This window comes from the organism of the source record quoted next, unplaced genomic scaffold, assembly GCF_019419815.1.
Source record: "Pyrus x bretschneideri cultivar Hongxiangsu unplaced genomic scaffold, Pyrus_bretschneideri_v1 Contig66, whole genome shotgun sequence".
Lineage (NCBI taxonomy): Eukaryota > Viridiplantae > Streptophyta > Magnoliopsida > Rosales > Rosaceae > Pyrus > Pyrus x bretschneideri.
Window position 1 is genome coordinate 232344 of NW_025999805.1, and position 72089 is coordinate 304432.

Below are 72089 nucleotides of genomic sequence, written 5' to 3' on the forward strand. Positions count from 1 at the left end.
ATCAAGAACAAACCAGCTGACACCTATTCAAATATCAGAGGAAATGGAATTAAAGATGAAGATTAAGAGGGAGTAATTGGCATAAAAGCTACCCAAGGAGTTACAATTGTTTTACATTTCCTCTCACTTATTGTCATCACTAAATGGCTATTAGTGGGTGAGTTAAGGAGAAGAAAATGATGCAGCAAGAATTGGTTTAAAAGTAGCATTGGGGAAGGAAGGAAGGAGGAGAGAGCCTTAGTTGATTTCTTTCGGTTCTATTTTCTCAAACTCATGTCTATCTTTTGTTTTAACTTAAGGATTGTGTAACCAAATTTTTAGTAGTTAGGGGTTGTTTGAAGCCCCGAATATGATTGCAAGTTTGTTATGACATTTTGTTTGAATTACTTTTATGAATGGATGAAAATTGGTTCACTACTTGTCTCATTGATGAATTCTTTATGTGTTTTCTATGGATGCATACTTAGTAAGCATATCTAGGATTCTAATGCTATGAATATGTGTGTGCCTGCCCTTGTCGAATGAGGACCTACATATGTTCTAGAATAGTACCTGTTAATTGCGATTAACATGTGAACCAATTTCTAGGATAAGTAAGACAACGCCAGTACTTACGATGCCTTATGATGACTCAAACTCTTTTCGTTCTTAATGATTTCTACTTGTTAAATCTATGAACATGCCATTCTAGATTGCATGTTAGGGACTAAGTTAAGTTGAAAACGCCATTCTCTTAACATACTACATAAGAAAGAGTAATAGGTTGAGTTCTAACATTGAGCCAACTTGAGCATCTTCATCCGGAAATAGAAGGAATTTGAATGAAACAGAACATTTTTGCATGATTATTTGGTGGTGGATAACAATTCCCCTAACTCGTTTTTTCTTAATTTGCGAACTACTCAAAAATCTGTCTCTGTTCTGTTTTTGTTCGATTTAATTTAAATAGCAAATGAACTCCAAAAATCCCAAAAATTTGTGCAAGTGTAGATGTATATGTGTATAAAATTTCGTAGACTTTAGATAAGTGTAAGTCAGTCTAATAATTATTTTTCGATGGCTGGCCAGTAGTGACAGCAACCCAGTTTTTGTCACATTTTAAGTAGTCAGGTAAAACAATCTTCTGTGGGAAAGACCCTTATTTTCATATGCTACAATTGACAAATCTTAGTGTTAATAAGGAAAATCAATAGGACATTTGTGTGCTACTTTGTGGTGTGCATTTAAGCCTATCATCATTCGTAAGATGAAAAACACATTTTCCTTTAAAACTACTTTAGCAACGTATTTATTGGTGTGAGATATCAAGTACTAGAGTTCCTAAATTTGGGATTTCTTTGGCACGATAAACGCAACTTACAAGTTCCCATAAATGGTTTAAATATCAACAGTCACATAGCTATTTATTATTTCGCACAAATATTACTTATTTGCAATTTAATTGATTGACTAGTTTATTACAACAGAGTTGCAAAAACTGTGAACTGAACTTGCGCGTTTGTCGTACTAGTGACTATCATTGCGTGTAAAAGATACGACAAGCACAAAAAATAATGTGACTAGCCTTAATTGTTCTGCTGTAAATAGACAAAAGCATTTCTCGAACATTATTATTCCTATTCTTCTGCTGTAAACTCATTTTAGCCCAAATATAATATCGCACCCTAGTGCATATGGCACAATACTCATGTCCCACACGCTTGAATTTAACATTAACAAGCTGCAGTTGTTTCCATGATAAATATCGAATTGTTCAACTAATATTTTAGTTTTGGTTATTCAAACAAAACAAAAAGGTTTACCAAAAAAAAAAATGTGGAGGTGTGTAGAATGAACACATGTTTACAAACTGTAGTATGTGCATAATAACTTGAATCAAAATTTTAAAAAGTGTCAATCAAGAGTCATTCATAAACCTATTTCAGGATCGTTTTGTAAGAATGTTAGGAAATACAATATTGCGAAGTTTCCATCTTTCTCAACTTTGATCCAGAAACAATAAAGAAGACACGTATGACTATTACAAGGAAGAGTGCGATCATACGAGTAGCCATATACTCGACAACAGTTTCGTACAACCCTGAATTTGGTCAAGCAATATAATTTTCTAAAAGATAAGCATGACATATCAATATGCCATGTAGCTGCAGTAGCGGAACGTAATGTACATGTAAAGACCGAACAAATATAAAACTAATCTATATTACTTACGCGGTTCCAAGAAGTTTTCTGAATTACCGTGGTAGTTGTTTTATTGCTATTGTTCATTCCTCAATCATGAAGAAAATGATTTACAACTCAAAGCAACAAAGCGAAGTCGTAATAAGGCATCAAATCAAATATATCAAAATTTTGTTCTTACTCATGAAACATCCCACAAATTTATTAGCCCTAGAGAAGTTCAATTCTCTGTTTAAGATAGAGAAGAAGGAGGTGGGATGGAATTTACAATTATACAATGATTAAATACTCGGTCAGCTCTGGCTTGAATGGTGGTTTTGTTCCCGGTGTGTTCATAAGTAAAAGTGTTGTTCACGAAAACATTATGGCACGGTCTTCCTAACACCACAAGAGCCCGGCAAGTACCGTCACCAATTTTCTTGCCTTTGAAAATATAGTTGTACACGTCGAATGCATACTTTATGCTGAAATATTTTTTGCACTTAACCACGGCACGTGAGTCATCCAAATGCGCCAACGTTGGAAGTGTGAACTTACCAAAAGCAAAATGACCACAATTGGAAACATGTTTAGTCTGGCCATAATGGTGGAAAGAATGCGCAACTTTTGATAATGGATGAGGCAAAGGTGGAAGTCATTCGTAAGATGAAAAACGTATTTTCCTTTAAAACTATTTTAGCAACGTATTTATTGGTGTGAGGTATCAAGTACAAGAGTTTCTAAATTTTGGATTTATTTGGTACGATAAACGCAACTTACAAGTTCCCATAAATGGTTTAAATATCAACAGTCATATAGCTATTTATTATTTCGCACAAATATTACTTATTTACAATTTAATTGATTGAATAGTTTATTACAATAGAGTTGCGAAAACTGTGAACTGAACTTGCGCTTTTGTCGTACTAGTGACTATCATTGCTTGTAAAAGATACGACAAGCAGGAAAAATAACGCGCCTAGCCTTTATTGTTCTGCTGTAAATAGACAAAACCATTTCTTGAGCATTATTATTCCTATCATTCTGCTGTAAACTCATTTTAGCACAAATATAATATCACACCCTAGTGCATATGGCACAATACTCGTGTCCCACACACTTGAATGTAACATTAATGAGCTGCAGTTGTTTCCATGATAAATGTCGAATTGTTCAACAAATATTTTAGTTTTGGTTATTCAGACAAAACAAAAAGGTTTAAAAAATAAATAAATAAATAAATAAAAGATGTGTTGGTGTGTAGAATGAACATACTTTTACAAACTGTTGTATGTGCATAACAACTTGAATCAAAATTTTAGAACAAGTCAATCAAGAGTCTTTCATAAACCTATTTCAGCATCGTTTTGCAAGAATGACGAGCAATACGATATTGCGAAGTTTCCGTCTATCTCAACTTAGATCCGAAAACACTAAAGAAGGCGCGTATGACTATTACAAGGAAGAATGCGATCATACGAGTAGCCATATAATTGACAACAGTTTCGCACAAGCCTGAATTTGCTCGAGCAATATAATTTTCTAAAAGATAAGCTTGACATATCAATATGTGATGTAGCTGCAATAGCGGAACACAATGTACATGTAAAGACCGAACAAATAAAAAACTAATCTATATTACTTACGATGTTCCATGAAGTTTTCTTAATTAGCGTGGTAGCTGTTTTATTGCTATTGTTCATTCCTTAATCATGAAGAAAATGGTTTACAACTCAAAGCAACAAAGCGAAGTCGTAATAGGGCATCAAATCAAATATATCAAAATTTTATTCTAACTCATGAAACATCCCACAAATTTATTAGCCCTAAAGAAATTCAATTCTCTGTATAAGATCGAGAAGAAGGAGGTGGGACGGAATTTACAATTATACAATGATTAAATACTCGATCGGCCCTGGCTTGAATGGCGGTTCTGTTCTCGATGTGTTCATAAGTAAAAGTGTTGTTCACGAAAACATTATGGCACGGTCTTCCCAACGCCACAAGAGCCCGGCAACTACCGTCACCGATTTTCTTCCCTTTGAAAATATAGTTGTACACATCGAATGCATACTTTATGCTGAAATGTTTTTTGCACTCAACCACGGCAGGTGAGTTATCTAAATGCGCCAACGTTGGAAGTGTGCAACTCGCCAAAAGCAAAAATCCCACAATTGGAAACATGTATAGTCCGGCCATAATGGTGGAAAGAATGCGTAACTTTTGATTTTCTCAAAAAATGGTCCTTAGATGCTGTTGAACTTTGACGCAAGGAGTTCTACACTTATAATGGATGAGGCAAAGGTGGGAGTCATTCGTAAGATGAAAAACGCATTTTCCTTTAAAACTACTTTAACAACGTATTTATTGGTGTGAGGTATCAGGTACGAGAATTTCTAAATTTGGGATTTATTTGGTACGATAAACGCAACTTACAAGTTCCCGTAAATGGTTTAAATATCAACAGTCACATAGCTATTTATTACTTCGCACAAATATTACTTATTTGCAATTTAATTGATTGACTAGTTTATTACAATAGAGTTCCGAAAATTGTGAACTGAACTTGCGTGCTTGTCGTATTAGTGACTATCATTGCGTGTAAAAGAAACGACAAGCAAGAAAAAGAACGCAACTAGCCTTAATTTTTCTGCTGTAAATAGACAAAAGCATTTCTCGAGCATTATTATTCCTACCATAGCAAAATGAAAATGTGATGTATGAAATTAAATTTGTTAAGAAGCGAAGAATCATTGAAGAACAATAGATTAAGAAAATGAACCCCTCTTTCTTGGTAAACTCATTTTAGCACAAATATAATATCGCACCCTAGTGCATATGGCACAATACTCGTGTCCCACACGCTTGAATGTAACATTAACGAGCTGCAGTTGTGTCCATGATAAATGTCGAATTGTTGAACAAATTTTTTAGTTTTGGTTATTCAGACAAAACACAAAGATTAAAAAAATAATAAAATTAAAAAAAATTAAAAAATTAAAAGAAAAAAAAAAAAAAAAGATGTGGAGGTGTGTAGAATGAACACACTTTTACAAACTGTAGTATGTGCATAACAACTTGAATCAAAATTTTAAAAAAAGTCAATCAAGAGTCTTTCATAAACCTATTTTAGCATCGTTTTGTAAGAATGTTGAGCATTACGATATTGCGAAGTTTCCATCTTTCTCAACTTAGGTCCGGAAACAATAAAGAAGGCATGTATGACTATTACAAGGAAGCTTGCGATCATACGAGTAGCCATATACTCGACAACAGTTTCGCGCAAGCTTGAATTTGGTCGAGCAATATAATTTTCTAAAAGATAAGCATGACATATCAATATGCGATGTAGCTGCAATAGCAGAACGTAATGTACATGTAATGACCTAACAAATATAAAACTAATCTATATTACTTACGATGTTTCATGAAGTTTTCTGAATTAGTGTGGTAGTTGTTTTATTGCTATTATTCATTCCTCAATCATGAAGAGAATGGTTTACAACTCAAAGCAATAAAGCGAAGTCATAATAAGGCATCAAATCAAATATATCAAAATTTTATTCTAACTCATGAAACATCCTACAAATTTATTAGCCCTAGAGAAGTTCAATTCTCTATTTAAGATAGAGAAGAAGGAGGTGGGACGGAATTTACAATTATACAATGATTAAATACTCGATCAGCCCTGGTTTGAATGGGGGTTCTGTTCCCGGTGTGTTCATAAGTAAAAGTGTTGTTCACGAAAACATTATGGCACGGTCTTCCCAACTCCACAAGAGCCCGGCAACTACCGTCACCAATTTTCTTTCCTTTGAAAATATAGTTGTACACGTCGAATGCATACTTTATGCTGAAATGTTTTTTGCACTCAACCACAGCCGGCGAGTCATCCAAATGCGCTAACGTTGGAAGTGTGCAACTCGCCAAAAGCAAAATGACCACAATTGGAAACATGTTTAGTCCAGCCATAACGGTTAAAAGAATGCGGAACTTTTGATTTTCTCAAAAAATGATTCTTAGATGTTGTTGAACTTTGACGCAAGGAGTTCTACACTTATAATGGATGAGGCGAAGGTGGGAGTCATTCGTAAGATGAAAAACGCATTTTCCTTTAAAACTACTTTAGCAACGTATTTATTGGTGCGAGGTATCAAATATGAGAGTTTCTAAATTTGGGATTTATTTGGTACGATAACTACAACTTACATGTTCTCATAAATTGTTTAAATATCAACAATCACATAGCTATTTATTATTTCGCACAACTATTACTTATTTGCAATTAATATTATCTCTCTTCTCCACCATAGTAGCTAGTAATAATAAAAATAACCTAAATAATATTTAAATATTTATTTAATATTAATATATTTATAAATTTAAGAATCACGTAAATTTACATGAAGTTGCTTAGCGATCTTATCATCGGGCCGAACATAAACTTCCTTAAACATGTCGATCTCCAGGAACTTTAACCTCAAATATTCTATTAATTGTAATAGAAATTAATATATATGTATTGCAATTTAAACTTAATATACTTTTATAAGACATCACTCCTCCAACCTATAAGAGAAACACCACGAATTGGAGCAGTGGAGAAGTTTCTTTTTCAACCTATTTATTTTGTTTTCCCTTTGCTCTTTTCTATGAAACTCAAAATAAACATATTAGTGTGTATATTAATAAATAAAAATATATATTGAAATAATAGTAAAATAACATTACAACATTACTAAAATATAATTAACATATATTATACTAATGACATACTTAGGCACTTGAAAATGTGAACATCTCATAACATCTCATTATGCTTGTGGAGGTTGCTGCGAGAGCGGTCGCCAGTTCATTGTACTTTTTATAATGCTTATGGATGTTGCTCTTCCACTAGTGTACCAATTTGAGAAGACTTCGTGTCCATAAGTTGACGATATTGTACATTATAGTGATATTGCAAATTTTAAAAATATTAAATGGTAATTTTTTTTTTTTAATATTTGTATGCTTTATTAACAAAAGTAGTAATAGAGGTTGACAATACTAACTGACAACTCATGCAGCACGTCCTTCTTGGTTTCTTCTAGGACGGCTCTCTAAGAGCAACTCTAGCGTTGGAGCCCTCCCCCGAGGCAATGCACTATTCAATCCACCTAATGAACAGTAACTGCCCTTAATGAACAGTAAATAGCCCTGGCAATAGCATTTGCATCTCCACCGTTACACTTCAATAGCCCTGGCAATAGGCAATAAAATATTAGTATTTTTTTATTTATAAGATAATACAAAATAATTTTAATTGTAATATCGGATAAGATTTTTAATCGTTCTCATTGCGCCACATGTCATTATCCGAAGTATTATTAAATAATACAAAATAATTTTATTTGTAATTTCGGATAAGATTTTTAATCGTTGTCATTACGCCACTTGTCATGAAATCCGAAAAGACAATTATTGGGGATGGATTTTCGATAAATTTTTTCATCGTACTCGTTATGCCACGTGCCATTATCCGAAAATACAATTATTAGTGATGGATTTCTGATAAGATTATTAACCAATTACGTCGCGCCATGTGTCATAATCTGTTCACAATCTTTGAGGATAGATTTCCATCAGATTTTTAACGAATGACGGCATGCCACGTGTCATAATCTGTTCACAATCTTTGAGGATAGATTTCCATCAGATTCTTAACGAATGACAGCATGCCACGTGGCATTATGTACAACCTAATCCTTTCTGAATCTTCTATATAATCCACCATCCATCCTCACAAATCTCACACCAATTTTCTCAATATCTCTATCATTATTCATAGTTTCTGCTTCCTTCTTCACAAAAATCTGTATCATTATTCATAGATTCTACTTCTTTCTTACAATGCTTCTTCTTCCTCAAGGATGATGTGGAAATTCGATCAAGAAGAGGAAGAATTGTTTAACCAATCAGAAGCAATGTTCAATCAACAGGGGGCAAAAAAATGAAAGGGAAGAGGATGAGAAGCGTAGAAGGAGAGATGACGAAGTAAGAATGGGCAGAACCTCACATTCCTGTCAAGTCATCCAAGCTGCGGCTCAGATCTGCAGGCCCAGCCGTTCCGGAAACCTTGATAGAAGCAAGCAACAACGAGGTATGGAACTCTTGGATGATTATTTTGTTCCTAATAGTGCATTCTCTGATACGTACTTTAAACGTCGTTTTAGAATGGAACGACATTTGTTCAACAAAATCATGATTGATGTTTGCAACCATGATTCTTATTTTGCGCAAAAGAAAGATGTTTTTGGTGCTATGGGTCTACTGCCTGAGCAAAAAATTACTGCTGCCTTGCGGATGCTTGCATATGGAGCATCTGCAGACCAAGTGGATGAGATAACGAGGATGGGGAAATCAACCATTCTTGAATCCCTGATGAGGTTTTGCGGAGCAATCGAATCTATCTACACCGCTGAGTACCTCCGCAAACCTACACACATGGACTTGGAGCGGCTGTTGAAGAAAACGGAGATGCGTGGCTTTCCTAGGATGATTGGAAGCATTGATTGTATGCACTGGACGTGGAAAAACTGTCCAAGTGCATGGCAAGGCACTTACAGGGACAGAAAAGGAGCAAAAAGTATCATTCTAGAGGCGATGGCATCTTTTGATACATGAATTTGGCACGCCTTTTTCAGGGTCCCGGAAGCTCAAAATGACATCAACGTCCTTACCCAATCCCTAGTGTTCAACGATGTCCTGCAAGGAAAGGCACCAAAAGTTACGTATGAGGTCAACGGACATATGTACGATGGACCATACTACCTAGCTGATGGCATTTACCCACGATGGTCAACATTTGTCAAAACAGTGCCACGTCAGCAGAGTGCAAAGGAAAAACACTTTGCAAGCTGTCAAGAGGGGTGCAGGAAGGATGTGGAGCATTGTTTCGGTATCCTTCAAGCTCGCTGGGTGATGCGAGATTTATACGCACACAAATTAAACCCTCTTTTTGTCAATTGTAGTATAAGTATAAGTGAGGGATCGTTCTGGACCGGGGATTAGGAGGGATTGCTAAAACCTTGGAAACTGACTCAAAAACGTAAAAACAAGATAAAACACTAAACTAGACTCAAAGAATGTGAAACTAAACGTTAAAACACTAAGACAAACCAAAAGACTCAAAATGCTTTAAAAACACAAACTAAATTGATTTCTAACTAAATTGAACAATAAAGTAAAGGGGGATTGGATTTGGACGACTTTAAACTAAAAATGGAAACTTGGAAATAAAACAAATTGTAAATATGGATTTGACGGAAATGAATGGATGGGAAGCTAGCTAAGGGGTTCATCTCCACATATGTTATACTTGCATACAAAACGATGTCTAATTGCTTTTCAATAAACCATGAATTCTCAACGCCCCGGGTTAATTAGGTCCGCTTAAATTAACCGTCAAGTTTTCCTTAAGTTAATGAATTGGATGATTGCATACGACAATCCAAAGCATTCCTCACAAGTTCCCTACATGAATTGCATAATAGAGATACAAGCAAGAATCATTAAGCATCATGAAAACTATAAGTGTTGACGAGGCATTCGTTACTATGATTGCATGAAACTTATGCCAAGAATATGTTTAACACGATTGTTTATAAGCAACCTCCACTACTTGTGAATATAAGTTCATAACTATTACGTGAAACTCACTTATATTCTAGCGTCAAATTCATGCATGAAAATTAAGCGTTCATTCTTAATAAACATACATAAATAGGTTATCAATTAAACAGTTAAACAAATTGAATTCACAAATTATGAAACGTAATTAAAAGTAATCAAATCATATTACAAACATAAACATAGTTTCGAATCACCCCCTAGCTAAAGGGGGTTTATTTCCTCATACGTACAAAACAAAGAGAATTGAAATTAAACATTGAAATCAAAGAAACGCCTAAACATTCCAACAACTCAATCTTGAATTGTATGAACGTTTAGGCCCTCTTATCTTCCTCTTTATTGTAGCATAAGGTCTAGGGATAGTTGGTTGGGGGGATGGAAGTGTTGGGAAATTATGGAAATGGATGAGGAGTGGTGGAAATGGAAGATGGTTTTTGGATTCTAAGGGAGAGAAACTCACGGCTAGGGAAGTGTTTGTGGTGTGTTGTGTTGTGAATGAGATGAGATGATTTTTGAATGAATGAATGCAAGGGTATTTATAGGAGGAGTGGAGATGTATATGGCTATTTGTTTAAGGTGTTTGTGGCTACAATGATGAAGAATTGCATGTGGAAATAAAAGGGAAAATGTGGTGAAATGATGAAGTAGGAAGGTGGAAATGCATGTGAGATGTTGGAAAGGAAATGGGAATATGAGTAGGCCATGGCATGGGAGTTGTTTTGTTGGTGTAAATGTGTCATGGTTGCAATGATGAAGAATAAAGGGTGCATGTGGGGTGGAATTGAATGAATGCAAAGTGAATGAATAATGAAATGAGTTAAAGAGGGAGAATGTGGTGAAATGATGAAGTAGGAAGGTGGAAATGCATGTGACTTGTTTGTGGAATAAAGAATGAATGGTGGAATGATGAAGAGTTGCATAAAGAATGCATGTAGGGTTAGCTAGGTTGGCTTTGTTTGGGTGCATGTGTGTTAATGGTGGTTTTGCATGTGAATTGATGGATTGTTTTTGATGGAATGGATGGTTCTTTGCATGGCTTTTGAAGTGATTGTGGGCTTTGGAATTGGAAGGAAATGCATGGCCTTGGGGTTGGTTTAAGAGAGAATGGGCTAGGCCCTTTGTTTTATGTCCAAAATGAATACAAGGCCTTCAAATTCGTCCAACACTTTGGCTCCAATCATATGCTATCCATTCCAAGCCCAATTTTGCTCCAAAATGCATCTTTTTGCTTCCTTAGCCATATGAACCTAAAAACACATGAAAATGGCTTAAACTACTAAAACAACTATGAATTAACAACATAGATGCACGAAAACAAGCTAAGTAAGTCGCCTAAATATGCTCCTATCACTGGGCGATCGTCAGGGATGCTGCCAGATTGTTTGATGTAGAGTCGCTTCGATCCATCATGATGACGTGCATCATTCTTCACAACATGATTGTGGAAGATGAGTACGATTATGAAGCTGTTGATGAATATGAGCCAGACCCGATGAACAATTCAAGAACACGTATACATTGTGCTCATGACGCCACCGATGAGCCCGTGCAACGTGAGCCATTACAAAGGATAGACGTTACAATGAAAGACTCATTCAACGAAATACTGCATTTCAAATGCCAGACATGCACAATGTCCGACAAATTGACTTGATAGAGCACCAGTGGGCATTGAAACAAGCTCAAGATAATTAAGTTCATTTAGTGTGTTTTTTTTAATTTGGTATGTTTATGTTATTTTATTTGGTGTGTTTTATTATTTGGTATGTTTATGTAATTTTTTTTAGTGAGTTTTTAATTATTCCGTATGCTTATGTTTATATAATTTTTTTTAGTGAGTTTTTTTAGTGAGTTTTTAATTATTCTCTTAGTATAAAAACTTACCAAATTAATTTGAATAAATATTCAATAAATTGGAAACAACATAAATAATAAAAACAATAAATAATAAATTACAACCCAAAGTGATTGGAAAATTATGGGCTCCGATTACAAAAAGTACTCTATTCATCATCACTTAACCAATTTGTGATGCTAGGATGATCTTCTCTTGCAGTGCTAGAACCACCTTGGCTTGCTATCATTTCTCTTGCACACCTCCTTCACACCACGTCCGTTTTCTCTGACTTCCAAAAAAATTTAGAATTTGGAGACTTCCCTTCTAAAGACATGTTCATAATCTCACGATCTTGTTGAGCCCGTCTTTCTTCTTTAACATGTTCCCTTTCTTGCCTATGTAGCTCTCTTTCTCTCTCATTAGCATGAAATTCTCTCTTAACAACTGCTGCTTTTGCTTCCTCTCTAGCCTTATCAACCTCATATTTCGCCAATTCCCTCACCAAAGTCAATTCACCTTGGCGAGTAAGTTCTTCTATGAACTTTGCATAATCATTCTTGGAAGCACTCCCTTTTCTCTTTGAAGCCTTCTTACCTTGAGGCCTAATTGGATAACGGGTCAAACCCGATGCTTGTTCAGGGAGGGGCGTTTTGGGCACTTCTTCTGCATCATCTTCATGAACATGATCGGGTGTAGAGTGTAGAGGGGTGCTGTTCATGTGCACTTCTGGACCGACTAGCACAACTCTAAATTTAGGACAATCTTTGACAATATTTCAACATTCCCACCGGTTGAATGATTTATTTTTGCTTTTGGTTTTGGCAGCGTACCAAGCTTGTACTTGAAGTTCCTAAACAATAAAAACAAGTAACAAATAAATAATACAAATAAATAATTATAATGAAAATAAGTAACAAATAAATAATACAAACAACATAATTATAATGTAAGTAGGTAAAAAATAAATAATACAAACAATAAATAATAAATTATGTAGGTAACAAATAAATAATACAAACAAATAATTATAATGTAAATTTGGGTATCAAATAAATAATATATTATTACCTGATCCGAGTAATTTTTCCCACTTCGAATATTACTACTAGCTTGTGCCAAGACGTTTCTCCACGTACTAAACGATTGGCTAAGTAATTTCCAACAACTGAACATCGATTCTTTGGTTTTTTTCCCACCAATTTTCTCAAGAAAATTGGTATGAATAAGACTCCACATCTCTCACAACTGCATCTCATTACCCGTAAGCGAACTATGAGTAATTTCAACCCAGCTAGTACACAACGCAACATCTTCAATAAGCGACCAATTCATACATGCACCAGTGGTCATTTTATTGAAAAAAAATGGATTCAAACTTTGAGACAAGGAAAGGAATGTGATTGAAAGTAGTTAAGAAAATATGAAATTGTTGTATAAAGTAGATGATAATGAGAAGGTATTTATAGAAAAGTAAAAACAATTTTTTTCAGATTTTTCAGATTTTTTTTTTTTTGAATTTTTTTGAATTTTTTACAATTTTTTTTAAGTTTTTATTCAATTAATTAATCTCTACCGTTGGATATAAAAAAATTTGAATTTCAACACTCCAGATTGTGCCACGTGTCACAACGGTAACTTTTCTTAATTTTAAAACTATTTTTTCTTTTATTTTTTTATTTATAAAGAATATTAATATCCACCATTGATCTCAGATCGAACGGTGGATATTAAATCTGACTTTTTTATTTTTTTTGACCGTTGAGATTGAACGGTCCAAATTAAGTAACCGTTGACATCTAACGGACCGTGGGAAGCCACGTGGCTTCCCAACGGTAACTGACAAACTTTTTTTTTTTCTGATTTTGTGTCGGCGACGCGCCCCCACGCGCGAGTGGGGTGCACGCGCCTGACACAAAAAAAATTTAATATTGCCTGACGCCATGCTGACGTCAGCGTTGACGTCACATGGCCTCAGGCTCTCGGGCTGGCAATCCCCCACGGGCCCGGAGCTCGGGCCTCCACCTTCGGTCAGGCTAGCCCACGCTGGAGCTGATCCCCTGGCCCTCGGGCCCTTGTTCTATCCACCTTCCCCCGAGCTAAAAACCACGCTGGGCTTGCTCTAAGACTCCCATTGGACAGGGCAATGGCTCCGACCAAACAACAGACCCAACATCGAAAACAACGCGCTATGCTGCTCCTTGATAGCGGTTGCATGATGTTAAGGATCCCAAGTAATTTGATCTTGTCTTTTGGAGTGCGCATGACCTTCGAGGTCTTCAAAAGTTTGCATGACCTCCTAGTATTTTTCTAAACTGCAAAACCAATATATTTAAGGTCAAAACCAACTAAATATTCTGACGCAAAATTCGGCAAAGTTTCGCCTAAAAGTATAGCATTTTCCAAAACCTGCAAACAGTTAAAGAACAATAAAACACATCCAAGCAACATTTTCAATAGTTTAATTACATATATGAAATGAAACCAACAATCTAAACTTGATACCAATTATAATCACAAACAATACTTTTAATCAGAAATAAATCACAAGACCAACAAAATTATTTATTACCTATTTAGGATCCCTCTCCCTTGACAATTGATGTCGAGGCAAACCACTCCAACTGGACGGTAGTGCGGGGGCGTCGATGAGTGCATTCATCGGTGGATGCTTCACCAAAGAAGTCGATGATGTGGGAGCCTTAGACATTGAGGGCACAAAAGGAGGTACCGAAGCAACCAGCGTCGAGTAAACTGTCGGTGGAGCAGTGGTGGCCCAAGCAGCAGGTGCCCAAGGGGACACCCTAAATGCCCAACGCTGGGAAATCAACTGCAACATCAACAAAATAATTGAATGACAGAAATATCAAATAAATTCTCAAATTGTAAAACCAATACTAAAACTGAAATCTTAATTCTAAATTTAAAAAAAAAAAATTGTTCCTAAAACTAAAATCTTAATCCTAAAATTACAAAAATTATTTTTAAAACTAAAACCCAAATATTTTAAAATTTTAATCATGAAACTAAAAGCCTAATCTTATATTTAAAAATTGTTCCTAAATCTAAAAATCTAAAATGCAAACAGTTAACAAATTAACTAAATTCCTAAACCTAAAATTAAAAAATTAATCCTAACACTAAACCATAATCCTAAAACTAAAACCCTAACCTCAATCCTAAAACTAAAACCCTAATCTGCAAAAAACGTAAATATAAAAAAAATGCAGAAATTAAAAAAAAAAGGTATTTATCATAAATGGTTCATGAGACTGACCAAACTCATTATTTTGGTTTTTGAGTTTCAAAATCAATCAATTTGGTCCTTGAAATTCACCACCGCACGTCAATATGGTCCTTCCGTTAGAACCCCATCAATAATTATGTTAGTTTGCTTACGTGGCACAAATATAGGACCCACAAATCCAATAATGTAATGCCACGTGGATTTTACAAAAAAATAAACTATTGCAAAATTCTAAAAATCTGTAAAGAAAATTTCTAACCCACTTCCCTCGTCTTCTTCCACTTGCCCTCTCTCCTAATAGCTACCATCACATCTTTTTTCCTCCACCGCCCTCATCCACAATCCGACGGTAAGTTTCTTTTCCAATCAATCCATTCATTCTTAATGGACAAAAATTAATTTTATTCTTAACATTTTTCGATCGAATGCGAGTTCAAATTCAAACCCTAGCGTCGCATACCCCTAAAAAAAAAAAATAAATAAATAAAACAAACTTCAGGTTTATGGTAATCTTTTATCTGGGTCGATGGCAGATCTCGAAAATAGGCTCGACTTGGTGGGTAAGCCCAAACCCACCTTCTTCTTTAATCCGAGAGACCGATGCTCGAAACCCCGATAAATCTCAACCATTGTCGACGGTCAAGCAAAGGCTGGAAATCAATGGCCCTGTCAAAATCTCTGGCAATTGCCTGAACCCCCACCCCACACCTCCCCCACGAACCCCTACCCCTCACCACCCATCCCCAACCCCACCCCTCCCCGAACTCTAAATCCCCTAATCCTTAATCCCCTAATCATACAACACGAATTTAAATTACAATAAAAAATAACAATTTAAAGTATAAATCTAAGTTACCTTAAGATGGTGATAGAGGTGGTGATGCGGCGGAGGAGTGAGAGCTGGAAGCGATGATGCGGCGGGGAGGGTGATGCGACAATGAGAGTGAGTGAGAGAGGGCGAGAGAGAACTGGGTTCGAGAGAGGGCGAGAGAGAACTGGGTTCGAGAGAACTGGGTTCGAGAGAGGGTGAGAGCTCTATTCGTCACGCAACTTATCCTTCGTCGCGCAATCAATAATGAAAAATTGTAAACCCCGCCCAATTTTTCGTTGAACACGAAATATTAAAGACCTTTGATGCAGGAGGACTCACTCTTTATTTAATGAGTTCGCTGAATCTAGCAATGATGCATGTATCGGTAATTATTAAGAGGGGGTTAGAGTTTTTATAAATAAGAGTATTTTGCTTTCTAGAGGAGATGAAGTTTATGATGAATTGAATGGAATATTGAGTACAGCTTGAGAGAGTTTTCTCATTTTTGTTCTTGTTCTATCAACTTCGATATTCCAACGAAATTAACGAGGTATAGACACCCTTACAATCATTGGCCATTCTCGTGCAGAGAATCAACAAAGTTCCAGTGGTAAATGATGAGTTAATATTATATTATATATTTTACCTTATTCTTAGTATTAATTTATTAGTTATTTTGGTAGAATTTTGATACTTTGTTATGTATTTTCAATATAGGACATTCGACTTCCTCAGGAGCAAAAAGTAATCAAACAGATGAATTTTGCTATGATTCCAATTGGAGGATGTTCGTGTGCCTTTCAAGATGATTGTGTCAAAATTCCAAGTTTTGCTACCAAGCTGTTTGATCGTGGCGATGAAATAAAGGCCCAGCGCGCAGCTTTCCCAGATTGATGTTTCTGGATGTTTTGAGCATTTTGGAGGTCAAGATGGCGTATTTTGAGGAAGATTCCGTCTAAGAATTTGTAGGGGACGTCTTCATCTTTCAAAAGAGACATTGGGACCAAATCAGAGTTGATTTGGTCAGTCAAAAGTGTGATTTTCTAAGAACTCCAAATTCTAGTTCAAATAGGAAACTTTTTATTTTCTATTTTATCATTTTATTATGTTTCCTAGTTTTATACTAAAACCTTTTCAAGGTAGGGTTTTATTTTCTAGTAGTATAAATAAGACTTTTTAGCCATTAGAAAAGAGGGGGGAGAACGCAATACTTTGGCTTTGGAGAGCTTTTAACAAGTCAAGTTTATTTTTAAGGTGTTTTCTATCTATATTCTTAATAATATTTTGCTTTATGGTTGTTAGTAACCAGTTTCAATTGCTAGGGTAAGGCCACGAGCCTTAGCAAGAATATGTAGTTTCTTTTCAATTTACTTATGATATTATGCATGCAAGTTTTGAATTATTAATCACTGTGCTTTAAACTATCTATTTGTCTTAGTGATTCGCGACCATTAGGATATTTAGAAAAGTAACTCTATGCAATTTTGGCGGAGGGCTATCCCTAAAATTGGCGCTGGCTTCTTGTGGTTAATATGTGTAACTAATTAGGATGGACAACACGTCTTAGAAGTTATATGGTTTTTCAAAAGGTTTTCACAAAACTTAATGAGTCTTGCATGTTCACATTCGATATGGACGCCACGACGAGTTGCATGTTAGATATACGTTCTATGTTGGGGGTTCCAAATATGGCATACTTTAGAAAAACCTAACCTTCAAAATATGCATGTGTAATTCATAAGGAATTAGAAGAACTACGTAGGATTGTTAAGGTGACAGCTGAACCCTAGGTTTTACAAATTGACTTTCTTTAAATTGTTCTCTAGTTAATTTCTTTAATTGTTTTATTTTAAAATTCGTTTTTAATATTTTAGGTTATTAAATCAAGCTTTTCTAAACTTTGATTTCAAATAATTAATTAAGATTTGGTTTTAACATAAATTATTCATTCAATCCCGGTGTCTAAAATTACCCACTTGAATTCTATTACCCACTACTTGAGTCTAAAATTATTCACTAACTTGAACATCATAGAGCCTTTGACAAGCACACACACACATACCCCCCCCCCCACAACAAGGGAGGTCTTAGGCATCCTTACAGGTTGTTTATTGTTTTGCAAGTTGCTCGAGTTTGTGCTCAACCGCCGCTCACGGAGGTGCACAGATTTAGTTCTAACAATTGGTGCTTTCATTCAGATAACCCATATTGTTGTTGATGTGAATGTAACATTTTAGCTTAACTAAGCTTTTCTTGTCATTTAACTAAACTATGTCTGAAACTACTATTTAGACAATGAATTTGCATAAAAGGAGGGTGTCGTATGATCAGAACGTTGAAAAACCTTAGACAGGTCTCAGGTGACGTGGTCTGAGATTAAAATACAAATTTTAAGCTACAAGTTGTAACAATAACCTTTTTGACAAAGCTAAATGAATCATTATAATGAAAAATTAACCAAACTAAATTGGAGTTCGATCTCCGCATGAAGGGTGTCCACAATTGCTGATAATTAGAATAGTTGTCAATTTGCAGCCTTAATGTATACACATGCCATTTAGTTAATCACTTTTTACTTGCAATTCATTGAAGAACAATAAGTTCTCCAATGACTTCATTTACGGCTTTCATCATCTCGTTCCCAACATACCCATCATCCTTCCAATAAAAAAGGTGCATCACTTTGTTCAAGTTCCAAAACAAATCCTTGCAAGCTCTTGGAACTGCGCTACCCTTCTCCAGCAAAACAACTCTTAGCAGTTCTCTCGTCTCACTTGTTATAACGTTCTTAATATCATTGATCGCATCTTCCTCAGATACAGTACCACCACCATGAATCGTGGCCAACGATACAGCATTTAACTTCCCTTCCGCTAATTCTCTCTACAAAATATATTATTTGAGTTGTAAGTTAGTCCAAAACCAAACCAACAATGTTAGATGGTATACTATTCTAGTTCATAAGCGTATACTGGAGAGGTTGTCTACCTTAAAGCTTTGGACATCATTGAGAAGACGCCCACAAGTGCTCATAAGCGTGAACAGATACTGGAGTTCAGAATTTCCTACAACCTCCTCTGAAAGTTTAGGCCCAACAAAATAGAGAGCTGGGAGGACAATTGGTCCCAAGGCAAATGATGTTCCTGCATTTGCCATATATTCATCCATTGTTGGCACGGACTTGTTTCTCGACCACTCAGCTTCTTTTAACATAGAGTTCAGGCAATCCAACCACTGAAAAACATACAACAGAAAGTTAAAATGTCAAAATTAGTTACTGTTAAAAGGGTTTCATGATATTCTATGATACTTCATTAAGGTGAAGCACTTGAAAGTTTTTTTCTGATGCTCAGGAAGTCCTGATCAGTAATGCTATCAAAACCAAAACTAAAACACTTTATCTTACAATCTTAATTATGTGGGTTGTCACATTACGTCCTTGCAAGTTGAACGCTTTTACTCCAATCTCACTAATTGTGTACCTAAGTGCTGAAAATATGATTTCAACGTGCTTAGAACAACAATCAACACTTGCATCTACGTCCCACCTGCGGTTGAATAAAAGGAACACTAGTGATAACCATAACAAGAAGTGATTCATTAACAACAGATTGAGTGGAAACGGAAAAGGAATCACATACTTCTCGACCAATTGTATAAGGTTTATTAGTTCCTCTTCCGAACCATCAATGTCAAAGAAATCATCAACCACAGTTGTGAGAAATGCATTTTTGGCCCATGACATGCGAGCATCTGATAGTTCCGGAGGGAAAAGGTCTGCAGCAGCAGAGAGGTAGCAGTACGCTTGCTTCTGCCGAGCAAACTTTAGCTTGTCTAATCTGTGCTCAACAACCCACCTGCTTACATGGACCAAATTTCAGAATTCAGAAAAGAAAGAAAAGTAAACTAAAAGAGAAAGAACATGCTACTTTGCATTGCACTCACCTTTCAAGATGGTTGAACTCTTTACGATGTATAGATTGGCAAATGTTATAGTCTTCCACTGCCAGTTCGAGGAAATCTTCATGTCCAATATTCAAAGAGCTAATGAAAACAATGCAGTCCCTCATAATAATTCAGCAGATAATATCTTCTTAAAAAACAGGAAACTGAACGCCTGGGAAATCAGTTGTTGTAGAAACTTTGTAACATGAGGGTTATGGTCATGATGTGGGTTATGGTTACGACGAAGGTTGAAAGATTGCTTCAAAGTGCATGGAAATATGCTATCTTTCAGACTTTATTTGCTCCCACATCTAGAGTGCAAAGGGGATCTGCGAATAAGCCTTGTGGATACTATGAATCCTGGCCTTATGCCTATTATTTATCAAAGTTTTGCACACTTTTAAGACAAACCCCAAACACTCACAGTGAGAGACATGAATGCTCAAGATTTAACTAGAAACCAACTGCAGATTTTAGTTTCTTGAGGCTTTTTTATAAGAAAATAATATATAAATGGAGGAGCCTTTGTTAGGAATATTGACGAAGAGAAAGAATGATTATTCCGGATATTCACAAATATGTGCAGACTGCCTCTATTGATAGTGGTTGAAGCATCTCTTCAGACATGACTCTTGTTCAAGAGTTGTCAGGTGTTGGACATTAATAATAGCCGTTATTAATTTAATAACCAAGAAATACATCTCTTGCATGATTCCAATTGGTAGCTGCCATACAAACCAAGCAGTGGTTACGGACAAACTGTTCAAGTTTTAATTCAAAAACATGGCAACCGTTTTTGGACAACAAACCCACTGCTTCTACTTTATATTGTTGAAAATATAGGAGGTTCACCTATACGAAGATTTCAGAATCCTTGTACCATCTGTGTTGTAATTTTTTATAGCTCTCTTGGTTGATAACCGACCCAAATTTGCATGGTAAGGGGATTTAAGAGCATGATCCACCTGAAAACAATCAGAAATTGCATATAGAGCATAATATTTTTGGGATTGAAGAAAACATCACCAAATCTAAGAGACTTATCATATGTACGAAATTACCTCTAGGGCAATGTGCTTATTCGGTCTATGAGGCTGAATTAACATATTGGATAGCTCCTCTTTCAGAAAATGACTTGTCCAGTAGTTTTGTTTCTCAAGAATTGACTCATCTGGATGTATGATGATTTCGGAAGCCCTAAACAATTCTAAGGCAGCACTAACGTCCTTCAAGTATCCTCCGTAGGAATTGAAGAAACAATCTTCGGAAAATTTTACTAATGGATCTACATAGACAGCACATAAATCAGTTAGTTAATTTCTGGCAGTTGTCAACCCCAATTGGTGAAGACCAAGCTAGGCACCAATATTGAAAAATACCTGCAGAAATTTCATATCCATTAACACGTAAGAGTCGAAACGCCATTGCACAGGTGGCAGCATCTGAAAATATTTCTTCATCCCCCTGCAGCCATAATCTGCAGTTTCTCGGCTTATGTCATGCTCCGACATGAATAAGAACCAGTTCGCTATGTCACTAAACTTAATTTTTCGCTTAAGAATATACTCTTAGAACAATTGTGTTACAACAGAGCTGGTGTCTACATAAATATTTATAAGGGAAGTTTAGTTACCTGTATGTTTCATCGATTACGCTTCTAATTTCCTCCCTGAAATGTCGATCAATACCCAAACTTTCAAGGCTGGAAACCATAGAAAGACGAGCATATTTATCTAGAGGATATATCGTTGGAACTGAAAGTCAATAAAAATTAATCAATTAACTGTAGTGTACCCGTCTTCATGTAGTGATAATACACCTAGTTAGCTAGAAAACTAGTAAAATATATGGAGGGAGGAACCTGCATTCCCAAACTTGTCTAAGAGTCTGCGGAGGTACTGAAGACAATCAGCATTCTTAGTGTGAGTAAAAGCAGCGGCTGTGGTTGATGGTGAATTAAACAAGGACCCATTCTTCCTTTGGTACTTCATAACCGTCTGCCAATCCTGCAACTCTGCATTTCCTTCCGAAATATAAGCTAAGAAGGCTCTCCAACCCTCTGAGTTGCTTCCATTTCCTCTAAAGGATAACATTTGGAAACAAGATAGATGTTGACTTTGAATAGTTTAGAATGCAATATAAAAAAAATAACCATTTTTTAGAGCATAAGAACAGATTCAATTGTGCACGTGTTTATCAATCCATATCTGAAGAAAGATATTTGTTATTTTACACCCTGGTGAAAGAACACTTTCCGAGTTTATAATAAACCTACATCTATAGATTTGAGCTCAGGTGGCTTGAATAGCCAAGCCATGGCTTCGAAACATAGCAGCAAATGTAATTGTCACAACAACAATGACGACAATTTTATGCAAGTGGTGGGTTGCCCTCGAGGATAGGACCTTGCTCTTCAACTCACTATTTCCCAGATCCAAACTCTCATCCTTCCCTTTAGTTTAGCTTAGAGTAGTAATATCGCTTGTAATAATAGGGGAAAAATGTAACAACAAAGGAATACCTATGACAACAATTAAAAACCCAAGAATACGTCATACCTTTGAAGCTCAAAGTCTCTCATGTGGAAAATACTGGCCAGGGTTGATTCTCCAAGGGGAAGATTGATATCCAAATTCATTGCGGATTGTATCAAAGAAGGAAATATTATATCAAATCCAAGAGGAGATTGTTGCACTTCATCGGTAGCTGAAGATATATTTGACTCAATAAAACGTAGTCCTACAGGAATAAGGGAGAGGATCAGATGTTCATCATAGAACATTAATTATTAAAGGAGGAAATTTACTTAGCAAGAGCAACAGATGTGTATACCGTTGTTAATTAGCTCTTCACCAACACTCCATTGCTTTAGTGCAAGGATACATGCTAACGTAGATAAAAGAGCATCTTTCTTTAACAAAGGATGGAAATTTGGATGACCCCATGACCCGTCATGGAGTTGATTACACAATAGCCAGTTGACACATTCAGGGAAAAAAGGGTCCTGAGAATTTGGAGAAGGGACCATTGCCACCCAAGCAGTATCGTACGAGGAAACAGAGAGATCAACCTTATTGAACATCTTCTTTATTCTTTGTTTAGTCACCTCAAAGTTCTGCTTAAGTTATAAGAAGTACATTTAATAATTTTAACAGCATAAAATAATGGTACAAAGGAAAATTGTGTTAAGTCTAATGAATGCAGAATGGTTTGGTGGAATTTGGTTGTAATTCGGATGCAGTTCGGATGTTTATGGAAGATACAATAAACTAGAAAATGTATGATACATAATAAGGGGAAATACTAATCCAGGTATGCATTTATAGTCAACTATGGTGTCATAGGTGTTGTATAATTTTAGTTAAGGCGATGTGTTGGTTGGGTTAAAGACTCAACCTTACTCGCTGTTCACACAAATTTTCAAGTTGTATTGGTTAAAAGCTCTAAAATTTGCAGCCGAGTTGCTCGTTTCCTGACTGTTGGTTATTGTGGATTGTTGATCATGCATGGTGTTAGTCATGCAATAAGACCATATGTGCATGCCAAGGAAACATATGCATGTGGATTGTTGATCATGCACTAGGAACAGAAGTACATACCAACGAAACAGGTGCTTACGGATTGTTGATCATGCACTAAAAACATATGTGCGTAGTAGAACTGAAATATATCGCTGGAGTAGATCATATTAACGGACAAGTGCAGTACAATCAACGGCAAGCTGGGACCAATCAAGGTTCACGATCTGAATGGAGTAGGTTTGCGAATGTGATCTGGAGGGGTGGCAGGGTGGTCATGTTGACAAGAAAATGTGTTCACTGATTTCCAGGTGTAATTTCTTAGAGTATGTTTATTGTGGTTTAGAAAGGCTTAATGATGCCACTTGTCTTAAGCTCACATGCTGAGTGTGTGGAAGAATGAAAAAATATCAGTCACATTCTTTAGTTTTGCAGATTCAATTCTTCTTCCTTCTTGCTTCCCATTCAATCCAAAATTGTGTATAAATCAATAATGCTCTTTCATTCTTCTCGTTACACACACACACACACGCGCGCACGTACAATCTGAATCAAACTCTAAGAAAATCCCCGTGAGGGGTTCTATATGGAGTTGAAAAAGTGATGGATATAGTCAATTTTAAAGCTCCGATTAATCTTTTGGGCTTTATAAAAGAATATCTTCCAATGATGGGCTCTATCTTTCGGGCTCTATATGGGGTCATATATATATATATTTATTTATATAGTAATTTGATTAAGCGATGATTTTTTTTTTTTTTTTGTGTTTACTTTTTTTAAGTTGATTTTTGGACATGTTATCTTAAATTTTTTTATGAACCCTTCAATCTAAAAATTTCAAATTGTGACAAAGTTAGATTTCATCACTTATGAATCGTTCGTTGGATTAAATTTCCTTATCTCAATCTCAACTACGCCCTCTGAAATAATTTGATTCACATATAACACAACAATTTACCTAACACCAATTGGTAAATTAGTATCATACAATTTTGAAAAAAATTATTTGAAAATTTCACCCATCAATGCCCATGAACATTGAATCAATTTGAAATTTAATTCTTATGGAATTTAAAACAATCATTAATAAGCCAAATTGCAAGAAAAATAAGTAAGATAAAAGAATTTAAAAAATAATAAAAGGAGAGTATAAGTGTATTCGCAAGTGGGGGTAGAGTGATAGAATTTTGTTCATATGGATTGCTACTTTTTTTGTGAAACCCACTGTTTTTTAGGGCTAGATGTAGCCCGATTTTATACTATCCAAGACAGGAAGTTGTTAGCCCCAATGGAAGATCTAGTTCTATGTTTCGGCTCATTGATGATGAAATTTATTACTGAGGCTGGAAATGTGGTAACCTCGTGGAAAATAAAGCCCTCATTAGAGATGCTCTAACATGACCTCAGAGCCTAGTTGAGTCTGAAAATCTTGGCGTTTCAAGTTTGTGAGAATCACGAGTTGAATCAGGGCAATTTTCTCGTTGCTACGAACTTCGATTGCTCAGATATGGGTCTAACATTACTGGGCCTAGGGGAAATGGGCTGCGAGCACCGATCTTCAAGGGTGAGGACTTCAATTTCTAGCAAATCAAGATGAAAACCATTTTCCAACCCCATGAGCTCTGGAATCTGGTTGAGAAGGGAGTTGATGTCCCGGAGAAGAAAGAAGAAGATCTATCAGCTGCTGAAAGAAAACATTGTCAAAGATGCAAGTGCACTGGGCATTATACCGTTAGTAAGGATAAGCGGTGCAGGTTATAGGTCCTTGCCAATCTTGTCACTTTGAGTGGGTTCTTGCTATGTACACCAAGCCTTGGGGTCACAATGACTATTCAGGATGTTATCTCTGATCAGATTTTTCCAAGAATTACGAATAAGGAGACTGCTAAGGCTGCTTGGGATATTCTAAAGTGGGAGTTTCGTTGGTGATAAGCAAGTGAGGTTAGTGAAATTACAAGGTCTTAGACGTGATTTTGAGTATACGTGTATGGATGAAGATGAATCTCTATCTGTGTATTTGATTAGAATGTTTGATCTAATATATCAAATGAAAAGCTATAGTGAAGAATTGAAAAATCAGAGAATTGTACAGAAGTTGTTTATGATAGTATTGCTTATGTGATTGAGTATCCTAAAGATCTTTAGACTATTGATGCACAAGATGTGGTAGCCATTTTGAAAGGTTATGAGCAACAGCTGAATAAACTTGGTGAAAATAAACCTGAGAGGGCATTTGCTAGTATGGATATCTCAACTAAGCAAAACAATAGGTTTGGTGGTTAATCTAGCAATCTCAAACTTCAGAAGAAGTTCAAGAACAAAGGGAAACAATGGACTAACAAGACCACTGTCCTAGCGAAACAAGAGTAGGGTAATTATGTGGCAAAAGTACCTTGCAAAATATTTTATAAACTGCACTATGGTGAGTGTTGGAATAAGTAGAAGCCAAAATGTCACAAGTGCAGCAAGTTTGGCTATCTGGCTAGAGACTGCAATCTCAACAGCAGTGTGTAGCAAGTGAATTACGCCAATCAAGTGGAGGAGATAGGAAATTTGTTCTCTATAAGCAAACCAACCACTGACCATAAGAACAAGGATGTGTGGTATATAGACAGTGTGTGTAGCAATCATACGACCTCAAGGGAGGATTGGCTTGTGGAAATATATAGAAATGTCAAAGCTAAAGTGCAAGTAGGAATTGGAGTGCTAGTGGATGTTGTAGGAAAGGGCTCACTTGTCATTAGGACAATGAGAGGCAAGAAATACATAAGAGAATGGAAATCAGCTTGGACTAAGAACAAACTTGGGCAGGACTCTCTTATTTGGCATAGGAGATTTGGCCATCTCAACTATCAGAGTTTGAAGCATCTGCTAGAAAAAAGGTCATGATGCTAGGATTGCTTGAAATTCAAGAAAGAAATGAGGTATGTCAAGGATGTGTTATGAGAAAACACCATTGAGATGCATTTCCCAAGGAGAAGCATGGAAAGCTACAGAACCATTGGAGCTTGAACATTCTGATGTTTGTGGCCCCATGAAAATACAGATATTGATAACAAATACTTTTTACCTTCATTGATGATTACTCTCGGATGTGTTGGGCATTTTTCTTGAGGAAAAAGTCATAGATTTTCAATGTGTTCAAGAAGTTCAAGTCAATGGTGGAATTACAAAGTGGCTACTCACGGAAGGAAATGAGAATTGACAGAGAGGGAGAGCTCACTTCAAATGAATTCAACACATTTTGTGAATATCTGGGAATAGAAAGACAGTTGATTGTAGCTTACACTCCACAACAGAATGGAGTAGCAGACAGGAAGAACATAATCATTGTGGATGTGGCAAAGTGCATGCTACATGAGAAATGGATACCTTATCTTCTTTAGGGTGAAGCAATTCACAGATCTGTGTATCCATTGAATAGGTGCCCCACAAAGGCCTTAGATGACATCACACCATTTAAGGTCTCTTTAGTGGAAGAAAACTAGGAGTAAAACATCTGAATGTATTTGGTTCGGTATGCTATTTTCTTGTACAGAGCAATTTGAGACATAAAGTACAACTTACAAGCACAAAAGGAATCTTTGTTGGCTATAACACATGGGAAAAGGGACACATGATTTATAATCCAAGCAATGGGCAGATTCTAATCTCTATAGATGTTTTATTCAATGAAAATGCTAAATAGGACTGGGCGATAAGTTCAGTAAAAGAAGTCCGAACACCCACTCATTGCCACAAAATGTGAACTTGTGAAGAAGTAATGAGAATGAAGTTGAGTCTGTCACATCAGAACAACACACTAAGTCAACTACTACTCTCTCTGTACCATATTAATCTTGGAGTGAAGCTTCTAGTTCACAGACTAGCTCTATTGATCCTGAGAGCTATGATGTAACTCCTCTTAAATACAGAGGATTAGTGAAGTTTATGAGCATTGTGGAACCAGAAAGCTATGTTTGTGGAACCAAAAAGCTATGCAGAAGCAGCAAATGATGTTTCATGGAACAAAGCAATGCAGATGAGTTGAGTATGATAGAGAAAAATCACACTTGGGAACTAGTAAGCAGACACTCAGATAAACATGTGATTGGAGTGGAATGGGTGTTTAAAACCAAGCTGAATCTTTGATGGACCAGTTCAAAAGAACAAGGTTTGATTGATGGCAAAAGGTTATCCACAGAAACCATGTATTGATTCAATGAAACCTTTTTGCACTAGTGGCTAGGCTAGATACTATTAGAACCCTTTTCGCCTTTGGTGTTCAGAAAAATTGGAAAATACTTAGTTGGATGTTTGGTGGCAAATTCACTCCGCACACCCACAGGAAGCGCAAGTCTTCAAGTGGAAGGTTTGGTGGAATTGGGTTGTAATTCAAATGCAATTCACATGATTATTCATAGGAGGTAACCATTATTTATAGAAAATCCATGAGACTAGAAAAAAAAAAATTGATAGGAAATAATAGTAAATTATAATTAAAGAAATTTTTTTGAAGTGTCATATGAACTTATACACATTTTTCAATTTATTATAAGAACTAAAATTTTAAGCAATTTGTCATATCAGTTTTCCGAAAATCATTAATTTTTCATCTCATTCTAACACTATAATTAAGTTTCCATCCAAAATATTTGCACATGACTAGTGTTTTGGGTTATTTCAGCCATTTGAACTCATTTTCATTTCATTATTTGCCATGAGCAGTAACTTTATAAAAGCAATGTAGGTTGGATATTTACCATTGTTTTAGAGGACAACTGTACTTTAAAACCACGTGATATATGTTTTGAAGATTGTACTCTTGGAGAGAAACTTGATCAAAATTATATCATGTCATTATGTTAAGTTTCATTTTTCTTTTGAATAAAAAATATTATTCCATTATATAATCATTTTCAGTTTTTAGTACGTAGAAACCTTTATATTTTTGTTTCGTTGAATGCGACTTTTTAGAAAGGAAGTGGAGATTTAAAATGTCCTAAATAACTCTAAACACAAGTCATGTGTAAGACACACAACTTATTTTGAATGGAAAACTTAACCGAGTTAAGGGTATATAACAATTTAATGATTTCACAAAGTTGCTAATGACAAATCTTAAAATTTTAATTCATATGACAAATTGATAAGTGTACGTATAAGCTCATATGGCATTTAATTTTATTTTTTTTCTTGTAATTAACTATGCTAGAAAATAACAGTAACGACTAATGAGCATCATGAGTGGTGATGGAGATAATTAGTAGATTTAAATAAAACTAACACAGGTTATCTTACCGTACTGCTCTCTGGTGTGCCATTAAATTTCAGGACTGTTTGAGCTGCATGTGGCAAGAAATTATTCCATATTATTTTTGTTTATTTATTTCTGAAAAAAAGAAGGTATAGGTAATGATAAGCAATAAAATGAAACAAGGATAATACTGTCGGAGAGGGAGAGAAGCAAAACCTGATGAGGTGAAAGTGGAAGTTGAACTTGAACATCTTAGAGTGTTGAGGTGGGGGAAAGACACGGTTGTAATAACTTGTATCATAATGAATGTACAAAGAGAATGGTACTCGACAGTTGAAACCCCAGAAAGTCTAGAGAGCTCGTCCTAATTGGATATATATGTTTGTGCATGTGGACATTAAGAACTACATGCGTTGCCGTCTGCATCTCGCCGGCCTTTCTTCAAAGCGTAGCCATCTCTGTTTCCCCGGCCTTTCTTCAAATCTACAATTGTTGCCGTCTTTGTGTTGCCGTCTTGGTTTTACGTATTCTCGTGCGTTTCAGAAATTAAGGCATACACATAGTTTAGCGAACAAGAAAGCAAGCAATTGAGTAATTAATTATATATGCAACTTTTGTCCCTGCCTTGCATGTTTGCAAGCAAGTGGCACTATTTCTTTCGGTATGAGTTGTTAAAATTTCTTGATTACAACAATATATTTTACTATAAAAGTGACTACCAGAGGCGTGTTACAACTTTTAGCGATCATAATTAAATAGATTGAATTGACTTTGTTTCATACTTATTATAATGTTTGGATCGAAACAGACTCGATGTTAGTCTTTCATTTCCTTCGCTCCCTTTTTCGGTCCCTTGGCAGCTTCTGGCGGACCGGCAAAACTGTTTGGAGCGTCTTTGGTTCATGTCATTTTTTCTAGAAAGTAGGTTCATGTCATTTACAGTGTCTCACATTTTTGTAAAGTAATCAAGTAGCAGATACTTTGACATGTTGAGAATGAATCCAACATTGATGGGAAGAAAGACCTTACTTGGGCTTATAAGTAAGTTGGGGTACTCCTCATATTGCCAATTAGTTTTATGGTGAAACCTCAACTTTCTTCGTAGTATCAAAGCAGGTTGTTCAACGTGTGAAGCCAAATGGCCACATACGCTCCACGTCATTCCGTTGCGTTGTTCGCGTGTTAAGCTTGAAACGTGATGGGGCGTGTTGAGAATGAATCCAACGTTGATGGGAGGAAGGGTCTTGCTTGGGCTTATAAGTAAGTTGAGCTACTCTTAATATTGCCAATTGGTTTTATAATGGAACCTCAACTTTCTTCATGACAAACCATGGTGCTATGGGCTCTAATTTTTCTTGGTGGGGATCGCCTCCAGTTTTTTTTTTTTTTTTTTTTTCTTTGTCATACAGATTGGTTGATAATGCCTAATTAAATAATGTTACATTTCGGTTGTTACAACCTTTAATGTATTTTTACCGAGGTTTCGGCTATATTTACCCCTCGTTATACTCTCTTTTATAACAAAGGTAGGTATGGATGCTTTTGCCCTAGTCTATAACATATTGAAAAAAATGGTATCGGACTAGTTATTTATTCGAGTCCTACTTACAATTATAAAACAATGCGACTAGAGAGTGATGATAGTAATAATTAGTACAATTTTGTCTAATAAAATCTCACGAATTGCACTATTTCGACTTAGTGTTTTAGCTATTTCAGTTAGTTTCATTTTTAACCAAAATTTCTTGTTTACAGTATTTACTTTACATAATTCCGTCAAGATCCATTGAGTCTATAAAATTGCAATCCAAGCTATAGGTAACTTATCGTTATCTTCTTTATCTTGTTGATTTGTATTGTTTTCACTGTTCCTTTCAGAATTATTTCGTTAGCACTAGAAAAAAAAAATTGAAATTCTTTTATCATTCGAAGGCATAAAAAGAACATACTTTACATTGAGCTAGTTCCCCAATTAATATCACAATGGTTTTCCCCACTCAATGCCATAGTTGTATGATTAATAGTGTCGTAGTAAGAGCCAAAAGGATGTGGCTTTGTCAAATGCAGAAACGGAATATAGACGAATGGCAAAAGGAGTACGTGAGTTTCTGTGGCTCCAGTGGTTACTTGGTTCTCCACCAACATCTGCATCAAAATTATTTTGTGATAGCAAGGTGGCCATTGACATTTCTTATAATCTAATTTAACATGATCATACCAAACATGTTGAAGTGGATAAACATTTTATTAAGGAGAAGTTATATGTGAATGTTATTCAATTCGGATCAGATCTCTTGTCCTGTGGAATAAGAATGGTCATACCAGCGGAGTCACTCAAACTTGGCCTATTGTTCGGGAACAGGGTGACGGTGGTACCGTTGCTCCGTCTAGTCCAGCTCCGCTCAAAGCTGTTGAGTCCATGACAGAACTTCTGAGATAACGATATTCAAATCAGCATTACTCGAGCCCAGAAATATCATGTTCCTACATTTAATATATGAATCAAGCACTACCCTTAAAAGAAGGACCAATAACCTGACATGGCGGACTGGTAAAATCCTGGCTCGCTAGAGACCAAATTCAACCCAGAAAAATCTTGGCTCACTAGAGACCGAATTCACCCAGATAAAATCCTGGCACACCCGAGACCAAATTCGCCCAAACACTACAAGCACGATATCCAAATTGCCATCCAAATCTCGTAACCCAAATCCCACTTAAATTCCATTGGACTACGAGTTGGCTTGATGACATTTCTTCGAAATTTTATCCAAGGGTGTTTCTCTTGTGTCGTCATTACAAGAGATTGTAATTAAAAAATTATTTAATCTTGAATATGTCCGAACATGAACAATAAAACCGTATTCTTTTTGAATCGCGGTGAAATTTTGTTGGAATAAGTTTGTTCCCAAATCACAAATTTCTGTCAAGTCGGAGAGCTTGACGAAGTGGACAGTATTTTGTCTGGGAAGAAAATGAAAAGTTGTGGAGGACGAAGTGGTTGGAAAAAGTTTGGAAAAGCACCAAACTCATATACGATCCAACTTTTCCGGTTCATTAGAGAGATGGTGCGTCAAATTTACATCAAATATAACTTTTAACTCTAAATTTTCGTGTGCGTTAGAAATAGATTAACACATAGCACGGATAACAACTAAGCAGAAAGCAGAAGCAATGATAATTTGAGTTAAGACCGCCCTATGTCTTTTTTAGCTCGTGAGAGGAAAGAACGTTAAATACAAAAAACAGGGGAAAAGCCAAAACTAAACATTTAGGAATCATTATAATAAATTAGGCAAAATGTAATTCCAAAAAGACAAACAAACCAGTGGAGCAAGGTCAACAAAAAATTGATCATGATAAGAGGAAATTTTTAAAAACAAAGTCGGAGATGGATCTAATCAGGTACTGCTGCTGTTATTCTTATATAACCAAGTCGCCCCAGACTATTTTATCAACATAGGCAAATTTACTTAATAAAATGAATAAGAAAGCTTTAAAATAGGAGTAGGAAAGAGAATCGGAACAACGAGTCCCCTCAATCGATCCAATTCCTAATTTTTTTGTATTTGAGAGCATCTCGAAACCCTTTCAGTTTCACGGTTGTTGGGAAATTTGTAAAGGATGGATATTATTTGAAGATCCACCTCAACATAGAGTAGGTCCTACGCCAGTGTTCGGAACTGCATTCTCAGCTGTAGATATGGTGAAGATGGATTTCCTACCATTCAGCAAACAAGGGTAGAAAATCCGTCTTCATGTGAAGGTTCCATACCTAGGGCTATGGGACGAGACAAGGCCCGAAGGTTGAAGGAAATGGGCAAGGCAACGGATGATTACGCCACTTAACAGGAAGTGTCGGTCTCATTACAATTAATGGCGGAGCAAAATGCCTTTGCCGCGGAAGAAAGGAACTGTATGCATGAAGAACGGGCCAAACAAATACAAGAAGAGATGGATAATAAGAATATGAAAAGGAACACTTCGAATTACACTCCAATGAGTAAGACCTATTTTGATAGGAAAAAAAAAGAAATTATGACTCGGCAGCAGTTGTTTATCTCTGACTATACTCCTACAATGGCGGATGATGAAGATAATGATGATTTTAGATATTAAATTTAAATTGTTGTGGTTTTTAAATTTAAGTTGTTGTAATTTTTAAATTTAAGTTGTAGTTTTTAAATTTAAATAATAAATTATGTTTGGTCCTTGGTTGGAGACGGTTTTTTGTAACAGGGCTAAAACGAGCCCTATGACCCTATGACCCTCGGTTGGAGATGGTAAGAAATATAACCTTGCACTGTTTAATAAAATATTAATTTCTTGGAGGACCAGAGGGCTAAAACGAGTCATCTGACCAGCTTTCGGTTGGAGATGGCCTTAGCACTCTCAGTCAGGATGTAAGCATTTTATTAGTCTTTTCAATCATGCTGACCTGCAACATGGTTACAGAGAAAGGAATATGGTGGGGGATGGACTTGCTAAGTTAGGCCTTCCTTCGAGTCTTGGAACTTTTTTTGTACCCCTCCTCCCAGTGTCTCCGTTGTTTTAGATGATTTAAGTGGTTTCTCTAGGCCTGGAGCAGTTGTTGTTGGCTTTTGAGCTTGTTTTCTTTCTTCTGGGCTTTAGCCCCATTGTACACCAAAACAAATTAATTTAGAAGAAAGTACAGGGGAAATGTATTTGTGAAGGAATGAAGTGAAAGGAGGATGGTGCGATGAGAAGACGGAAGTGAAAAAGAATTAACTTTAAATCTAGCATTAAGTACCTAATACCCTCCGATCTTTCAGTGTCCTTCCAGATTGATTTTAACATTTTTAAACATTCTAAACAATTATCTAACAAATTAAAAATATCACATTCATTAAGCCCAGTTAAAAATCTACTAAATTAACTAGGACTTACTTTGTTTTCAAAATCAATAAAAGGTCATCAAAATATAGTCTCCACCAACTAATGATCACCGTCACCCCATCAGGCCATCACCTCCAAACCCAACGCAAAACTACCAACTCCACCTACAACGCAAGCCGCGAACATCTAGAAGAAGGTCATGGAGGTTGCTTAAGTATGAATTGTTATGATGCGGCCACCACCATCTTCATCGCCCACAAAGAAGAAGTTGAAGATTTATGAGCCGAGAATCGACGAACATGAGCAGAAACAAACTCTTTGAAACTCTTTGATACCCTTCTGATGTAATTTCAATCTGGATCCATTTTCAATTCAATTCAATATTCGTTTCATCATTGGGTTTCATATTTTATAATATATGTTGAAATTTAGATTTTGAGATAACTAATATTAATGTTGACCATATTATACTCAGTTGATGGGTTCTAAATATAATATATGTTTGAAAATTCATTGGAGCTTAACACGTGATAATTTCAATAAGTTGAATATTTACATAGAATATTTAAAAATATTGAGATTAATTTGAAATGACATTAAAATAATGAGAATTTTTAAGTACTTAATCGTTAAAAATAATTAAAATCCAAAAAAAAAAGAGCAGATGGGCGCAATAGTGCTCATCGATTTGTCTCTCTATAACAACTAACTATTTAACTTATTACCGCTATCATTAGCAAAAAGCTTAGAAAATTGTGCCTAAGCACTGACATTTCTTTTAGGAATAAAAAAACAAAGCAAGAAGGTGAGATGAAGGACAAGTACTACTTTTTTTTTTGGTAAAAACAAGTACTACGTTTTTTGATAAACAAAAATCATTTCTTTGCCAAAAAAAAAAAAAATCACTTCAAATTTTTTTATTTGATAAAATATAATAAAAAAATAACATCGCATATCTTTTCAAGATTGAATTGCGTTTTTTAAAGTAGTTTTGTCCACACTTAATTATTGATTAGCGCAGCAAAGAGAAACCAACAAGTTGTCGTTTCCTTGCATCAAAGAAAATAAAAACATCTCCTTTCTCTGCGTTATGTTCACTGTACAATCTAACTAGCAAGCAGCTTTAATCCAAATTCTCCTGTTTTTTCCTCATGGAGCATCAATGGCCTTCATTCCCAATCATGTTTGCCTTCTTGCTCTTTATAATCATGGTACTGAAAATAGGGAGAAGTGGCAACACCAACAACTACGCTTCAAATCTACCCCCCGGGCCATGGAAGCTACCATTCATAGGAAACCTACACCAGCTCATCGGCTGTCTACCCCATCACGGACTACGAGACTTGGCCGAGAAATATGGACCCCTTATGCACCTGAGGCTTGGGGAAGTTTCCACCATTGTTGTTTCATCGGCAGAGTTTGCCAAAGAGGTGATGAAAACCCACGATGTTATTTTTGCATCTAGGCCACAGATCCTCGCCACGAGGATCTTGTCTTACGGCTCTACAAACATTGCCTTTGCACCGTACGGTGATTACTGGAGACAACTACGAAAAATTTGCACACTAGAGCTTTTAAGCACAAAGCGCGTTCAATCTTACCGACCTGTTAGGGAAGAAGAGGTACTGAAGCTGATTAAATCGATTGCTTTACAATCAGGGTCAGCTGTCAATCTTACTCAGGAAATCTACTCATTGACGTACAGCATCACTTCACGAGCAGCCTCTGGTAAAAAAACCAGAGATCATGAGAAGTTCATATTTGTTGCCGAGGAAGCTGGGAAAGTAGCAGGGGGCTTCGCTCTTGCAGATCTATATCCCTCTGTTAGCTTGCTTCATTTGGTAAGTGGAATCAGGCCTAAGCTTGAGAGGCTGCATAAACAAGCCGACAGGATAATGGAAAACATCATCAACGAACATCAGAAAGATCTTGAAACTACAAAAAATGTTGAGGGCGAGTCAGTGGAAGATCTTGTACATGTTCTCCTAAAATTTCACGAACATGGTGGTGCGCTTGAATTTTCACTTACTACTAACAACATCAAAGCAGTAATCTTTGTGAGTACACTTTCTGTCCATATCAGAGATATCATGCTTTATTAAGTCAAATCAGTTTTCGATTTCAGTTTTATTACCCCAGTTCTTGTTTCTTAATATACGACCTCAGAATAATATGAATTCTTGTTTCTGGTTAATTATTAGTCTTTCTGAATTCTAATTCTACATGAACCTTTTTCAGGATGTTTTCTCGGCTGGGAGTGAGACATCAGCTACAACTGTAGATTGGGCAATTTCAGAAATGATGAAAAATCCAAGAGTAATGAAAAAGGCACAGCGTGAGGTGAGGGAAGTGTTTAATAGAAAAGGGAAGGCAGATGAAACAAGCATTAGAGAGATGAAGTATTTAAACGCAGTAATTAAAGAGACGCTGAGATTACACCCTTCTGTTCCCCTATTACTTCCAAGAGAATGCGGAGAGAAGTGCGAGATTGGTGGATATGGAATACCTGGGAAATCCAAGGTAATCGTCAATGCGTGGGCTATCGGTAGAGATCCCAAGTACTGGACTGAGCCTGAGAGGTTTAAACCAGAGAGGTTCCTTGACAGCTCCATTGACTACAAGGGAACAAACTTCGAATACATCCCGTTTGGTGCAGGAAGGAGAATATGTCCGGGCATATTATATGGTCTGGCAAACGTTGAGCTCCCGCTTGCATTGTTGCTATACCATTTCGATTGGAAACTTCCCGATGGAACGAAGCACGAAGACTTGGACATGACCGAGACCTTTGGCATCGCGGTCCGAAGAAAACAAGACCTGCACTTAATTCCGATTCCGTATCATCCTCCGCCTAATTGAAAAATCTCAAGTATAACAAAGTCAAATGCTTGTATGTTTCTTGTTATTGAAATAATCGTCGTCGTTTTGTTCGTAGTATATATCCCCATTGTTACACAGCTTGTCACATTATGAAGAGCCAAATTCATTTCAGTGGAGAAAAAACATAAACAACTAAACTGAATAATGAGAAACGTTGGAATAATTGTTGCTACGTTCGAATCTGCTAAATGATGAGTTAGATACTAAAAGATACTAAAAACAGAGGGATATTGAAACCCATCGCAATTTAGTCTATATACGTGAAGGGATGATATGGTGGTGTGTGGGGGTATTTTAAAAAAAATTAAGTTATTTTCTGATGAATTAATCCTAGATTGTTAATGTTATAAGCATTTGAGGAAGTGAGTGGGTTGCATTATAAAGCTTACAAATTTCGGTGGAAATGGCACCTTAGGGGTGGTGAAGGCGTCGAGGGACATTTGTTGGCAACACAATAAAGCGTTCCTACGACGCGAAGTGGCAAGGCGAGGCGTCGACAAATCGCCTCAAGGCGGTGCGAGGCGTACCCTATTTGCAATTCTGGGCAGTATGAGGCGTACGCAATTTGGTCGTGAGGGCGGTGCCAAGCGTTATACGCAATTTGCAAGTTGAGGCGGTACAAGGCTATGCCATTTGCAAGTCGCAAGCTGGTGAATTAGAAGGTTATTCGTGTTGTATCTAGTTTTCTTTTGAAATTTTAACGCAGCGTCTTGTTATAGTTTTTTCTCTTTCTCCTTAATTTTTTTCTATCATTTTTTTAATCTTTACTTTGTCAAATCTCCCTTTTCAGCATAATAGGATGATATATTTAAAAAAAAAAAAAAAAAAAAAACGTGTGAAATTCGATTTTATAGTCATTTGTCATATATTTACTAATAGTAATGTTTTGTCTTAAAATGGATCACCCACGTATACATGGCCCATGTCATGGGCTGTATAAACTGTGTAACCCATTGATCCTATCAACAACCTATAACTGTTAAGTGTGTACTTAGGTTCTTAGGTTTCTGTTGGTGCTATGGCTACTAAGTAGGTCTAGACTCCTTTTCCATTGCTATGGCTGCTAAGTTTTATGGCTAACATGTACCAACATGATGGTGGATTAAGATGAACAGAATGCTTGATTATATAGCGAAAGATTAAAGATACAAGAGAGAGATTCATAGAAGCAAAATTGTGTTCGTTGTAAAATATACAAATTCGACATGCTTTATGAGTTGATATGGTAATAAATTTTACTATCTACCATCTACCATCGTGACCGTTACTTGGTTTACGGTGCAGGATTGGTCCTGCTTGCCAGAGGATGAATCTGTTTCAACAGGATTTTTATTCCTTTCGAGGCAAAACCCAGGGTTTTTAGGCTGAGGCATTGTTGCAGTTTCACTACTCAACATCAAAACCACAGAGGCCATTGTAGGCCTATCTTCCGCACGCTCTTGGACGCACAAGAGTCCGACTTGCATGCACCTCAACACCACAGAGGGGGAGTATGAATCCCCAACTGATGGATCAAGTATTTCCAACCCCTTTCCTTCTGTCCATAGCTTCCAAGCCTGCAACAATTCCAAGCCATTTCTCTGTCAGTAGTGAATCTAGTTATTTTGTGGAAATTAATTATATGCGCCCTTTTACTTACATGTCCTAGGAGGTTGAGTTCGTTGTTCGCGTAATAAAATCCCCTGTTCTTTTTACCACTAATAATCTCCAATACCAGAACACCAAAACTAAAGACATCAGACTTGATAGAGAAGAGCCCGTCCATTGCGTACTCTGGAGACATATAGCCACTGCAGAACATCAATGAAGAGAAATTAGCATATGTGGTAAGAAAATATAGAAACCTTGTCACATATGCAGGGCATTGGTACTCACTATGTTCCCACCACTCTTTTGGTATTGGCTTCCGTCTGATCGTTACCAAATATTCTAGCCATTCCAAAGTCCGATATCTTTGGGGTCAATTCTCCATCAAGTAGAATGTTGCTTGCCTTGAGATCCCTATGGATGATCCTAAATCTTGAATCCTGGTGAAGATAAAGAAGTCCACGAGCAATCCCACAAATAATATCGAAGCGCTTTGGCCAATCCAGCATAGACCTTTTCGCATTACCTACAAGGAACATCATCAACTTCATAAATAATGTCAAAAATCAAAACTGGATATAGATTTAATTGTAGTTATTAAATGAACATGAAGTTGATGAAGGAACTAACTGAATAGAACAGAATCCAGGCTTTTGTTTTCCATGTATTCGTAAATCAGCATTTTTTCATCCATGTCGACACAGCAACCAAGTAACCGAACAAGGTTTCGGTGCTGAAGCCTTGCGATTAACTTTACTTCGTTCTTGAATTCTTCAGTTCCTTGTCCAGAGTTCTTTGAAAGCCTCTTGACAGCAACTAATTGACCTTCTACTGTACCCTGGAATCGGAATAGCGACAAATAACTAAATCTGTCTTATGTTCCTTCTCAAATTACTTTAATTTATGCATAATCTAGTAACACTGATTTCTAACAAAATGTGCTTAATTACCTTGTACACACAACCGAAACCACCTTGCCCCAGTTGATTTTCGTCTGCAAAGTTATTCGTAGCCACTGCTACTGCGTTAAAATCAAGCAATGGCAATTCTAGCTCATCGTTGCTCCTTTCACCCGAGTAGTGTTCCCTTTTACTTGAGATAACTACCTCATTTAGCAGAAAATCTTGGCTTCTTTCAAAAGAACCTGTTCAGGCAGAAAACAAAAACTTTGTAACTCAATCTCTAGTTACACACTCGTTGGCTGTATGGGGAGTGAATTGCTGCCACACCGGAAACAAATCTACAATACATGGTACATTGTCGATGTTTGACAAGAATTTTGTCGACCAATTGTCAATAGGATATCAAAATGGGATTGATTAAACATTGATAATGTACTAGGTACTGAAGATCGGTATCATCGCCAAATCGAAGTTACTTAGTACCTCTTTGTTCTATCCTTCCTTTTCGCGTAATACCAGATTTCCTCTTCCATACAAAAGAGATACCGAGTGCTGCTAGCAGAATGCTAGTACCAACTGTAATGCCTACAATAATGAGTACTCGTTTCATCTTCCCGTTGCCATCTGAAATGAACGTACAATAGTCAGTAATGTGATACTGTTATAAAATACATAGCTGTTTACTTTCCTAAGCATAACATTATCTGAACCTTTATATGCAAATGTCATTCTTTCTTCATTGCCACTCGTATATAGATTTAACCAGTAAACAATGCAAGAAAACAATTTATATGCCTATATGTGTTAAATTATTATTTATAACGAGTCTTTATACGTAAGAAGGAAGCGTTTTGGCATTCTTTATAGAATTTTAGGTGCATTGAGATAATAAAAAAGGTAGTACTGCAACAAATCTCTATGTTGAACAAGAAAGAGAAAACTAACGAAAAGTTCAAAAAAATTTCTCTTTTAATAAAAATCTCTTCTTAAAGGTATAATGAATAATATTAGGAAAATATATAAATGTGGTTTTTTGTTAAAAGTAAAAAGTACCGAGAGAATTTTGTTAAACCTCCCTAAAAGAAACCCAAAACCCTGATAGTCTGGTAGACTGGAACCATAGATAGGATATCGGAGGCAGATTTTCTGCCCTCCCATTTCCTATGCCCTCCTGTTTGTGTGATCACGGTTAAGCCACGTTAACATTTTATATTACTATTCATTTTTGTCTTATTATCTCTATAAAAAAATAATATAAAATGTTGACTTAGCTTAACCATGACCACACAAAACAAGAAGACACGGAAAATGAAAGGACAGAGAATCTGCCTCCTGCAATATCAGCATAAACAATTGTGATTAGAAATTTAATAAAAGTATAATGAGGAGGGGACCAAGTAGATGCGGATGCATACCAAACCCACCGGTAAACGGGGCCCACTTATTTTCTTTCTTTATTTAGTTTTTGGTAATTAGCCCACATTTATTTTATTTTTCTAGGTTCTGCACTTACTTTTCATTAGTTTAGCAGAGAACCACCTTCAATTATTTGCTGTGTGAACAATTAAAAGCACATGTCTATTTTCTGTTTTAGTCATAGGTGAACAGCTAAAAGCATTCATGAAATGGAAAGACTGCTACACTTTTGACATGAATAAAGGATAATGTTACACATCTATTTTTACTTTTTATATATATATATATATTTTTTTTTGTTGAATCAAATAAATTAAAAAATGTCAATAACAAAATATTAATAAGAATATATAAAAAGTAAAATGAGTGTGAAATAATTTGGTCCTCTAATATGAATATAGCACTCACAAATTACACTTTGCATCATACATGTTAATATTTGTTACGAAGACCTTGTTTGATCTCTAATTGTAATGAATAATTAACTTTCTAAATTCAAGATATATTGAAAGTAGAGGATAATAATTTTTCGTGCTAAGGAGATTAGAAAAAGATTATACATTGAACTTCTCATTTTTAATCCTAACATTTTAGGAAAATTAGAATGAATAAGTTTTTTTCATGCGTAATTAATCTCTGACCTCCAAAATGCAATTTTTATCATTTCTTCTTTTAAAATATATTGAAAATAGTAATATATTCGTTGCAATCCAACTAAAGGGATGCAAAGATAACACAAGTCAGTTGATGAATTATTTACACAATTCATTTAAAAAATATTAAATCACTACCTGGTTAGTCCAATTATCAAAAAAGGGTAGTGAAACCTCATTTAATCTCTCACGCATCTTAAAAATTTATTGAAAAATTGAAAGGTTTAGAGTTTAAGGTTTAGGGTTTGTGGGAGATAAAATAAAGTGTGTAAAAGTCGCCACCTATATATAGAATTATATAAATACCAATTAAAGAGAGTGTGAGTTAAAATTACTGGTCCTTTACCTCAAGTACATAAGAGTCATTACAAAATATTAAGATCAGTCGTACACCTTCACATGAATTAGTCTTGACAAGTCATGCTAAGTGACACACAAATTAAGAACACTCAAAACAAAACTCATGCATGCATGCACAATTAATCCTACTTAGGGGTGGTTCGGTATGGGATACCGAACCGAAAGTAGTATCCCGAATCCCAAACCGAAATCTTTTGGGACGGGAATTTGAAGACCAATCCCAAACCTAAATTTCGGGAATCCCAAATTTCGGGAATCCCGAAATATTTTCGGGATTTCGGGACAAATCGGGAATCCCAAATTAAAATATGAAATTATGAATTATTCTTTAAATATATAATTTAAGAACACATTCATGAACTAGGAATGTCATTTCATTCACACTACCATTTAATCAAATATTGGCATGCTTGATTGTTTTTATCAGAGTCAAAATTCAAATTAATTAAACCCTTTTGACAATCTGTTAAGAGACAAAAGAATCAAACCTTCTGAAATCATTAGCCATAACAGCAGCAATAATAAAATCCAAATGAATATCAAACAGAACATGAAAAATATGCAAGGTGTAAAACATTCCAGGTTGCAGAGCATGAATTAGAAACTACTAGCATCAATTATAAAAGAATAATATATAATATATATGTATAAATTAATAATATATAATTTCGGTTTGGTATGGGATTCCCGAAATATTGAGAAGCCAATCCCAAATCCCATACCAAAATTTCGGGATCGGTTCGGGATAGCATCCCGAAAATTTCGGGAATTTCGGTTTGAGAAATTTTTGGTTTGGGATCGGAATTTTTTCGGTTCGGTTTGGAATTTTCGGGAATTTTTTCCACCCCTAATCCTACTACTTCGTCAACAAGTTAACCTATGAAGAAGACAATAAGGTCTAATCCTATCTTGATGGACGGACCAAATATGAACATGACTAATAATGTGTTTTCTTTCTAATAATTTAAACTTATTTGCACTTTACTACTTTTAAAATATGAACAAGGTTTCCTTCCATTCACAACGACAACTAAAGGGACTTTCGTGTCCTTTTGTTTTTGGAGATATTTCCACAAGGTGCCTACAATATTATATTATCCCGCCTAAAATATTCGGACCGTTTGCCATGGTATTGGAATTTTAAAGCAAATATTGAAAAGGACGGCTAATTGTAGCTCAAGAAAATCTTACCATGTCAACAATGACGGCAACTACCCTCTCAATTTGAACAAGCTGCCGAAAGCACCCGTTCCATTAACATTTTTCTTGTCAAGGGTGGGCTAGTTCCACCAAATTAAAATGAAATATAATCCCTAGCAGAGAGTGTCAAATCTAAATCCTAAAAATCAAATGAGACCAATCAGTCTCTATTTAAATTATTACTTAATATTATAGTTTACTGATATTTTTAAATTATAAGTGAGCATTCTAGAATTTGATTCTTGTAAATGACAAGTCGATACTAAAATATTATATCAAATTTATTGTGTAACTTAAACCTAATCAACTACTTTCAGTGTAAATAGCACCCCTTTTTTTAACAAACTAATTATTTACACTAAAAAAGTGAGAGAGTGAGTTAAACATCACAATAAACCAGTAATAATATTGTTCAAATTTTAACGAATAAAATCATTTTATTAAAAAAAAAAAAAAAAAAAAACAAAACCCCATCATATATAGTTGTAAATTTCTACCATCTGTCACGGGAAACATCTAGAAAAAAACGTTTTATGTGAAAGCGTAATTTCAAAGCAAAGTTCGCCTTAAATCAATGAGAGTCCAACAAAACGTGATGCATACATTCATGAATTGACATGTGGATTGACCCCTCATGCCTATGACGCACATTACCCTCTATTTCCATTCCCTCTATTTTCTTTCGCATGCTATATTTGAAAAAAGGCATGGTAGAATATAGGTTTAAGACGATAACATGTTAATGGTTAGATTCCTTATAATAATGTAAGTTTTATTACGTCACACTCCATTGTCATTGTAACTAACGAATATGAAAACTCTCAATTCTAATCCGAAGCTCATAAATTTAATAGAATATACGCAATCGTACTTTGGCTCACCCAACCATGGTCATATCAAGCTGAAACATGTCTCCTTAATCTTAAAGACGCCAAGTTTTGTGTTCTTATACAATTCAAAAACACTTTTCAATATTTCAAAACAGATTTATGGACAATAAACTATACTTTTAAAATTGGATTAATGATATTAGTACTAATAATAAAAATAATTAGGACTATATTAGGAAGACCAAATTTTGTGTACTATATAACATGAAATTTAATGATTAGGTTATTATTTTTTAATAATAAACGATATTATCTATACTATAGGAATGAGAGAGTGCACTAGGCCTCACACTGAGGCAGCCATAATAATATAGTTTATATTCGACTTTGGCCAGAGTCATACCTAAGACCTTTCACTTACAAATTTGTAAAAAGAATATCATTAAATCATAATATTAAGTGACAATTAAATTATAATTTAAATATTAATTAACGTGCCTATTTTTTTATTTATGACAGATTATGTAGTTTACAAATTTAGTCGTATCATGAAAAAAACAAAAGAGTAATGCAAAAGAAAATGTTACCTAGTTCAGAAGCTGCCAATCTGACATAGAGATGTTGTCCATCTTCTGCATATCGCCTCAGGTCCATGAGCTCCCCATTCCAAATCACACAACCAGTCCCTCCGTTCTCAATCCTCGCATTCCCATAAGCCGTACAAGAACAATTTTCCGAACACTTTTTCCTACACGCTTCAAGATCCATGCCCATGTCCACAAACGCGCCGCCGCTCTCCGGCAGTTTCATGTTCCCCAAATCCAAAAACTTATCCTTCGAACACTCCAGCTCTGTCTTCCTCACGCAACCGTCGGACCCGTCTCTCAGATTCCACGCCTGCAAATTCTTGGGCTGAAAACCCTTCAAACACTCGCACACCGGCGAAGCGTTTGAGTCACAGACGCCGTAGGGGCCGCACTCTCTGTAACTGTCGCACTGGTCTTTCGGGGCGTACCAGAATTGGTTCCAAATCTTTCTGGATTCAATCCACATATACCGTTGGAGATAGCCATCTTGGCTCACGATCAGTCGTGAATACAACGGTTTCGAATCGTCCTTTATTGAAAAAGTGTAGTACACCTCTTGTGAATTGTAAACGAAACTGAACTGAAGACCATTTGAAACTGTCATCTCAGGCACACCGCTAAACCTCTCCCCATTCCAGGGTCCGCTGCGATACATTATGACCTGTTTGTTTCTCAGGAAAATCTCCGGGAAACCGTGGTAATCCAGCTTGAAAGAATAGTCACCTACAGACGGTTCTTCTGTGCTTTTCCATGAAGTTATGTATCTGTCCAAATTTGAGCTCAAGTTCCATCCCAGCTTCATATCCGGCAGCAGAGTGTCTGTTGGGTGGTCAAAGCTCTGCCAAAGGAACTCGTCTTTCGGGTTGTTTCGGTTTGAATCTTCTTCTCTGAGGACTAGATTTCCCGAATCTAAAAGCTGCACAATTGGGTTCACAGCTTGAGTTTCATTGGAAGACCATGTGACGTTTCCACTTCCTTCATCAACAAGAACAAGATTTCCACGGTCGCCAACTTTGATTGTTGCTGATGACGAATTCGAAAGAGGGCTGTCTCTGTTTGCTACCCAAACAACTGTTTGGGGTTGGATATTCTTGTACCATATTCCCAAGTACCAACCGGAAGACCCCGGCTGGAACAACCCCAACTCAAATACGTTGCCGGAGGAGACGAGGGTTTGGCCGTTTCGGAGGGATTGAACTGAAGACAAGGAGTCGCTGGAGGTGGCGATTGGGAGGAAAGGGAGTACAACGAGGCAGAGAAGGGTGGAGAAATATTGGTGGAGTTTTGTTGGAGCTCTCATTTTTTTTTTTTTTTTTTCTTCTTCTATGAGGAGGATTTTCTTGGTGAAAGCATTTGAAGCATTGGGTTTGTTGGTGATGTTTTTGGGATATTAGTTAGCCATTGATAGGTGAAGGAGAAATTAAAAGACCGGTTGGCTCCTGTTGACTCTCGGTTTTATTTTACTTTTGGCAAGACTGTACAGTGCACGTTCTATTGGTTTTCTTGACTAGGGAGGCTGTCGGCAATCTTTGGATTATTTCGTATAATTTGATTTAACTTTCCCAAATTTGCATGCTTTGATTGCCTCAATCAAATCTTCCCCAATTTTACCTACATCTAGCTTATTTACCTGTAAGGGAATTTACTGTAGAGAAAATTTGATACGTAATTTTTGTGAGCCTTTATTAGGTATAATACAATTTTTCTTGATTGTTTGAGTTAGGTTTGATGACTCAGACATAACACACATCAGCCTATTTTTATTCTCCAGCCAAATTTATCTTCAAATTGACTAATTAGGTAATTAATATATTAATTTCTTTTTATAGGATTATCTTATGCTTAATGATGGGATTAACTATAGGAATTTAAATCTCTTCCATCTTCTTTCTTGTTCCAAAACGTTTCTCATTTCTTTCTTCTGTCTCATGATGTCGCCTTCTCCCTCACCATATGTGAAATTGTGACGACCCATCCTAATTTATGGTATATATTTTATCCCAAAGTTTGTAAAATGACAATTATGCCCTTGAGGTTTAGTGACGTGAATGTACGTTTATAGTTTTAAATTATTTTTCTAGCTGACGTGACGGCTTGCATGCCTAAATTTAGGTTGGGGAGTGTCAGAAATCCCTTTCCCCTATTTCATTATATGGCTTATTGATACCTCATATATTGTTGAATAATCTTCACATACTTAATACAAATCACATTTGCTTTTAAATTAAAAGAATAATCTCCACATACTTAATACAAATCACATTTGCTTTTAAATTAAAAAAAAAATTATCTTACTACACCCCACTCTTTCTCTATTATACCCTCACACCCTACATTTTCAAGTTACACATTACATTTTCTACATGAACCCCATATTTTCTATACACCCCACATTTTTCAAATATGATATAAGATTGATTTTTAATGTTTAGATTCATTTGAACGTTTTTCAATAACACTAAAAATAATAATAATGATTTCAAAGCTACCCTGCTATTCCCATTTTTTATACATTTGTTGTTTCATTTTCCTTCTTCTTTGTCAATGTGAGTGAAAAATTGTACAAGATCATGGTTTGAAAAAAAAATGTTTAGATTCATTTGAATGTTTTTCAATAACACTAAAAATAATAATAATAATGATTTCAAAGCTACCTGCTATTCCCATTTTTTATACATTTGTTGTTTTATTTTCCTTCTTCTTTGTCAATGTGAGTGAAAAATTGTACAAGATCATTTCCATTTGCCACTAACAAAATGTTTGTAGACATGCCCATATGCTATTCCCTATTATGAACCTAATGCATTAGGCTGCAAAAAAGAATGCAAGAGTTTCCATCAAATTCACATATGCACATTGAGGAATGAATCTCGTTCAAATCACTAAAACAATGAAAAATACAATGTCTTACCTCATGTGGAACTTCTAAAACATCGATTTCATGTTCCATTCGTCAAAAGTAATTTTTCTCAATCAACGTGTTTGTAGTTTCACTGGTTAGGGTTTTATTCAATAGTGGATAGTGGGAGGTGTTAGTTGAAGAAGATAAATAATACGTTAAAAGTGATTTGGGGTGCATTTAAATATTTTTTTTATTTTTTAAAATCTAATAAGGTCAAAATTGTCATTGCATAGTAGGTACATAAGTCGTTTAATATTAAATTTTAGTGTGGTGTGGGGTGCATTCAATATTATGTGGGTGCTAATATAAAAAGCCTATTCAAAATTGTATTTTGTATGTGAATTGTTATTGGCACTCCAAACTTTCTATATTTGAAAAAAAAAATTACACTTGTGAGGAGTGTAGAATGAGATTTTTGGAGTGCCAATAACATTTCCCTTTTTTATTTTTAGGAATTAAAATTTTATTTTCATATATTTTAGAATTGTAGTATTCGTTTTTTGGTAACTAATCACCAAAAAATATGTAGACCCTTCGAGGCCAATCTTAATATTTTGAGATAAAACTTGTTCCTACAAACACGTGGGCGAAAGTTGTTTGCAAATCGAATTTATAACGAAGGAAAATTAAGCAATCAAAGGCAGGGGCATTTTTGTCATTTGGACTTCTATGAATAGGATGCTCCAACTTTGTTGCAGCCAGCCTTTCCAATTTGGAAACCCAGTTTACAGGTCGACTTGATGACCCGATTCCCTTACAACCTGCAGACTTGCAAGTTTGCGAATGCTTTTTACGGCAAACTTCGATGGTGAGGCTCATCAGCATCACTACCATCGGACTGCTCTCACCATCACGAGCATAACTTACCCAAGCTTAGCCTCGTTTGGTCCTGTTTTCGGGCGATTTGAAATTTGATGGATCAGAGCTCTCCCATGGCGAACTCACCGTCTCCATCCACCTCGATGGCAACCACAACCGCCAGTCAACAGCTCTCGACCTTAAGAGGAGATCCTTGGTCCCGATTGCCTGTTGGTGCAACAACGGCGGCTCAGTGAGGTCATGAGTTTTTCCCATGATCCGAGACTTTGACAGTGATTTTTGTTCTCCACTGGCCATTTCTAGACTCTTCCATAGGTGTAACTGAGGGCGAGCACGGTGCGGTTAGGGGTGATTCCGCCCTCCATCCCGGAACCAGAACCGAAAAATATTAAATGGTTTGGTTCGGTGTTGCTCCTTTTAAATTTATAACTAAAACTGTGCAGTGAAGTTCACACTAGTTTCGGTTCAATTCACGCTGGTTTACGACTCAGGATACTAAATCATTTGAATATCAAATCAAAATAGTATTTAAAGTTTAATTGCCTTTTTTTTTGTATGCTTACATTCAAATACAACTTCTAAATAGTTATACTGTTGCATGCCTAATTTACTGAACAATACAAAGGACAGAGAGAGGGGTGCAGCGGCAACAAGAGAGAACAAAGAGATGTGTAATTGTGAGATATGTGTTATGACACCCCATTGTGCCTTTATTTATAGTAGTAGATAAAGTAAATTCATTATCCCAATAGGATTACAACTCAAATAAAATAATATCTAGTCTAAGAGATATGGTAGAATTCCATAAGGATATCGTAGATATGATAAGATTTACACGATCACATTTTTAATCTGATAGGACTGCAACACTCCCTCTTGAGTGTGTAAATACTTAAACAAAACCTTGCATCATGTCTTCAGCGATGAAAAATACATAGACTATGGAGAAATGTGAGAAGTATGCATAATGTAAAAAACAAGCGTCATACTGGACGAAAGTAGTAAACCTTAAAAGAGTATGATCAACCTAAGATGGGTGTCTCATCAAAACCTCGTTATGGTAGCAAAAACCTAGTGGAAAAAAATGCTCCTAATCGTAGGAAAAAAGAGTACATTAAGATCAAATGAGTATAATTCTAGATACTCCCCTGAGTTTGACATAACTTTAGAATGAGAGAACTACAAGCTATTTAGGTCAAAAAGTTTAAACATACTGATTCCTTGGACGAGCTTCTGAAAAGTTGACTTGGGTAATGACTTCGTGAAGAGATCGGCCAGGTTATCTTAGGAACATATTTGCTTGACTTCAATGCTTTGATGCTATTGTTGCTAATAAGATAAAAGAACTTCAGCACAATGTACTTGGTGTAGTCTATTATTTTTATTTTTTAAATATGAATCAGTTAAAGTATATTGAAATTATGTTGTTAAATTTGTTTATATTAAGTTGTTAAATTAGATTAATTTTTATGTTATAATTATGTATACTGTTGAATTGTATACGTACAAATTTGTACGTGATGTACAAATATGTGATGTAAGAAGTTAATTGAAATTAACTTCGTACTTGTTTTTTTTAGTAAAACTTAGTTTCCTGTTTGAGGATTAGTTGGATGTCGTGCATGGATGCGAAAGCATGACTACAATCCAATTGATTCTTGAATTGTTCCATTGTTTGGACAGTTTGGGAATGCAAAGTTATATCGCGTAGTTTACGGTTAAAGGATTAGGTTTTGGTCGTGGGGATTTCGATGTCATTTCCATATGTTCTTCGGGTGGCACATAAGTATTTCATAACTATGTTGTGCACTTGAAGAATTGTACAGAGATGCTTCGGAAATTTCTCCACGTCGAAATCTAATCCGAAGTAGCCATAAATTACGTGACATAATTTTGCATTCCCGAATGGGATTTGGCCCTTACCGGAGACATAAAGTGAGAAGATCATGTAGAAGTTGTTGTGATTGTTGTACTATTATTTTGGTTGCAAGAATGATGGACAAAATATGGATGCATAACCCGAACAGATGCGCCAACGAATGCTTGAATGGAATTGAGAATTTTATTGACTTTGCACGTACACACAACTTGGGTGCAACTAGAATCTGGTGTCTTTGTAAGAGGTGTAACAATATGTTAAGGGAAACTTTCGAAAATATTCGATTTCATTTACTAAGGAATGGAATGGTAGAGACCTATAATATTTGGAACCATCACAGGGAACAATTACACAATGCTTCGTCTTCAAATGTGACAATAATGGGCAATGTTGAACCTAATATGGATCCTAATGAACAAGTCATGGAAATCTTAAATGATGTTTTTTCCATTTGCGTCGACAAATACCAATTAGGAAGTGGAAGATGACATGCCAGCACCAATGAATAGGGGAGAATTAGAAGAATATGAAAAACTAGTAAAAAATGCCAACCAAGAGTTATACCCGGGGTGTGAGGGATTTTCCGTTCTCACAACTATTGTGGAATTGATGCTCGGGAAAATAAAGTATAGTATGTCGAACCAGTGTTTTGATTATTTTTTGTGGGTTTTCAAGAGAATGCTACCAAAGGACAATTATTTGCCGAAAACCCATAGATGCTCAAAAGGTGTTGAATGGTCTCGGATTGGGTTATGAAAAAAATTCATGCTTGCAAAAACAATTGTGTATTGTTCTATAAGGAGAATGAAGCATTAAATAAATGCCCTGTATGTAATGAGTCGAGGTTCAAATGACATCTCAGAATAGATCGACGAAGAACCCACAAAAAGTCATGAGTTATTTGCCTTTTAAGCCTAGGTTGTAGCGGTTATATATGTCAATCCATACTACCACAGACATGAGATGGCATAAGGAAAAGCAGGTTGATGACAATGTCCTGAGGCATTCTGCAGATGAAGAGGCATGGAAAGAGTTCGATCGACTATTCCCTGATTTTGTTGCTGATCCTTAGAGCGTTAGATTGGGACTTACCACTGACGGATTTAATCTGTTTGGGGGTTTTAAACCAACACCACAGTACTTGGCCGATTTTCGTATTTCTGTATAATTTGCCACCATGGAAATGTATAAAAAAAAGAATACACGATGATGACGTTATTGATAGCTGAGGATCCTGGTAGGTTAATCTATGTATACTTAAGGCCATTAGTGGATGAGCTAAAAGATTTATGGACACATGGTTTGCGCACATACGATAAGTGTACTAGCAAGATGTTCACTTTGCGGGCTGCAGTGATGTAGACTGTGAACGATTTTCCCGCATATGCAATGGTTTCTAGGTGGAGCACTAAGGGTTATAAGGCACATCTTGTATGCAAGGAAGATGTAACATCTAGTTGGCACGCTGGAAAAGTTTGTTACCTTGGTCATCAGAGATGGCTGCCATGGGACCACGAGTGGAGAGAGAAGGATAAAGAGTTTAATGGGGAAAGGGAGCATCGACTCAAACCCAGAGAATGGTTCGGTGATCAGATCTTAGAACAACTTAACGATTTGGATTTTGCCTCGTTCGGGACCAATGTCAGCAGGACCAAACCTTTTACACATATGAACTGGACGCACAAGTCTATGTTTTTTCACCTCCTGTATTGGTTGAAACTAAAATTGGGACACAACCTTGATGTTATGCATGTTGAGAAAAATGTATTTGACACATTGGTGGGCACAATTCTAGGTATTGAGGGCAAGACAAAGGACACGATCAAAGCTTGTCTTGATTTGGAATGAATGAGAATACGACAGGGTTTGTGGATGAACAAGGTATGCTTCAACTATCGCGCGTTGCGTGAATGTTGACTAAGGTAAATTAGCTGTGTTGTTGTCCAATTTTTTTTCACAATTGACGTCAAGGACTTTGCGAAAAACGATGTTAATCAGTTGCGCCATGACATTGTGCAAGTTTTATGCAAGTTTGAGATGATATTTCGTCCAGCTTGTTTCACAAGTATCATCCACGTGATGGTTCACTTAACGGTGGAGGTATTGCTTGCTGTACCAGTGAACTTTCGATGGATGTATCCAATAGAAAGGTTTATATTCCTCGTCATTTTTATTAATCAATAACTTACGATTAGTAAAATTTGTATCGTATCATTTTATTTTGGCAGGCTTCTTGGAGACTTGAAGAAAAGTGTACGAAACAAAGCGATGCCCGAAGTATCAATTATACAAGCTTGGGTGGCATATGAGGAGCTTACATTTTGCGGAATGTATTTAAACGATGTTCAGACAACTTTCAATCGTCCTCCTCACAATAATGACAGGGGTGTGAGAAAGGATAAACTTTCAGTTTTTGCCCAAATCGCTCGACCATTTGGAGATCCAATACTAGACAAGTTGTTTTCCAAGAAGGACATGGAGGTAGCACATTGGTTCGCACTCAACAATTGTGACGAGACGCTGTCATACCTAGATGAGCATGAAGATATGATGAAATAGACATATCCTTCACATTTGTATGCCAAGAAACACCGTGAATTGTTTCTGCGGTGGTTTCTCAAATATGTAAGTTTAAAGTGTTTTGTATTGGACATATATATTGTACCAATTATTTTTCTCGATCTAACAAATTTATATGCTTGTGTAATATTAAGGGAATCAATTAAAAGCATCAAATTCCCCCGTGTACAGTGAAGAGTTATATAACTTGGCGTTCAGACCGATTCGCTTTGAATTGTAATCGAGTTACCATGTCAAGGCATCAAGTTCTTAGTAGCTACACGAGATGACAAGTTATGTACGCAAAACAATAGTGTTCATGTCCCAGGTGGAGGCGAAAGTACAAACATTGAATTTTATGGAAAATTAACAAGTGTTGTGCAATTGCTTTACAAAGACTGGTGCTAAGTGATCTTATTTAAGTGTTGATGGTTTGATACAAACCCAAATAGGCATGGAAGTGTGAAAAGAGATCATGAATTACTATCAGTGAACACTACCAAAACTTGGTAAGATGATGACCCTTACATCTGAACAAACATGGCAAAACAAATTGTGTATCTAGATGACCCTAAAGTCAGGAGGGGTTGGAAAGTTGTTTAGAAAATGGATCATAGGAACATGTATGCTATACCAGAACAAGACTCTACTGACGACGATATCGACAATGTTGCTGACCAACAACTAGAATCTTCAATGAAAATTGGTGCGGAAACACTCCAAGATACTAATCTCATCCAAGAACCATTTTAGAGAGAAAGAGTATCTTCAATCGAAATACCCATTCAATCGATCACAATTGAACTCGGTAACCTTCCACAATACAATGATTTAGTGCGCACAAACGACGATGGTGACTTACCTATCGATGCTGAGGAATGAGACACCGAAAATGATGATAACGATGAAAGTGAAGTTATTATAGTTCGGATGAAGATTAATGCAATTTATTTGTAACTTTTTTTGTAAAACACATTAAATGGTTAATGCAGTGTATACAATGATGGAAAAAATGGTATGAATGATTCCCATTTTATATGTGAATTATAATAAATTGTGATAAAAAAAAAATCAATTTCAAACATAATTGCGCAACACACAACAATAGCTGGTCATGCAAGCATTTTAATTTTACGCAGGAATAATGAATTTTCGGACACTTGCGCGACGAATAAACAAATTTCATTGCGCAAAAGCTATTTGCATGACGAAACCTTTGTATTCGTTGCACAATTGTCTGAAAATTCAATAAAGGCAATTTTTTTTAGCAGAAATTTTAAAAAACTTGGGAGACGAATTTTTAACCTTGTGCGATGAAGCCTGCGTCGCGCAAGATTCTATTATTGTAATCCTGTGCGCCTCATTCGTCCCCTCACTTCCTTCTTTTTCCTTTTTTTTCCCGCGCGATACCCTCTTTCTCCTTCCTCTGTCTCTCCTCTCATTCACTCAACTCATCTCTCGCTCCCTCTCTCCAGGCATAACGTCTTCGTCTCCAAGAGGTAATTGCCTCTTCAATTTTGTATTTTCAGTTTTCTTTATTTTGTGAAGTGAATTGAGGTTTATAGAGTGAGGGTTTTCTTTTCTTTTTTTATTTTTTTTTTTTTTTTTTTTTTTTCCAAATTGGGGATTAGAATTAGGGTAGTGCGGTTAGAATTAGGGTTCGTAAATTTTGGGTTACATTTAGTTGCTTAAATTAGAGTTTTTAGGGTTCTTAATTGGGGTTAGAATTAGGGCAGTGGAGTTAGATTTAGGGTTCCTTAATTGGGGGTTATATTTAGGTTCTTAAATTAGAGTTTTAAGGGTTCTTAATTGGGGTTAGATTTAGATCTTCAATTAGGGGAACAATTTCGGGCAGTGAAGTTAGATTAGGTTTTCTTAAATTGGGGGTTAGATTTAGGGTGCTTCACTGGGGGTAAGATTAGGGTTCATAAATTAGGGGTTGAACAATTTCAGTCAGTGAGATTAGATTAGGTTTTCCTAAATTGGGGGTTAGATTTAGGGTGCTTCTTTGGGGGTTAGGTTAGGGTTCGTAAATTAGGGGTTTTTTAATTTCAAGTAAAGGGTTAGAATTAGGACCGTCAACCTTTGGAAACTGGGGATTTGTAAATGTTTTCCTATGTTGTATGTCAAAAAATGCTTGTTATATGATTCTTCCCCAACACCACCACCAAACCAACCCCCCCCCCGGGGCGCGGGGAAAAACATATATATTTTAAACAGTACTGAGTTGCTTTTGTAATGCGATAGTGTTTAAGCCACGGATTAGATTCTAACCCAAATTAGGGGTTATGATTTGTTTTAACAGTTGCTTTTGCAATGTTCCTCTTGTTTGAACAGTTGCAATTTGTTTTTTGGGTGGAATTTTGATTTGTTTTTCTTCACTTTTAATGGAAATTGTATCGAACAAACTAATTAAATTAGTGCACAAACCTATTATAATTTGTGTATAATTAATACTGGTGATTATTCACCTTGTTTGTGACTGTTAGAATTTGAATTCCGATTGTTATCCCATTTGGGTGTGCTTTTTGATGTATGAAATTGTAGTGAACGTTCTGAGTTTACTTGTTCAATTCTAGTGAACTTGTACGAAGAAATGGTGACTTCGTACTACATGAAATACTTGATTGATCAGAAGAACCAAAACATTGTTGTTATTTGGAAACAAAACATTACGGTTTCGAATATTTTGGGTTGCATGAATTTGGTTTAGGATTATGCTTTAATTTGGTGAAGTGACCTAATACTTACACTTATGTGGTTTTGTTCCTCCTTAAGTTTTACTTTTGAGGTTATTACTTTTACATTTAGCATTTTTTTTGCTTGTCAACGTTTTTAATGTACTGTTAAAATTTATCTAATTTGATATGCATAGAGAGAAAGTGTTATTTGGTGCTAATCACTCTTTTCTAAATATATTGCATTGTTAATTATTCCAGTTACCAAGCTCTATTTATATCCAATGGTCATATGATTTCTATTTGTAATGTGGATGTTTAAAGAGACTGAGAATCACTTTATATGATCCCTTTTCTTATTACTACATGTGAAACTATTAAGTATTTATAGAGTTGGACTCTGGTGGAAACTGTTTGTATTTATGTTGATTAGTACATACACACAGACTACATGGATACACAGCGTGCTCATAGACTATGATTTTGCATCCAACTACTCCTTTATGCTAGTTTCTTCTTCTAAGTTATAATTGCTGGGTATATGTCATATCTGACATTGATTAGTTTGTGTATAGTAGATCAGTTTTAAGTTTTGTTTCTGCCAAAATTGAATTGGGTTTAGGATTAGGGTTTTTAAATTTAAGTACAAATTATTATGCATGTGTACGGTAAGTTAAATCTCTGTAATCTTACAAATTTATTTCCAAGTTTGTAGATGTCATAGCTCATTAGAACCTAGAATGAGATAACTTATACACCTCGTTTGACGACTACACCTCCTTTGTCTACACCTACTACCGCTGCCATTGCTTTGGCAGAAAGGGACCATAGGCCGGTGAATCCGGTTGACACAGTTGGTCCTCCAGTCCCATAGGCACTGGCATCTTTAACTTCTTTGGTGGCGGTACTTGTTAGCGCCCGACGTGCTCACCGGCACCCCCGCACTCTGAACCAGATATCAGCATCGGGATCCACAACCGATGCCTCAGGTACACAGCCAGGTATACCATCCTAATTTACTCCTTCAATTCCATGTAAGTCTGAGTTTTGTTATTTTAGGTTCAATTGTTAAGTTATGTCATTTACGGATTAAAAAGTTATTATATATATATATATATATATATATGTATGTATTGTTTATTGATGTCATCGTTCTGAACCTATTATTAAACTGTTGTGATCATTGTGTTGGATAAGTGCATTGTTTATGTTATTTTCAAGGTTTTGGGAAATGTTTTAATTATAAGGAGGTTATGCTGAAATTTTAGTAGGATTTGTTATTAGTTTTGGGTTAACGTTATTTTTTCATTTCTTTGCAGCCAAGAAAAGCACCCAGGGACCTTGTCGGCAATTGAAGACAGCGAAGGTTACCGAGGTGACCAACGGTTGTATCACAATCGGATATGATGTGCGACATCGGACAACACCCACGTCGGAGCAGCATAGTGCACTGGTCCACCACATTGGGCACATCATACGGACCTTTTTCCCTATACGGTGGAAGTCTTGGAAGGTGATGCCGGAGGAGGTGAAGAACACGGTGTGCAATCATTTGTTAGTAAGTATCATTGCCCTTTTAATGCTTTTCATGTAAACTTTATATATTTATATTTAATAATGTCTTTTATTACTAATACTTTCGTAATATTTGTTACATTGCAGACAAACTACAATTTCAATGACATCACAAGGACATGTTTATGTACCTCAATCGGCTTTTCTTCGAACGCTACAAGCAGTGGAAGAATGACCTGCACCAGTATTTCGAGCAGTTTGATGATCTACAGGTCATTCTCGAGGAGGGTTGCCCAAAGGAGTTTAAGAACCGAGAAGATAGTTGGGTTTGGCTCTGCGATCATTTTCAGGAGCCAAGCTATATGGTGCGTTTTTTAATTACAACTTCTTTCATTTTACTTTTTTTTTTTTTTTTTTACTAATGTTTATTATTATTATTTTTTATTTTCTTGAAGTATTACAACTAATACGTTTATTTTTTGTATAACAGAAGAAGATGAAGGTGAACAAGATCAATTGGGAAGAGAAGACTTTACTCCACCATTCGGGTTCGAGGCCTTTCTCCTATAGGATGGAGGGGCGGTGGAAGGTATATATTACATCTTTCCAATTTTAAAATGTTGCTAATAAAATTTTTTTTTTCGTACTAACATTTTTCTTATCTTTTTCTATTTCATGAGGGTTCAAAATTGCCGGAGATTGACGTCTTTGCTAACGTTTATGTTCAGCTGGGGATGAGTTGACTAAGTCCCTTCATGTAAGTAATTTCTTATGCATTAAAGATTTAAACTAATTATTTTAAATTGTTTTCTATTAATAATCCATGTTTTTCTCCACATGCAACTATGGTGGAGAAAGGTCAGTCGGTGCTTCAGGGGTCTGCCTCCCAGCTTCCCTCGGACACGCCGATGAAGTATGTGGATCCCCCTGAGGATGCAGTGTTTCACATCTTGATAGAGACGTTGGACCAAACTTTCAATCGAAGGCCAGGGACATTGTCGGGGGATGGGAAATGCCAGGCGGTGGGAGAGTGGAGCCTCTTCATCCTTGCAGTAGAAGGGTGAGGTTACAACTTTGACGCAGGAAGTCGCTGGCTTGAGGAGTGAGCTGGCATCGTACAAGTCTCAAATGTCAATGCTTGTACAAGCCTTCAGTTCCTCCAGAATACGTTTCCCTAGTTTTTTTGCACCACCGCCCTCATAGCCCATCCACCCCGAGTATACACAACAATCAAGCCCGTCGATCTCTGACCCTGTCCCCAACCCTTCCCCTTACCAGCAGCAAGATTACCAAGCACCTCCGAATGACTTGCCTATAGATTATTGCGTTTTTTTTTTCATAGTCTTGTTCCCGTTTTCTTTTAAAACTTTGTATGTGTATGTACATTTTTATTTATATTATAAATAAATTTTTACTCATTAATTTGTTTTTTTTTTTTTTTTTTTGTCATTTGTATGAAATTTTTTATTTTATTTATAGTTTTCCTTTTATTCTATTTAGTATTTTTTTTATTAAAACACTTGCATGATGCCGACTGGTTGTCGTGCAAAATCACGCATGTCTTATATATTTTGTCGTGCATTACCACTTGCGTCTTCCATTTTTCATCGCGCAAAACCACGCGCCTCTTGCATGTTTTGTCGCACAATTTTTTTGAGACAAATTGTTGACGTCCCTAAAAATTTCTCATCACAAAGCACACTTGTACCCTTTTATATCGTACGACGAAAGCCTTTGTCTAGATAACTTTCGCACGACGAGTACTAAAGCGTCGCAAAAGCTTTTAGATGTGTGACGAATTTGCACTTCTTCGTCACACAAGGTCTTTTTTCACGACCTTTGCGAGACAAATTTTGCACAACGATTTGTGTGTCGCCATAGGTTTTATGTGATTTAAAATGCTTTGCGCAACAAAGGCTCCCTCGTCGCGCAAAGTGTTTAATTTAGTAGTGTAGATCAATCTATCATTTGCTCGATACCATCCACTGCTCCTGGGTAAATCGTAAGATTGTTATTTGTACAAATGTTATTCGATACATTTTTGTATACACATTTTTTTATACGGGACGATGTTGGTATTATTTGAATCATCAAGCAAGATTTCAATCCTCAATGAAAGCACTCCAGATTAAATTTGGTGTAGCCTTAAACTAACAAAATCAACATAATAATAGCAGACCAAATTGACCAATTTTTTAGCCACTGCATTAGCCGAACGAATATATGACGAGCACAAGATGTTGTGAAGGAGAAATTTTTAATTGTGACAGGAATACGGATGGTACACCACGTGTTTTTATGTAAGTGGTGGGAAATGTTATTTTTTAAGTTATTAATTTTTTAACATGTATATCCCACCATTTGTATAGTAACACATGGTGTACCACTTTGTGTGCTAGTCACACTAAAAAATCTCCCGTTGTGAAGCTTCGTACCCAACTATATTGTCCCCCGCCACCCTCCAACCTCAAGGCAGAATATAATCAAACACTTACAGAAATTATGAATTTTAAGCTAAATTGGTTTCATTTCCAAAACTTTAGGAAATGTGTTGATGGACAAACAAAAACAAAGGAAAGGAATTGTTAATGATACTTTTTATCACTCTCGCATCTGTTCTTTAGTTTTCGGAACTAAATATATAAATTCACTGTTAAATAGCTTTTATTTTTCTTTTTACCTAAGATCTTCCCATACATGCATGAATAGATAAGGGAAAGTTTTGGAGAGTAAAATGATAGGATTTGTAGTATGAAATAAGAACATTGTTACATTAGATTCAGACGTTTATCAAAAAAGTAACATATATTTTTCTACATAAAAAAGGACTTGTAAACAATATTAGTTACTAACCAAATCATACTTTATCAGTAAATCTACATAAAGCAAATTAACTAAAGAACTGCAGCAGGTTGAGCCATATTATTCCAAAGGTCGTCCAAGTCTATCATGATGTCATCACCGTCAGCTTCATAAAATTGTGAGTAGTCAAATTGAGAAGTGGATGCTGATTCTGGTCACTCATGATCGGATGATTCTGATCTATATTGGCTGGAACTGCAAGTGAAGAAGCCACGGTGGGATCGGCAACAAAGTAGTTTGGCTGGTCTTGTGTAACAATGTGGTGTGGCTGATTAGCGAACCCAGTCGTAGCAGTCTGCGGCGGATCATAATGACAGAAAACAGTACCACTACTTGGGTCTTGTGTACTGGAGTAGTCATACTGTGGCAAGTCCGTCCTGTTATTCACAAAACCATTGTGCTGAAGATACTCTTCTTGGTTAGCCATACCTAGTGAAGAGGGCATAGTTGGACATGCTGCTTCTGCAACGAAATCATCTGGCCTCGCCATTGGTTCCTGTGAATCATAGTAGTATTGTGGAAACTTGGTAACATTAGAAAGCTGTAGCTGCTGCTGATTATAGTATGGATCAACATTAACCTCAACAACCACTGAAGATATGAGACTAACGTGACTATTCTGTGGCTCATAATCTTTTGGATGATCCTCATAGTAGTCGTATTTTCGCTGATCCACATTAGTCACATCAATACTCCTACTTGTACTATTGGCATTAAGATTAGTCTGTTGCTCTTGTTGTGGCTGTTGCTGCTGAGGGCAATGATCGGTATTAACCTTGTCAACAACCTCAGAAGACGGGGGAGTAGCATAAGATTCATCAATATTCTCAAATTGCCTTTGAATCTTGTTTCTTTGGGATTCCACTACTCGAGTCTGCTCATGATCATCCGCCTTTCTCTTTCTATCATAATTCTTTCGAACCCGGCAGACGACATATTCATCACCATCACTAGTTCTTGAATTTGATTTAATGCGCATGGCCAGTTTACGGTCAAGGCGAAACTCGTGCATAATCCAGCAACTGTTTTCTTGAGGATATTTAGTATTCGCATATGTAAACCTTTTCCACCAACCTATCGTCTTCTTAGTCTTCGGATCTTTGACTTCACTCCCTTTGTTCTGTCCATGCCACGTCCCAGACCCTATAGTGCGAGCCACGCGCGAACCCGCACCCTTGGTGCTCGCTGGCTTCAGTTTGGTAAAGAAGTAAAGGTCTTCATCGTCTCCTAAATCTTGTCCGCCATTGTTATTCCATATATCTCTGGCCTCCATGCTACCATAAAGATCGATACTGGGGATAACATTCTCCTAAATCTTGCCCTCACATTCCTGAACAAAATAGGTGTGTTGAGCGCAAGCACAGACATTTGGTAGAGACTTTTAGGACACTTTTAGCAACTTTTGGGGTTCCTCATGTGTATTAGGTAGAAGTGTTCAATACTGCTGTATATTTGATGAACATGATGCCTACAATGTCACAGCCTTCTCCTTGGGAATCTCTTTTTAAGAAATCACCAGATTACTCAACTCTTATGGTTTTTGGATATAGTTGTTTTCCCTAGCTAAAACCCTATACCACATCAAAGCTTGAATGTCTTTGTTGGTTACAGCTTAAATCATAAGGGTTATTGGTGTCTTGATCATCAAACCAATAGAGTTCACATATCTAGGCATGTTTTTTTATGAACATACATTCCCATTTAAACAAGTTGGTTCCCCAATCTGTCCCTAGCCAACCCCCTACCTATGTTCCCACCTCTATTCCCACTACACTAACGTTTTCCCAGAGTCAGGCACCAACTCCATCCCTGTCCTCAACTCAATTGCCTACAACACATTCCAATCCACAACAAGCATTTGCATTACCCTCTGTGTCTTCTAATCAATCTTTAGAATTACATGTTATCCCTCCATCCCTTCACCAGCTCCATTTCAATCTTCTAACACTCATCCCATGCAAACAAGATCTAAATCTAGTATTTCTAAACCCCAAAGCTTTCATAGCTACCAAGCATCCTATTCCACAACATCTCATTGAGGATCATGTCCCAACTACTTATCTCCAAGCATCTAAGCATGCTTATTGGAGACAAGCAATGCAAGAAGAGTATAATGATCTTCTAAACATTGGTACATGGTCTATTGTGCCTTCTTCCCCCTCTCAGAATCTTGTAGGTTGTAAGTGCGTGTTTAGAATTAAGAGAAAAACTGATGGGACAATTGATAGGTACAAAGCTCGTAACGACTCGTCCTCAAATTTAACAATTTTTATAATTTTGATGTGTTAATTTATGAAAATGCCCTTCGAAGCAAAAACCTTGACTTTTGTTGATCACCTTGTCGTGTCATGTAAGATTCATTTCCTTAGCGTTTTCTCGTAGTACTCATTCTTACGAACACATGGAGGCTTATGGAATCAAATTTGGAGGTACGACGAGAATTTTACGGGTCTCGAAACGATAAAGGGTGTTTTGGTAATTTTACAATTGGAGATATTTCTCCATCAAGGACCATTAGGGTGGCGACATGTGGCGATTCTTTCCCTCCTGTGATCTCTTTGCCTCTATCTGGAACTCTCCATCCCTCTCTTTCTCCTTGTATCTCTCGAGAAAACTCTCTCTCTCTCTCTCTAAGCTCACCACCTCCCATTCCTAGTAGCCTTGTTGAGCCTCACATCAAGACCACCTTTAGATCACTATCATCACCATCACCCCAGCTCATCCCATATATCCCTCGAGACCAAGAATTTGAATTAAACCCAAACCACACTCAAACCGGAGAAACAGAGGAATGGAGAACTCCGATGAATTCTCAAATATTTCAGGCAAGGTAAGACTCAAGAACACCTGTGATCTCTTCCTCTTTGACATTTTGATTCGATTTTTGAGTTGTAAAATTGTTTTGATGACGATCTAACGCGGAAATCAACTCGGGGATACTTCCTTTGATTTTCCAACGACGGCCGTGATTTTGCAGGCGATTCTCAGCTCTCTCTAGCCACCTATTTCACTTGGGTAAGGTAGATTCAACTCTTTCATCTGTTCATCTTTAATTTGGTGCAATTTTGGAGCCAAATGGTGGAAGATTGAGCTCTATCGGAGCTCGGGAACACATCCCGACCAAACCAGCCAAGAAACCGACGACCGGACCCGCGATTGGGATTGGGTTAACCCGACCCGTAACCATTAACTAGTCCAAACCTTGGGCCATGTAAACCAGGCCCCATCCGAATTCAATAACCTGGCCTAAAACCATAACCTATTAACCCTAACTGTAAGCCCAACCCAACAACCTTAGCCCAGTTGCGACCTGGATCTGATACCCATGTTCCATAGTTGGCATGTGGGTGCACGTGGAAGGCTGTCATGGCCGGTGCATGGAGAACACGCACCTTTGCCGGAGGTATTGTGCTCCGCAGCCATCCATAGTGGTGTCGACGACTTTTTCGGTGAACTTTCCAACGACCCATCTCAGTGCATGGCGGCGTGTGGCCTTTCGGGCCGCCGCCACAAGCGTGGGAGAACCCGAGGTCCCTCCTTAGGTTTTTCAAAGTGCCGAATCCGAATCCACTGTCTGTTTTCCAAAATTCGATCATTTTAATGGAGTTTTACTAAACGGTCTCTATATGTGTCTATATGAGGTTAGGTGCATCAATGGGAAGTGAATCCATCCTCACTAGTTCAAGCAACTCTCGGGCAACAAAATATATGTGAGTGGACCCTTTCTAAACTTGCATGACTTTATAAAATATTAGGCTTGTATGCATTGCATATTTCATGAATGGAGCATGATTTATAATACATTTTACGAATTTTCATATTTATGATTTATTTAAATTGCTTTTACGGAATATTTATGATTTATCAAACTTATGTTTTACGAAAGATTATGAATGATTGGATTTTTGTATATGAAATTCTAGAGATATACGAATATGATTTATTTTACGAATTTATGAGTATGTGATGTCATGGATTGAAGAGATAAGGCTTTGAGCTTTGAGCTCTGGATTTGATATGAGTTTTTGAGATATGGTTTCAGTGTTTATCTACTAGGTTGTCATACAACACATTCACACAACACAGGTATATAGATGTTTATGGCCATAGGACACGGTTAAGGATGATTATGTATATGGTTCTTCACTGGCGTAACCCAGTGTCATACAGCTTCACCTTCGGGTGATGGACAGGTGCTACCTTCGGGTAAATGAGGAGTTGATGATATTGATGACATACCCCTAACTTCACTGATGAAACCAGTGTTAGACAGCTTCACTAGCCATGGCTAGTGTCAGTGTGTGATGTTATATATTTCTTCTCCGGCGTAACCTGAAGTCATACAGCTTCACCTTCGGGTGATGGAGCCTACCATGTTTCTTTACTAGCGTAACCCAGTGTCGTACAATTTCACCTTTGGGTGATGGACATGTACTGCCTTTAAGCAACTATGATACCCTTATAGAGAGTGCAGTATTGAGGATTTACGGATTTGGGTATATATAGAGCAACTAAATGCATACATAATCCAAGTTCTTTTCTACCTTCTTCCTTTCAGTTTGAACACGCTAGCAGCAAACATCACTTCAAACTGAGAAATTGGCAATCAACCATAACCTTTCAAACATTCAAAACCTCTCTGTACGTCGAAGAGATATTTCCCACTTGAAGACATGGAATTTGAATTCAGGATGGGCCACCATGAAACTACCATTTAAATGTTCAAAACCTCTCTGTACGTCGAAAAGATATTTCCCACTTGAAGACATGGGTTTTGAATTCAAGATGAAAGGACCAGAGACCTAATTTCAAAGTCTACCATTCAAATGTTCAAAACCTCTCCAAACGCCGAAGAGATATTTCCCACTTGAAGACATGGGTTTTGATTTGGGCCACCATGACAGGACCAGAGACCTCCTAATTTCAAAGTCTACCATTCAAATGTTCAAAACCACTCTGTACGTCGAAGAGATATTTCCCACTTGAAGACATGGGTTTTGAAACCTTTTCCTGTTGTTAATTGAGAAAAAAAAAAAAAAAAAAACATAACATGGAATTTGGGGAGTATAGCTGAAATAGAGTGACGTCTAAAGATGGTTACATAGAAATGTTAACAATATCGAAGTGTTATATACAGAAAATGCTAAACGTGGCCGGAATTGACTCATAGTAGACATTCCAAAATACCAAATTTTAAAATATGAACCAAAAGAACAAAGCATGAAATCCTTAAGTAACCAGATTATATTTCAGTCCATGTGTTAGCCAGCTAACACAGATGGTGATTGTGGGTTTGCACTGTATTAGACCATATAAAGGCCATATCAACTAATCTTCTATGGTAGGAGTAAAAGTCAAAATTCAAAGTTTTTTTTCCTTCCTGTTGACGATTTTTATTTCAGAAAATTTGGAAGAGAGTCGATTTTCTAGGTGATTTAACCCCACATTCGTCGATATATAAAAAATTTCCAATCTAATTATCCTTTAAATTCATAATATAAAAATATTATCTATAAGCGTTAATTGCCCATCTAGTTTTACATATAATACGCATATTATACCCGTGGCTAGTAAATGACTACTACTTAAAGAAAATTAATTTTTAAAGGGTACAATCCAAGTTCTTAGCTTTATTCTTTGTGTATTAACGTCCACGACTCACCACTTAGTAATACGGTTCACTTGTAAGTGAGAGTTCTTAGGTTCGATTATGGTCAAAGGTGAATTTGAACCACCTACCGCATTGTGAAACTAAGCCCACCATCCCCCTTTTAGTATAGATAATATTGTTTGTTAAAAAAATAAATAAATAAATAAAATCCACGACTCAACTCTTGCTTGCTGATGTGCTGCAAGAAGAGAATAGAGTTGGTTTTTGAAAGGTGCCTTTGTGGGGCCTTAGGTGTAGACCTTGAGGCTTGCAATCAAAACTAATCAAGCGCTAGGCGTGCCATTGCTATCTCAGTATAGCAAATGTAGAACAAGATTGTGTTTAATCGATTACTTGCGCCCCAGGTTACTCGGACTTCTTGTTATCAAAGGATTGTCATGGATGGGTTAAGTCCACTTTATGTTCTTTTTCTTGCCTTGCGAACAAGGACTTTCAGTTCATAGTCTTGCATATTTGAATGAGGGGAGTCCAGATCCCTTAAGTCATTTGTTTGGTTTTAAATGAAGGCGTATCCATCAAAGTGGCCAGATCCAGACACAATCTCTTAAAGTAGGAAAACAGATGGATATGACTTGAATACATGCTGGATAATACATTAAGCACTAGATATACTAACTTGTAAAACAAACAAAGAGCTTTGAGCAAGATTTCACCTTGTCAGGTAAGGTGGAACTTCTTGCAATCACTTCTCTTTTGAGTGTATAGGGTTTATATGCTAAAAAGGGATGGATGGCAAACAAGTTTACACAAGGGAATCGATACTACGCCACTAGGGGTGGTAGCAAAGCTGTTAAACTAGACAAAAGATGGATTTTGTAGGGAATGATCCTGAAAATGACCGAGATCTGGGCTAATTACAAAGCTTTTAGATGCAAATCTGGCTTGAGAGCAAAGTTTATATGTTTGTTTGTTTGATTGGTTGAGTGTCCTTGTCTCTGGGGCCTCTTTCTCCTTTTGTAAGCAGATTAGCCCGACTGTAGTGACTTTGCTCTTGCCCGAAAGCATTTGAAGGGTAGTGAGTCATCAACTTTTTACTTGTATTGCCATTGAAAAGTGCTTTTTGGCTGATTGTGAGTTAGTCCCCATCACTTGACTTTTAAATCATAGGCACATGGCCTATGCATTAGTGGGAATACGCCAATTTGTCTTTGGGCTTGATGATGGGCTTCAGGCAAGTCTTCTTTCAATTGGCATCTTTGGGCTTTCAAACACTTGCAACCCAATGTTCAAATATTAACTCAAACTCACTTTTTGGATCACTTGAAACTAAATTCTTCTTGACTTTGAATCATCTTGAGCTCCTTGGTTTAAGCTTTAATCTTCTTTCTGGAAAGCTACCATTTTCTCTACCATCCCACAATGTTCAGACACTGGATTTGTCAAGCAATCGCTTGCATGGTGCAATTCCATCATCATTCTTTCAACAAGCTCGGAACTTAACTAGTTTCAACGTCCACAACAACAGCTTCTCAAGTTTGATCCCATCCACCATATGTCTTCATTCTTCTCTTTTAATTAGGGTGTTGGATTTTTCGGTAAATGTATTCAGTGGTAACATTTCTCCAGGACTCGGGGAGTGTTCAAAACTGCAAATTATTCGTGCTGGTAACAACATCCTCTCAGGCGACTCCCGAAAGATATCTACAATGCCACCAAACTTGAAGAAATTACATTCCCTTCCAATTCACTCCATGGAGCCATAAGTGAGAAAATTTTCAATCTCACCAACCTTGCAATCTTTGACCTTTCCTTTAATCAATTGAGTGGCCTACTCCTCTCCATTTTGGAAAGCACTCCAAATTGAAAATCTTGGCTCTTGATTCTTTGCCCCCATCGTTAATGAATTTCATAAACCTTGTAAAAATACATATGGCAACCAACAACTTGGAAGGAGATATCTCCATGCTCAATTTTTCGAGACTTAGTCACCTCAGTAAACTTGGCCTATATCAAAACCACTTTATCGGTACATTTCCAACAAGCCTTTATTCATTCTAGTATTGAAAAGCTATTTGTTTGAATGCAAATATTCTAAAGGGACAAATACAACCTGGAATTCTTTCATTGAAATCTTTGTCACATCTCTCACTTCGTGGCTTAACCAACATCACTGGGGTAATGAAGATATTAATGCATTGCAAAAGTCTTCAAATACTATGGCTTGCGTATTCGTTCAAGGGTGAGGAAATGCCAGCTGATGAAGGTGTGGTTGATTTCGATGGGTTCCAAAATCTTTGATTTTTGGGTTTTTTTAGTTGTGAGTTCATTGATCAAATGCCTTCATGGTTATCAAAACTCAAGAATGTAGAGATCTTGATTTTGATAGGCAGTAGAATTACAGGGCCAAATCCTAGATCGTTGGGGACCCTTCCCAAACTCTTATTCTTGAACTTGGCAGACAGCCAAATTTCCAGTGAATTTCCAAAAGAACTTTGTGGACTACCAAGGTTAGTACATGAACCAACCACAACTCAAGTAAACGATTATATTGACCTGCCTATCCTTATTTACCCACGAAGATTATCCAACTTTCCACCAAAAATAAACCTGTTTGGTAATCACATCCATTGGAGAATACCTACTGAGATCGGCCAAATACACCTTGTCCACATCTTGGATCTCAGTGGCAACTAATTTTCTGGCAGCATTTCAAAACGAATATCCAACCTAAAAAAATCTAGAGAAATTGAGCTTCTTTATGAATCATTTGTCTGGAAACATCCTGTTGTCATTGGCAATCCTTAATTTCTTGAAATATTTCAATGTCTCCTACTATAATCTCGAAGGACCAATCCCAATAAGCACTCAGCTCAAAAGTTTCGATGCTTTTGCATTTGAGGGGAATTCAAAACTGTGTGGCCCTCCACTTCCAAATGAGTGTCTTCCAATTAAGGGCATTATGCAGATAGCAAGAACAACCAAGGTGTGGACAATGAGCATGATTTTCCATGGTTGTATATTTTCATTGTACTAGGTTTCATCGTAGGATTTTGAGGAGTGTGTGGTTCTTTAATTGTTAAGAAGACATGGAGATATGCATATTTGAAATTCTTTGACAATGCACAAGATAAGCTCTATTTCATGATTACAGTGCACGTGAATATGATGAAAACAAGGCTGAGAGAAGACTAGATTGTGATTTTTATCGGTTTTCTTTTCATACCGAAGACTACGAGGATATGTATATTACCTTTTGCTTTAGGTCTATGTCCCTCTGTTTTTTCCTTGTATTTTCTTTTATAAGAAGGGTAAGGTAGTTTCCTGTATTTTATTTTATTGTTTTATGAGGGTGTATATCCCCCTTAATAAGACTGTGAGGATATGTATATTACCTTGTCCCTTCTTTTTTTATTGTATTTTGTTTTGCAAGAAGGGTAAGGTTTATGCACCCCCCTCATTTCCTCTATTTTTTTTTTGTTTTGTTTTGTTTTGTGTGGGGTAATGTTTATTCCCCTAACTAATGTAACTATCTTTTTTCATATCAAAATATATTAAACTAAGAGTGCGCAATGTGGGATACACCCTTTTTACAATGCATAAACGTGCAGAAATGTAAAGAGTACATGTACAAAAATAACATAAACAACTTCCTACATTATTGAAAATGAACGTCAGAAACTGCAAGTGATCCTCATCTCTACTAGAGTACAACAACTAACTCCTGAAGGGCTACAAAACAAAAAGTGTGACTGGGGAAAAATAAAAGTTTTCTAGAACCTTGCTTTTTGGAATATAGTAACCCTCGCTGTACAAACTGATAGGGATTTTTACCACCTGTAAAAGGTGGGATAAAACACTTAAAAATACTTGCAAGAGAATATGTAGTTGTAGTATAAACGGCTCAAGTAAGGTCGTTTTCCTTAGGGATTATTTAAAACAATTTATGCATAACCAAAATCTTAGTTAATTACTTGAAAACAAACATTGGAAAAGGTTGACTTAATTACCTAAATTAAGAAAAACAAAATTAGTTAAAAAGGTTAACTAAAATTTGTAATTTTAAAGAAGGAAAAAGGAAACAATTTTTAGAATTCAAAGTGAGAAAGTACTAGGGTTTTACCGTCATCTTAACAATCCTATATAGTTTTACCAATTACTTATGAATTACACATGCAACTTTGAAGGTTAAATTTTCCTTATGCATATTCTACTTGTGGCATTCAAGCTATAACGTATATCAAACATGCAATTCGTCTGTGGCATTCATATCAAATATAAACATGCATGACTCATTAAGCATTGTGAAAACCCCTTGAAAAACCATGCAACCCCTAAGAAGTGGCATTCGCCCTAAGTGAAATTACAACTATCAATCACAAGAAGCAATACTCAATCCTCCGGTGGCATTCCGACCGAATGACATCTGATTACTTATCTAAACATCCTAATGGTAGCTAAGCATTGAGATATAGAGACAATTTAAACACAGTGATTAATAATTCAAAGTATGCATGTATAATATCATAAGCAATTAAATAAAGACTACATATTCATGCTAAGGCTCAAAGTATTGCCCTAGCAAATGGAAATTAGTTACAAACAACCATAAAACAAAGGGCATTTTATTGAAATAGAAAAAGGATAGAAAACACCCTTGAAATACAAAATGTTAAAGCCTAACTAAATTCTCCCAAACTGATGCGTAGCTATTCTAATGGCTAGAAAGCCTTATTTATACTACTACAAAGTAAAATCCTACTTAGAAAAGGTCTTCTAAAAACTAGGAAACATAATAGAATAAGATAATTAGGAAATAAAAGGTTTCCTATTTGAACTAAAATTTGGACTTCTTAGAAAATCAGACTTTTGACCGATCAAATAAACTCCTATTTGGTCTCAAAGTGTCTCTTTTCAAAGTTGAAGACGTCCCCAACAAATCCTCAAAAGTAATCTTCAAAATATACCATCTTGACTTTCAAAATACCCAAAACGTCTAGAAATGTCAATCTGGGAAAGCTGCACGCTAGGCCTTCTTTTTTTCGCCACGGTCAAACGGCTTTGTAGAAAAATCCAAAACTTGGACACAATAATATTGAAAGGCACACGAACATCCTCCAATTGGAATCACTCTAAATTCATTTGTTTGATCACGTTTTGCTCTAGAGGAAGTCAAATGTCATACATTGAAAATACATAACAAAGTATCAAAATTCTACCAAAACAACCAATAAACTATAACCAAGAATAGGGTAAAATATATGGTATAATATCGACTCATCAAATACCCCCATACTTAGCGTTTTGCTTGTCCTCAAGCAAAACAAAACTAGAAAAATAAAAGAAAGACTAAGAAACTTAAACAAAATTTACTAAGACACAAAAAATTTCACCTTTAAATTGCAATTCATAGAAAACATTAAAAATTAGAACATCTTTCCAAAAGTTCCAACCAATCCCACTACAAAGTCTAAGCCATTTAGAATCAATTAGAAAAGAATTCATGAACTAGCTTTGGTGTAAAGTGAACCAACATAGTTAAAGAGACTCGACTGAAAATCTTACCTCTCGTCCTTTTTATTCACTACTTCACACATATTAACCTCAAAAAGATTTTTCTTTTTTCTTTTCTTCACACATACTAACCTCAAAAAGATCTTTTTTTTTCTTTTCTTTTCTTTTTTTTCAATTTTTTTTTGCTTTTTCTAGTAACAGTGGTGGTCGTGCAATGTTAGTTCACTTAAGCTTTCGATGCAACCCATGTAACGAGCTTTAGGTCAATGACTCCCAAACCATAAGGGCTCTATGGCACTAGGTGTAGAACACCCTTAAGGACTTATTAAATCGAGTTGAAAAGACTACGAAACCAACTAACCACCCTGCCCCATGCCAAAACTCTAATGTTTGATGCGAGAATCACTGTTGATTATGCAGGACTGGCCGGTTACTAAGCAAAATCTCAGGTGGAACAATTATTACTTTATTTATAACACAAACTAAACTTTACTTTACTAAGAACAAAAATTAAAATAGACTTAGACGAAAAGTAAGTGTTTCAATCTCACTCCCCACAAAACCATGTTGGTGTGAACGTGCAAATTTTCAAAGTATAACCCATAAATTAGTGTCTAAGCAATGATAAATAGAAAATGCTCTATTGTGGGATTAACATTCACCATGTTCATTTGTTCTAACGTTTAAAATAATCTATGGATATCAACTTAAAAGAATGAAAATTTTTATTGACTCAAAAATTAAAAACCTAAAATTCTATTTCCCACCCCCAAACTTAAATCACACATTGTCCTCCAGGTGTGAACAATAGAAGAAAAGCAAAAATAAACTAAAACAAAAAAAATAAAAATAAACAACCACCTCAACTGACTAGGAATAGAAAGACGAAAATAAATAAAAAAAGACAAAGCAGAACAAAATATAAAATGATACATAACGAAATATAAAATAAAGGGAATGGAAGTAGCCGCACCTAGGTTCGAAGACAGGACCTGAGCGGGAAAGGCAAATTTTCCAGGCGCTGGGATCGAACTCGTGACCTGGGGGCAGGAATGGGAATGCAGAAAGCATCTGCCCGCTCAAGCGCGAGCAGGCTCGTGCCAATAACCCTAGCATTGGACTATAAAAACTAATTTTTAGCCCCATTACCTTTCCTAACCTAGCCATTTCTCTCAAACCTAACACCAAGAGGAAGGTAAATAGCTGGCAACCCCTAAGCTTGTTTGTAAAACAACTATTTTATCAAAATGTGAGAGAGAGTAAGTGAAAGAGGGTCCAGTGATATAGAGGTCAGCACAGCAAGCCTACTGTAAGCATTTCAGAATTCAGACTCCAGCTAGCATTCCTTTTATATTTATACACTTTAACGTTGACCTTGAATGCAAAGTTGTGATGAATGGATGGTTGAATGCGTTCTGAGGTGAGTGGATGAATGCTGTTGAATGCATGATTCAGTCGATTGCCGCACTTGGTTTAAATTCAACCTGCATAAAATCACAAAATTAAAATTGCACTAGAATAAATTCCAAATAAAATACTTATTAACTTGAAAAAAATTCTGTTTTTGTGTTTTTCAATTTTCTGAAATTTTTTGATCTTTTTATTTTTTTGAAAAAGAATGTAAGGAAGAAAATAAAATAAACGCAAACAAGAAGAAAAGAGTTAGAAAAATTGGCTTGCCTTCCACTTAGCGCTTTAGTTGACGTCTATAACTAGACAGATTTGAAAGAATCTAGTGATCCCGTGATTTGTTCTTTTAGAGTCAACCATTCATTGGCAGCATCAGAGGGTAAAATTAGGTATGGAATGAGTTGATGTTTATCAATTATGTGTTTCAATTCAGTGGTTGAATCCTTTATATTTGCCCTTCTATGTGAATGAATCTTCGTAATCAAATAAGGCTGTTTCTAGTGAGGTTTATGTTTTCGTCGAGCTGCTTTGAGCCTTGTATTTAACACCCACAATTTTTGTACTGGCCGAATCTTTGACGAAGGATTGGGCTGCCGTTAAGCTCTTCAAGCTTGCCCTTATAGAATTTAGCATGCTCATAAAATTGGCC

General features: G+C 36.3%; 3 protein-coding genes and 2 long non-coding RNA genes across 5 annotated transcripts; 2 read left to right on the top strand and 3 right to left on the bottom strand.

Annotated features, from left to right (window-relative positions):
• Positions 1-13304: 13304 nt before the first annotated feature.
• LOC125472193 lies at positions 13305-16143 on the bottom strand. The gene is made up of 3 exons (XR_007254116.1): positions 15769-16143; positions 14238-14495; positions 13305-13980 (listed from the first exon to the last, which is right to left on the bottom strand). It is a non-coding gene; the product is annotated as an uncharacterized LOC125472193 (long non-coding RNA).
• A 2163-nt stretch (positions 16144-18306) lies between these two features.
• Positions 18307-22777, bottom strand: LOC103937596 (ent-kaurene synthase 5, chloroplastic-like). The gene is made up of 12 exons (XM_009347547.3): positions 22501-22777; positions 22227-22407; positions 21530-21747; positions 21302-21422; positions 21048-21145; positions 20730-20953; positions 20521-20633; positions 19669-19767; positions 19365-19580; positions 19130-19271; positions 18712-18957; positions 18307-18606 (listed from the first exon to the last, which is right to left on the bottom strand). The coding sequence occupies exons 1-12, from the start codon at positions 22748-22750 to the stop codon at positions 18307-18309; spliced, it is 2208 nt and encodes a 735-aa protein (XP_009345822.2). The 5' UTR covers positions 22751-22777.
• An 11510-nt stretch (positions 22778-34287) lies between these two features.
• Positions 34288-36218, top strand: LOC103937593 (cytochrome P450 71D9-like). Its single transcript, XM_009347543.3, has 2 exons — positions 34288-35336; positions 35518-36218. Exons 1-2 carry the CDS (start codon positions 34431-34433, stop codon positions 36136-36138), a joined length of 1527 nt encoding a protein of 508 aa, XP_009345818.2. The 5' UTR covers positions 34288-34430; the 3' UTR covers positions 36139-36218.
• A 1043-nt stretch (positions 36219-37261) lies between these two features.
• Positions 37262-45286, bottom strand: LOC103937594 (receptor-like serine/threonine-protein kinase SD1-8). Its single transcript, XM_009347544.3, has 7 exons — positions 43695-45286; positions 39132-39272; positions 38697-38890; positions 38377-38584; positions 38035-38272; positions 37799-37949; positions 37262-37715 (listed from the first exon to the last, which is right to left on the bottom strand). The coding sequence occupies exons 1-7, from the start codon at positions 44992-44994 to the stop codon at positions 37398-37400; spliced, it is 2550 nt and encodes an 849-aa protein (XP_009345819.2). The 5' UTR covers positions 44995-45286; the 3' UTR covers positions 37262-37397.
• Positions 45287-61504: 16218 nt separating this feature from the next.
• LOC125472176 lies at positions 61505-64087 on the top strand. Its single transcript, XR_007254104.1, has 3 exons — positions 61505-61923; positions 62555-62618; positions 63467-64087. It is a non-coding gene; the product is annotated as an uncharacterized LOC125472176 (long non-coding RNA).
• Positions 64088-72089: the final 8002 nt, after the last annotated feature.

Excerpts from the sequence above, each read along its gene's own strand:
- LOC103937596 (XM_009347547.3), bottom strand. The coding sequence starts at position 22,750 with ATGTTCAATAAGGTTGATCTCTCTGTTTCCTCGTACGATACTGCTTGG. Across the intron at positions 22,408-22,500 it reads TGAAGAGCTAATTAACAACG|GACTACGTTTTATTGAGTCA; the intron begins GTATACACATCT and ends TTATTCCTGTAG. Across the intron at positions 18,607-18,711 it reads ATGATGTCCAAAGCTTTAAG|AGAGAATTAGCGGAAGGGAA; the intron begins GTAGACAACCTC and ends TATATTTTGTAG.
- LOC103937593 (XM_009347543.3), top strand. The coding sequence starts at position 34,431 with ATGGAGCATCAATGGCCTTCATTCCCAATCATGTTTGCCTTCTTGCTC. Across the intron at positions 35,337-35,517 it reads ACATCAAAGCAGTAATCTTT|GATGTTTTCTCGGCTGGGAG; the intron begins GTGAGTACACTT and ends AACCTTTTTCAG.
- LOC103937594 (XM_009347544.3), bottom strand. The coding sequence starts at position 44,994 with ATGAGAGCTCCAACAAAACTCCACCAATATTTCTCCACCCTTCTCTGC. Across the intron at positions 38,585-38,696 it reads GTTTCGGTTGTGTGTACAAG|GGTACAGTAGAAGGTCAATT; the intron begins GTAATTAAGCAC and ends TTCCGATTCCAG. Across the intron at positions 38,273-38,376 it reads CCTGGATTCTGTTCTATTCA|GTAATGCGAAAAGGTCTATG; the intron begins GTTAGTTCCTTC and ends TGTTCCTTGTAG.